At 35.6% G+C, this 72,089-nt stretch overlaps 1 pseudogene; it reads right to left on the bottom strand.

Moving 5' to 3' along the window:
* Positions 1–24,593: 24,593 nt before the first annotated feature.
* On the bottom strand, positions 24,594–71,612 carry LOC100471552 (annotated as a pseudogene).
* Between the last annotated feature and the right edge of the window lie 477 nt (positions 71,613–72,089).

Raw genomic sequence — 72,089 nt, 5'->3', positions numbered from 1 at the left:
GGTTTATTGAATTGTGTGCTTTTGTCAAATCTATGATTTTTTTGCTAATCCGATAGGTGATAATGGCCTCAGGGTGTTTAAATTTACATTTTTGGGGGGTCTTACTGTAGCAAGGTTAACCATTTTATCATAAATGTCATGGGCATTTGAATTTATTTTGAATGTGTGTGTGCATGTACTGTATTTACCTCCTGCCCACTTGGGTCAGGGTTTTTTTTTTTTTTTCCCCCTAGTTGTAGGAGCTCTTTCCATGTTAGGAAGATTAACCTTTTCAGTGATGTAACTTGCAATAGGCAAAAGTTTTAAACAGAGATTCTATTTAAGTAGCAGCCTGAAGTGTGATATCTACAGTCTATTTTTCTCTGTGCTTTCCAAGTTTTGAAAACAGGGCAAAAATAGGAATTACTGTGGAAAAATGACATGCTTGTTTCCATTTATTAATAGGCATTTTTCTCCTAACTCTTACATTCTTTATGTCACGGATTTTATTTCCCATGGAGAAGGAAATTTAGACTATAATTTTCTTTAAATATTTCTATTAAATTTTCCACTAACCAAGAATTCATAGCTAGAGTCATAATTATATTTCTGAGCATGGGAGATGCTTTCCCATTTTTTAAAAATCCTACCGCCTTGCTTGACATTAGTAATTGTGGCCCAGAGAGATCTCTGAGATGTTCCAGGGCCCCAGACTGGGTAGCGGTTCATTTAGCCCTGCATGTATTCAGTTGGAGGGTGTGGGCTCCGTACCAGCAGCCATAGCAGTGATGTGCTAGGTGATGGATGGAAAGACAGCAGTGCAAGAAAACAAAACTATATATTTTCTTCTCTCATTTTACTTAAAATCTAGTGGGAAAGTAGGGCATTCGGGTATATAAAATGGGATCCCTGGGCTCCCATCATCGCCTCTGCTTGAGTTGATCTTAAAAGTGAGAGGAACATGGTGATAGATTCTCTAAGATGTGACAACCGGGCGTTCAGACTGGATTTCTATCCCATCACGGCACAATATGAATCTGAATAGTTTTCAGTCATTTAAGTGTTGCGATTACAATCATCATGACTTTGACCACTATTAAGAATACTGAGTATTAGGCAATCACTTTAATTTCATTTGTCTTTTTGCCTGTAATTTTCAGGTTAATTCTGTAAGAATTCTTTAGAAGATCAGTGTGGGGAAGGTGATTATTTGTACCCCAACAAATGACAGAGAAGTTAAGCAGATGTTTCCATTTAAAAAACAGATAAGACCGTACTGATATTTTTTTTTTTGCAATTTCAATTCTGTGTTCATGGATAGGATTTTCTTTAACCTGGGAATATTTATGGTATATAAGGCAAACAGTAACACAAACTTATTTGTCTTTGAAATAATTCATTTAGTGTATTCAGAGAGTATCAGATTTGACAATCTTGTTCTATTTACTCATTCATTTTAATTGCTTTTTGACATGTGTCCTACCAAAAAAGATACCTTATAGTAAATGAGCAATGAAAAACTGTATTTGATGCAGATGAATTTGTTATTTGTTGGGGTAATGAATCAGACGACTTAAGGCACTCCAATAGCAATTTTTTTTTCCTAACAAGTTTTTTTTTTTTCCTTCCTTTAATAAAAAGCATTTTCGTTGTTCTGGAAGGGTGTTTCTTGAAAGAAATGGCAAATGAGCATTGCTCTTAATCTTAATTTAAAAATATGTCATCCAACATTTAAAAACTCCATTTAATTTCTGTTTTGCAGATACATATATGATCCCTTAATTTTTCCCTTTGTTAGCTCTGGGATTAGATTTAGTGAAAAGATAGGCTGGCAGATTTAGCCATGTATTTCAATTTGGACAACATAATTTTGTGGGTTTTAATAAAAATTGACTTTTAATTAAAATGAATTTTTCCACACTTCTGTATTAGAAAATAATTTTTAAAAAATTTAAGTAGCTGTGGTTTTTCTTCTTTCTCTGTCTTTCCTCCCTTTCTCCTATCTTCCTTTCTTCAGGGGATTTTTATCTCTAGTTATGTTCTAACTTCTTCCAAATACATTCCTGGAGGTCAGATCTCTCCCCTGTGTTCTAGATGGCTATATTTAGTTTCCCATCAGGCTTCCCCAAATACATGTGGCCAAGAAATTTCAAATACAACATACATAGCATTAAATGTATGAGTTTTCTGTCAAAACTTCCTTTCCTACTCTATTTTTGTTATTTACCTGGTCAGTTAATATGCACCTGACTCACAGATATTAACAATTAGTTAATTTTTTCCTCCAGCTTGTTTCTTAAGTCTTAAACCTCATTCTTACTGCTATAATACAGGACTGCATTTGGTTAGCTATTTATAAATAGGAAATGTGTTTTGTGTCTTGAAACCAATTCCCCTTCCTGTTCCTAAAGCATTTTTCCCCCTAAATTAGAAGCCTTAGCACCTTACTGTGTGCATAAATTTTGTGATTTTTCCATAGCACCCAAAATGAAGGATAAACTCTTCTTCATAGCATTCAAGAACCCTCCTACTTTGGCCCCCATCTAATCTCGATCTTAGCCTTCCTCATATGTTCCTTATAGATTAACATTGACTGACGGTAGGGTGGTCGTGGCCTTTCCTGTGTTGCATTTCCTACTAGAGGGTCTTGTCATTCATGAATCTTCTTTCAAGACACAGTTGTATCGATAAAGGTGCCTCTAGGAAGGTATCTGAGATACCATCTCCATCCTCAAGGCAAAACTAGGACATGTCCTACTTCAAACATTCATACACTTGTCACGTGTTAGCCACCTTATTTGTAAGAGCTCACCTTTGCTAGACTGTGAGCATTTTGAATACCTGGTCATTTTGGCATCCCTACATACTGCTCATCTCCTAATAAGACTGATTATTACCTAAATGAAGAGAACATGGTTGAAAGCCAAGACACTTCTGTCTCATCACATGGCCATGTTCACATCTCAGTGTCTTTGAGCCTCAGTGTTTGCAGCTGTCAGATGAGGACCTTTGATTAGATTTTAATACTCTTTCTACAATAAAAATAGCTGATTTTTCTCAGTTTCTTTGATCTTTGAAAATATTTGCTGTTTATTCTACACAGATTTTTTTTTTTAAATTACAGTTACTAAATATCGATGCAGCAGCCCAGGTGAATATTAACATATCTGCCTCATTTGGACCTATTTGGCTTTTATGCATAAGACACAGTTTAAAGAATAGTATACAATCTGAGCATTGAAAGCGAAGTTAAAGGAAATTTTAATACTTGTTACTGAAATCTGGGACAGACCATTTGGCAATATTTAATGTATTCTGCACCTTTGAGTGAGCTCAGATTATTTTCCAAACATGGCTTTACTAGTCTTTGACTATTGGTATGGAATATCAACAGATTGGTTGGCTCTGTTACAGTACGTATGCTATGGAAATTGTTAAGAAATTGAAGTAAAGCAATATCCTATTATGAGACCATGTACTTGAACTATAGTTTTGTGGCATGAAATTTTGTCCATAATAACATCACATCTATGCAACATACACCATGAGGTATAGACACACATTTTCTTCTTTTCTTCCTCTTCCTTCTCCTCCTCTTCAAAAGTGTTTTCAGATGTGTAAAATAATTTAAGTGGTTCTTTGATGTAACTAAATTTACATTGATATTATATAGTACCCATGTACTGCTTGTCGTTAAAAGGTAAATTATTTCATTTTATATTACTTTAATTAGATGGCAGAGAGTTTCTAGAATTTCACTAGGTGACTTGTGTACATAAATTGCAATGTATTGAAATTGTTGAATAATTTATGCATTCTGACATTTATTGATGCATTGTGCTTGTTCCATATTCAAAATACGGGTTTTTTTGGGGGGGAGGGTAGTATTCTTTCTTAATTTTGTCAGTTTATTTTGTTAAAAACTTTAATCTTAGTGATGGTGTTGAAATAAATGAAATATCTGTTTTTAATGACTAAAAACGACTTCTGAGGAATTTTTGGGTAGAATTTTCCCAAGTGATTTCACTGGGAGAATGTTTTCATAGTAAGTAGAACAGTTTTAATAAGTGTTTAGGGTATGTGTGTGAGGGGCCATATGCTTTTTTTGATGCTTACATTTTTGCAGTGATGATAAAATTATTCTATATTTTGAGATACATGTTTTTATAGGATCAATTATTTATATATGTGGCAGGGACCCAGATCATGTTCAGTCTTTGACTTCATTCTGAAAAAACAGGACTTTTTTTTTTTTTTAATTAAGAGGATGGAAAAGCTATTTTTCTCGATGTTCTTATATTTCTTGAGAAAAAAATTGCGGAATTAACATAGACAAAGAAAACTCTGAAAAATTACCAGGAAGGACTAAAAATGAGAGATTATGTCTCCCTCGAGAATTAAAAGTTCGCCCTTCTTCATGGCAAAGAATTTACCAAAATACACAAATAAATAAATGGAAGCGAGAACTTTAACTTAGAAATTGAGAGAACTAAGTAAATTATATTCCTATGGATAATAATGATGTTGCATGAATGGAACATAGAAGGAATGAAATTCAAAATTTATTGAGATTCTTTCTAAACCCTAAATAAGATATATCAGCTATATCCTAAGAAAAAGTACTAAGATGGTTTGTCATGATCCAAATAATCTATATGTTTATAAACACATTTTAACTAGGAGGAACCATTTCGTGAGCTGTGCAATCTAAAGTGGGCTGAGATTCTCTAAAGCTTGAATATTATTTATAAGCAATCAAAGAAGATACTCAGAAATGCTTAGGACAGGGGCGCCTGGGTGGCACAGCGGTTAAGCGTCTGCCTTCGGCTCAGGGCGTGATCCCGGCGTTATGGGATCGAGCCCCATATCAGGCTCCTCTGCTAGGAGCCTGCTTCTTCCTCTCCCACTCCTCCTGTTTGTGTTCCCTCTCTCACTGGCTGTCTCTATCTCTGTCAAATAAATAAATAAAATCTTTAAAAAAAAAAAAAAGAAATGCTTAGGACAGTGATGTGGAACAGACTGACTATATATTATTTATTCCTCCCTAAATTTTTTATTTGAAAACTTTCAAAATGGGAGAAGACCACTTCAATAAACATCTGTATTCCCCCATCTAGATTTAAGAAGTGCTAACATTTTCCTACATTTTTCATCTGTCTCACTTTCTGTCTTTAAATATTCAGAGAACCATTTTAAAAATAATTTGCTAACATTATAGAACTTCATCTATAAATACTTTGGCTTGCATTTACTAAGAATATAATATTCTCTTACACAATCAGAATACTTGTTATGTTTATAAAATATTGGTAAATTGACAGTAATTTACCAATAATGTCTAAGTCAATTTTCAAATCTCTCATGTTACCTGCCCCCACAGTTTATTGTCCCCATTCCCAACAATGATCCATATTTCATTTGGTTGCTACAAATTTTAACCCTAGAAGCAAAGCCATGTTTTTTTTTTTCCCCCTTCCTTAAAGACTTAGTTCAGAGAGAACAAATGAGCACAAGTTTTTTTGGGGGGGGTAGAAGAATAGAGGGAGAGGGAGAGAGAGAATTTTAAGCAGGCTCCACACTCAACATGGAGCCTGGGGCTTGATCTCATGACCCTGAAGTATGACCTGAGCTGAAAACAAGAGTGGGATGCGTAACCAACTGAGCCACCCACGCACCCTGCAAACCCATGCTTTAAAAAATTTTTGAATAACATTGATTTTTTTTTTTTTAAGAGTTCAGATCTGTTTTCTTTTTTCTAAAGATTTTTGTTTATTTGCTAGAACAAGCAGGAGGGAGAGGGAGAAGCAGCCCCCCCTCCCCGCCCCTCAGCAGGAGCCTGATGCAGAGCTCGATCACAGGACCCTAGAATCACGACCCAAGCTGAAGGCATATGCTTAACCAATTGAGACACCCAGGTGCCCTTAGATCAGTTTTCTTATAGCAAATACTAGATATATTTGCTTGTTTTTCATTTTTGTCATTTACCTTGTTCCTTTATCCATTAAATTTCCTGCAAACTGGAAGTTACACAGACTTGATTAGAGTTAGGTGTGTCTTGGGCAAGAAAAACTTACAAATGGTGTTGCATTGTATCTGGAGGCCCAGTGAGAATTCCTGCATGGGAACCTGTTTCCTTTAACAACCCTGTTAGTCTTTGAGCAGTGTCTTGCTTCTTGGCTCTACAAGGTGGCGCAGGTGGGCCTGCCCCAGACCTAGATTCTTCTTATGCAGGAGGAATGAGTGTAAATATTTGTGAACAAGAGGGCAAACTTTGAGAAAGTGAAGTCCTCTCCAGCAAATACACATTCATCTTTTCCTTCCTTTCTTTTCCTTGAGGCAAAATGTATTTTCCTACCCCTGTTACTTTGGGGCTAGCCATGTGATTTGTTGTAGTCAGTGGAATACGAGCAGATACGCAAGCAGAAGATACGCAATACATTTAAATGTATTCATAGGGTGCATCTTGTCTATTGTGATGTGTTGATTTATAATGAGAACATGCCTTGGATAGGTTAAAATTAAAGGAAAATGAGGTATACATAGACCAGAACTACACGCAATTCACAGCCTAGAGCTGAACTGAGCTAATCAACAGCTTAGAACAGCCCACAGCTAACGTACACAGCCAATGCACAATGCATTTTATTTTTATGAAAAATGAGAAAAATAAGCAGTATTGTTGCGATAATACCTGACTGGTGCATAGGGTCGGGCATATGCATCAGTATTCGTGCTATGTATTGCCAAATTTCTACCCATATGGGAAAGTAACTATTTTTTACTCCCATCAACAGTGTAACAGTGTTTGTGTTTCCACTCATTTTGTCAACAAAATGTATCATGAAACGTTTTATTTTAGTGAAGTAATGAAAAATACTATGTAGCTTAATGTGCATTTTTGTTCTAAAGGGAAGCATATTTTATGTTTTTAAGGACCTTGCATATGCACCTTCTAGACTATCTGTTCATACATTTATTTTTAACTAGTTTTTTACTTCTTGATTGTCTAATATTTCTCTATATTTTAAGGACGTTAATGCTTTGTCTCTTACGTAAGTTGCAAATGCCTTCTTTTTTTCAGTTTGACTTCCCAGATGGGTGTGTGTGGGGTTTTTTTTTGTTTTTTGTTTCTTTGTTTTTTTGGGGGTTTTTTTGGGTGAAGCAATTCTTAATGTATTCTGATAAATTACACTTCTAGATTAGATAGACCTTACTACCATGTTATAAAGAAATTTAGCTATGTAAACTTCTGGGGCATATATGGTTAACTTGTAACACACAACACACACACACACACAGAATAACAGTACATGAGGAAATAAGCCACTGTGAATGAAAGTAAGCTGACAAAGTACTGAATTATTCCTCAAAGATTTTGGGTCCCCAAATTTTCATTGAGAGATAGAAAATAAGTATTTTAATTATGTCTAATAAATAAGAGTATATTAAATGAAAATGAAGGCACAACAGGCAAGTGTGTTTTTAAAGATTCAAACAGTACTTAAAGCAAGAAAAAAATTTTAAAGTTTTTAAATTTCGGATAGTTAACATACAGTGTAATATTAGTTTCAGGTGTACAATAGAGTGATTCAACACTTCCGTATATCACTCCGTGATCATCACAAGTGCCTTCTGTAATCTCCGTCACATATTTAACCCATTCCCTCCCACCTTGCCATTGGTAACCATCAGTTTGTTCTCTATAGTTACAATAAAAGTAGGGGACTTCAAGAAAAAAGTTTCGGCATTAAAATTTCAGGGAATGGATAAACAACATTGTAGACCCATTGGGGAAAAAAAAAGATTGTTGTAGCAAGTAGATCACATGAAATTATTCAAAGCGAATTACAGAAGGAAAATTGGATTGAAAAATATGGCAGAATGTCTAAAATTCATAAGGAGCATAAAATAAAGTATGTAATAATTGAACAAATAAAAGCTTTATTGAACTTTTAGAAAAGAAAAAATGGGAAAACAAGTTCAAGAACAGTATGGTTGAGAATATTCTAGAATTAATAAAAACTTAAATCCTTAGATCAGAGAAAAAAAAAATCTGAAGGACCATAACAAGTAACACATACCTAAACACAAATACTCAATAGTGCAATTCAGATCACACACACACACACAGTCAGAGTAGCTAGGGAGAAAAGCTAGATTAAGTACATAGAGTTGACAATTACAGCAGACTGTGCAGTGGGAACAAATGAAGCCATGAGGAAATGGAATGTTACCAATACATTGTATTGACAGAATATAGATTTCAAGCCAGCAAAATCATTTAAGAATAACTATGAAGTAATATTCTCAAATAATATTTACAATAAAACTTAGTATTACAGGGCACCTGCATGGTACGGTCAGTTAAGCGTCATGACTCAGGTCATGATCTCAGGATTCTGAGATAGAGCCCTGTTGAGCTCCACGCTCAGTGGGGAGTCTGCTTGAGATTTTTCTCCCCCCCTTTTGCCCCTCCCTGTCCCACTCCTTCTCTCTCTGTCTCTCCCCCCACCCCCCAAAACAGTATTACATTTAGAATGTTAATATTTAAAATTCCAAAATTCAAGAAGGAAAAGAAAAGATTTCAAAAGGCAATGTAAAGTAAAAATAAAAGGTAAAATGAGGGAAAAGGTGGTGGGAAAACCTAAAAAGGGACTAAATAAAATGACAATATCTAATTGAAATACAGGGAAATAATATACACATGAACACATTTCAGAAAATCAGTATCACTTAACAAGTGTTTTTTTTTAATGTAAAGGAATTAGAAACAAAGTTAGAAATGAAAATATTAGGGGCATCTGGGTGGCTCAGTTGTTAAGCGTCTGCCTTTGGCTCAGGGCTCTGGGATCGAGCCCCGCATCAGGCTCCTCCGCTCGGAGCCTGCTTCTTCCTCTCCCACTCCGCCCTCTTGTGTTCCCTCTCTCGCTGGCTGTCTCTCTCTGTGTCAAATAAAATCTTAAAAAAAAAAAAAAAAAGAAAATATTAAAAAACACCTATGTGGGGAAAAATTTAGAGTGTAGCTAAATCACTTAGATTTCAAAGATTAAAATGGCTTATAAAATTACTAAAAACTGAATGTAAACAATATGAAATATGCATGTTCATTTATTTTTTTTTATAGATGTTTCTTAATTTTAATGCATTTTAAAATAATTTTGAAAGTATAACTCAGGTATTGTATTTTCTAAATGAAATGGAGGAAAAAGCATTTACATATGCCTATGTATGTGTCTATATATATTTAGATTTTGGATTTTTCCTTTTATATGTTATGAACAAAATGATTTCCTTTGTTGTGTAAATTTTAAATACTTAGATAACCCACTCTCTGCTTTCCATGAACTTACTTAGTTATAGTTTAACTTACTTTGGGGGATCTAGAGAAACATTAAAACTATGAAGAGGTACATGTCTAGAAAGTGAAGAGCTCTTTGATATTTTGCTCCTGGTTCCCACATGGAAATTCTTTAACAATATTCAAGTAATATCCATTACTTCAGACACTCAAAATAGAATTTTGCTTTATAGAATTAACATATTTCTTCTATATAATCAGGAATTTTATTTTTAAAGATAAAATAAGTATGATAAAAAGCCAAACTTCTCATTGTCTGCATTTCTCTCTAGAATTTAGATTTTAGGAAGAAAAGACTAATATTTACAATTATACATATTAACTTCTGTTAGAAGAATTAATTTAAAAAACCATTGGAAAAAGTGATAATGGTGGCTAACACAACCTTAGCCCTAATATGTTCCAAATGTTTTAAGATTCTTATATATATATTAATTTTCAAAATATGGTTACTATGTCACTTACAAATGAAAAGAGAGTTTAGTGGTTTAAAATATTTAGGAACACATGTGTTAATATTGAACAGACAATTTAACAACATAGCCCGTGCTCCTCATATTATTGCACTAAACAGGAGTCCAAAAATACACTTTTTCCTACTCTGTGAGTGGGCGGGGAAGAAGCATAAAGAAGAAAATGAAAAGGACCAAGACTGGGGCACCTGGGTGGCTTAGTCGGTTAGGTGTCTGACTCTCGATTTCAGCTCAGGTCATGATCTCAGGGACTTGGGGTCCCTGTGCTTAGCAGCGAGTCTGCTTGGATGCTCTCTCCCCCTCTACCCTCACCCCCCAGTCACACTTGCTTTCTCTCTCTCTCAAATAAATAAATCTTAACAACAACAACAACAACAACAAAAAAAAAAAACAAGAGAAGGTATATTTGACTATGAGTAAGACTTGACCTGTTTTTTTTTTTAAATTCAGTGACAGGATCCAGGGGCTTATAATAAAATAGAATCCTAGAACAATGCCAGAAGAAAATCCTTGAAGTCTGAAGAAGTGAAAAAGTCAGTGTTTTGCTTGGCAGGAGGGCTAATAAGGAGGAGAGATGTGTAGATGCGTGTTGCTTAGGAATGAAGAGCAGCTGAAGGAAGTCTTATTTGAATACAGCCTTGTTTTCTTAAACAAATTTGAGTGGGTGGGATTGATACGAAGAGAACGCACGTTTGTTACATGCATGAGAGCAATGCAGAAATAGCGAGAAATCAATAACTGGGGGGAATGCAAACTAATATTCACTAAGAGCAGGGAGAAAAATTAGAGATTAATTGGTGTAAAAATATGTTAGAGTGATTGGAGGCTTTTTGTATTGTCATAATAGCACGTTTTTCAGAGCTCCGAAGCCCGAAGCAGGCAAGGTACAGGAGCAAGTAGATTACCAGGGTCTAAAGACTGGCAAGATTGATGCAGAGGAAATAAGATAAAAGGCTTTACTCATTTAAAAGTCTCTGGTCAGAGAAATTATAGTAATATACTGGGTAGGGACAGAAAATGTAAAATAGTTTTCCCCTCTTGTTTACTGCCAGGAGTATTTCATGATAAAACCGTTTCAAATTCTCACACATCTGCATAAGACGTGTTTTAAACATATGTGAATTACAGAAAATTTCTAGTGATTAAAAACAAACTTTTGGGGCGCCTGGGTGGCACAGTTGTTTAGCATCTGCCTTCGGCTCAGGGCGTGATCCCGTCGTTATGGGATCGAGCCCCGCGTCACGCTCCTCTGCTGGGAGCCTGCTTCTTCCTCTCCCACTCCCCCTGCTTGTGTTCTCTCTCTCGCTGGCTGTCTCTCTCTGTCAAATAAATAAATAATCTTTAAAAAATAAACTTCCTGGTTATTGTGAAGTGTGAACTGTGTGGGTTTGTTGTTTTTGCCCTATCCAGTAAATATATTTAGGAGTTCTAGGAGTAGGCAGAGCTCTAGGAAAAGTGTGATTGTGGCCTAAATGGAATATAGGCTAGAGTGGACCAGTTACTTTGGAGGGTAGGAACTCTGCTGGCAGCTCATCAAATCAGATTCCTTCTACCTGTCCTCACCCACTGAAGGTGGAAGCTCAAGAGTTATGTTGGAAAGGGCTGAACTTTGCACAAAGTTACTCAGAAAGTTATTTTTATTTCGAAGTAAAAACAACTTTATAAAAGCCTGACTAAACTTTGTCTGAGACATGGTTTGCAACCACAGTATGGAGGAAGATGGTGTGGTCTTTAAAAATCCCCAAATTTTCTTTTCACAAATTCTGTCTTCATTATTTTTACCATAAAATTTTTATCAGCATTGTTGGAGTTAAGAGTACAGGTCATTCGTATTGGAAAGAACAAAAGAAAATAAAATTAAAACATGTAAATACTCTAGCATAGTTAGTGAGAATTAAGTGTGTGTTTCTGGTCATCTAGCCCAGGTTGAGTAGAGAAGCATGTGAATATTAAAAGCTGATGAACGGAGGGAATGGCAGTGGTGGCGAGAAGAAGGAAGCCATGATGATCAGAAAAGTGTGCATGTCATAGTCTCAGATGAGTGGAAAACTAAGAAGGTAGGGGTTTTGGCTAAAGCTAAGTTTTCAATATGAGACCATGGCATCAGGATATATTTGAGTTGAAATGCTCTTACGGGACTATCTAGTCATTTACCATATTTTAGAAAACTGCCTCTAAACGAATGACCATCTAAACTTTTATTAGTGCATCCGTGGATGAAACCAACTGATAAAAGGTTAGCTCATAGATATTCAATCTGAAGTATTAAGGACCTAACCTGATCATTATACTAAACATTTGTTTTCCTGTAACCTGACTTCATTGAGTCTACTTTCATTGTCTGGGCCAACCTAGAATATAGTACTCTTTTTTTTTCTCATGTTACAAAGATTTAAGTACTTTTGAGCTCTTTGGTTTCCTTCCAGTGTTCTTTTTTCAGTATATATCTTTCCCATTTTGTCAGCTATTTTTTAATTATGTCATTTCAGAAACACAAATTAACTCACTTTCTTTGTCTCAATCTTGTATATTTGTCAACATCTCTTAGGTATGGTGCCTAAGCCTAAACTAACTAAAATACAAGTAATACAAAGAAGAGGGATGATTATTTCTCGTATACATTATAATCTTGAAAGTGGTCTAAACTCTTTTTACCATTTCCATAATATTTTGACTCATATTTAATATACAGTGAATTAAATTCCCTACATTTTGCTTTACATGTATCATTCTTTAAGTCATGCCTTACCAGCTTGCACTTGACATTTATGTTCATGTCCCCATTAAATGTCATCTTATTTCAATCTGTATTGGATTTTTAGTTTTTGGTACTCTTTCCACATTTATGTCATTTAAAAATTAGTTAAGTTCACAATCAGTGTTATCCTTGAATGAGTTAGATAAAAATTATTGAAATTATATGACTGCACGGTATGGCTAAGATAAAACCAGTAGGATGTACATGTTGTGAGGAAGAAGGTGAAATAGGGAAAAACAATGAGGGGACAGAATCATCTCACTGAATCAAAATTCTGATATCAAACAGGGTGTTATGCAAGACACAGTTAAATTTTAGGGAGGGTACTAGAAGTAAGACATTTGCACCAGCAAGGTTTACATGTTGGTATTTTAACATGAGCAGATTTCCAAGAGGAAGAGAGGGAGAAGGGGGAAGGGAAGGAGGGAGACAGGGCAGGGGAGGGGGAAAGAGGAAGAGATGACCTATGAAAAATATATTCATTTTGTTTAAGCTTACCTCTAGTTGGCGATTTTTCTTTTCCAAGCTAAAGCTTCCTATTTTTCTAATGGAAAAAAATGTTACATATTTGAATCAAAGTAGTGCTTGAACTAAATGGTATGATAAAACCAAAGACTGCCATTAGATAGCATACCAGAACTGAAGCATAAATCAAAAGATTTCTTTTCCTAAATAATTGAATTCATAACCCATGACTTTGAATTTCAAATTTTATTCATTCATTTTATAATGGCTTTCTAAATTGGCTTTTTCCAGCTGATATGCCAAAAAAACTCGATAGCCCAAATTTTCCCATTATAGAACTACTTTGATAAACTAACTTTGAAGTCAATAGGATCATTACAAGCAAAAAGAAGTGATTCTACAATGCTTGCAAATTTAGGTCAATATGCAAAGATCATCTTAAAAAAGATTTTATAGTTCTAGTCATTTTCATGTCACCATGCTAAGTATTAAGAGGAATACAAATAATTAAAGTTCCAGAGCTTACCCTTAGTGTGTTTGAAATCTCATAAGGTAGAAAACAAATGAAATATTTATGCATTCATTACTTATTCATCATTTATTCAACAGTTTATGTTGATAAAATGCATTCCCTATGCCAAACATTTCTAGGCATTAGAGACACATTAGTTAACAAAGCAAATATTCTTGCCTTCATGAAGCTTGTACTGCAAACGGATATAGACAATGAACAGTATGGGAATTAATAAGTAAATGAAATGATACGCTAGAATGTGGTACAGCTGTGCATGAAATAACAGGTAAAGTAGTGCTTGAGATTTTAAAGATGAGGGATGCTATTTTATATTGAGTGGTCAGAGCAGGGCTTACTGAGAGGGATTTATCTAAGATTTGAATGAAGTGATGGAGTTGGCATGGCTGAAGAACGTTTCGGACAGAAGAAAATGGGTAGAAAACACTATGACAAGGATATTCTTGGCATGTTCAAGGAATGGGGAACCACTGGGACTGGAGCAATGTGGACAGTGGGGATAGTGGGAGATGAGGAAAGAAAGGGATGGATTGAGAGCAAATCATTGTTGCAGTTGGCAGCTTCTAACATGGCTCCTGGTATCCCCCAGTTTCTGGGGTTCATGCCCTGTGCAGTCCCCTTCACTTCAGTGTGGGATGGATCTAGTTAATTGCTTTTAGCCAGAAGAATATTGCAAAAGTGATGAGGGGGTCACTTCAGTGATTATGTTACTAAAGACTGACTTTTGTCTTGCTGGTACTTTCTCTCTTTCTGGAATTCTTTTTTGCTCTCCTGCTCACTTGCTCTGATAAAAGCCAGCTGCTGTGTTGTGAGATGCTCTATGGAGAGGTCTAATGGCAAGGAATTGAAAGAGGCTTCTAGTCAACAGCTCATGAGGAGCTCAGGCCTCCAACACTACACTAGGAAATAAATCCTATAAACAATCTTGTGAGTGATCTAGAAAACCATTATCCTTCCTGTTGAACCCTGAGATGGTATAAGTCTTATAAAGTTGCAGTATAAAAAGCTCAGTTAAACTTGAAGTTCAGATAAACAATGAATTTTTTGAAACTATGCAATACTTGGGACATATATTAAAAATTATTTATTTGAAATAAAAATTTATTTGGGTATGTTATATTTTATCTGCTGAGTCTATCAATGCTACTTATAAGTGACCCAGAGGGCTCAGCTAAACTTATTCCTGATCCATAGAATAAAAAAATGTGTGTTTATTGCTGTTAGGTTTGGAGACCATTTGTTACACAGCAATAACTAAATGATATAAGGCTGTTATTGATGAATGTCAAGAAGAGTGCTAACCCAGCTTCGAATGAGGGCCGGGGGACTGTTGATGAGAGGTTGTACTGTTTTAATTTATTGGCAAGAATGCTAAGATAGACTGGAATATACTTAGAAGTTTAAAAATCTTGTTTCTTTTAACCTGGCCTACAGAGTGTTATGATTCTTCTGTTCCCTAATTTACTCAGTAATAATAAGTTGTCTCCTTGAACATATTCGTGAAGTGACTTCATTGTATCAACTTTGCAAGAAAGTGAGAAGAGTATATATCCTTGTGTCTCTGTGTTATAACAAAACATATTATAGCATTTTCTATGTGACAGTCACTTGTAATAAATGTATATTAATTTCATAATAACTGAAATTAAATAGATGTATAGATGGGGAGACTGAGACACAGAGGATAAAGTAATTTGCCTAAGATTATACAGATAAGACACAGACCAATATATGCTCAACAGACACCAAAGTTTTGATTTTAATGAACATAGATTACTTTTTTTCTATTGTGTGTCATCTGCCACAAACTCTAGGCTCATCTTTTATTATTTAGACTAATGTTTTTATCATAAGAATATACATTTCATCCCTTAGAAGCTTCATTATTTTTCTTATGGAATCTATCCCTTGCATATCAAATAGTCAAAGTCAGCTGTATGTTAAAAATAAGGCTGACTTTCATTTGATTCATTTATCCCCTCTGACAGGTATTTAATCAATTTGGATTTAAGTCCTGGTTCTGTTACATATGAACTTCAAAACCTTTGGCAATTTCCTTAATGGCTCTTAGCCTCAGTTTTCTCAACTATGAAATGGACATAATAATAATTATTACAGGATACGGAGAAGATTAAACAATATATTCTACATAAAGTGCTGTACGGCATGTGGTCTAAGAGGTGCGTGCTAAATGCAAATTTCATGCCATCTCCCTTTTTTCTCTGTGCGAGCATCCAATCATTTCTTTCTTAATCACCTGAAATCTGGCCAGAATTCACAGCTAACACTGAGGAGACCTCAATGATTTATTTCTGTTCAAAACCAGAGGCATTTCTTTGGTCCTCATGCTCCTTGTTGTCTTTAGGGTTTTTGACACTTTTACTGTCCCTTTCCTTTCAAAATTTATTGCTCCCTGACTTGTGTTGCTTTGTCGTTTACTGGTCTCTCACCAATCTCTCTGACCCTTCCTTTCTGTGCCATTTTAGTAGCGCTATTAAATCAGTCTATCTCTTTAGTATTAAGCATGTCCAATGTGATCATCAGTAGCCCAGGCTTCTCAAAATCGACATCCATACACGTTGACGTAGTTTCTTCTCATTTTATTACTTTATTTCTGAAATGCTTATGGTAAGTAACCTAATTATTTTATTGATTGATTGATTGATTGATTGCATGTGTGCTGGGCATTGATTTGTCCCAATCCACCCTTGCTTGCCTTGCTTTGTGGTACAATCCACCCTTGCTTGCCTTGCTTTGTGGTACTGGAGCTGGGCTCCGTGAACATTTCTTTTTGGCCAGCTGGGATGTTAAGCCCAGTCAGTAAGAGTGCTGGAGGGATCCTGCAGGAGGAAGGGGATTCTCCTGGTTCTGGTGTGCACGCCAGCCAGCCTTTGAGCCAGCAGTGCGCACACTAGGGGGTGCTTGTCCTCCAGCAAGTTTACATGTCAGTCCTCTCCTGGGGTTTCCTTCTCACTGGCCTCAGCCAACCAGCAATCTGGCAGGAAGCTTCCTGCTCCTCAGGCTTTATTTAGTAGGTGTGGACCAGTCGTAGCAGGGGACAACCTGGGCACCGTCTTCACCGTCCATTTGGTGTCTTACTTGCCAGCCTTGGCCCCGCTTGGCCCCTCTGTGGACTAACTCTGAGCCTTGGCAACTCAGTAACTTTCTCCAGCAACAGTGGGCTGTAGCCACACCCTGTCCAAAAGGCTTGACTCAGCCTGGGGTGGAGGAGCCCCTTAGCTTTTGTGCTGCTTTCTTGCCTGTGCTCTCTCAGGCTTAGGCTCTTGAAATTTCTCTTTTATTCTCCCTTGGTAGGCATTCCCCCATTCATAATTAATACTGTGTTTTATATGAATTTTTTTTCACGTTCAGATTACTGGTGTGGTTTTTGTGTCTTAACTGGATTCTACATGATACAGGATAGGTATGGGGACGATCTCGGGATAAACCCTAAAATACAGTATTTTAGGATTAGTTTAGTCATGTTTGTGTGCCTGAGTAGAGTGCTGGGCTCTTTGCCAGTGGGAAGTGAGATGCTAACAATATGTATAAATTCAACATAGTATGTTAGGCCAGGTAATTCTCTAAAGTGGTTGTACAAATTTACACTCTGACTAGCAGTGTATTTCAGTTCCCATTATTCTGTAACCTTGCAAATATTTGCCGCCATGTATCTTCCTGACTTTACTCATCCTGGCAAATGTGTAGTTGTATCTATTTTTGGCTTTAATTTGTATTTATATTAAGACTAATGAGGGTGAATACCTTTTCATAAGCTTGTTGGGATATTTAAAATATCTTTTAAAAAAAATCCTTGTTTGAATAGCTTGCCCATTTTTCCCCCAGTGGTTCAGCTACTTTTTACTTACTGATTTATTTAAGAGTTCTTTATATACCATAAAATACAACCGTTATTAGTTGTATGTGTTGCAGATATTTTTCTTCCAGTGTGTGGAGATACCATTTAGAATAAGAAAATTCAAATGCTAAGGAATAAATATTAAATTTACAGGACATGAGTGTAAAACTGTAAATTGAAGAAAATAACACAGTTTATATGAGATGCTATGTTGAGTTGGAAGCCTACAAGATGTAAAGATACTGATTCTCCCCAATATTATTACCTACAAATTCAATAAAATCTCAATTTAAGCTAGGTTTTTTTGAAATTGAAAAACTAATTGCAAAATTCATATGAAAACATGATGATTTTGAAGAAGGGTTTACCAGATACCAAGATGTGCTCTAAAGCATCATTAATATATACAGGGTGATTTTAGCACAAATATATACAAATAGAACAATGAGAAATGACAGTTTAGGAACAGAGCCAGCATTCTTTTCCTTAGATTGGCTTGCATGGTACCTAGAGATAACTGATTAACAATTCTTTGACCTCTACCTATATAAAAATGTTTGCTTTCCAAACTTTTTCCCAATCCTGTTGTGTACAGGTATCTTATATTACTGCCTCTTCCATTATGTAATTTTCCCTAAATAGGGCTCTTGAAAGAAATTTTGAGTAGTATAGTTTGTGTGTAACTGTGACTCACAGCGAGGAATTCCCCTTTGAATTTTTATGTATAAATATTTATTCCCACTGGAATTTTTTATATATTTCTTATATTGTTTCAAAATAGTATTTGACATGCTAATGTCCAAGACATAGGACATTCCCCGTATTCCCCTGTACATAAATCAGTTCCTTTTTAATAGTCATTGTGATACTTTGTCAGACGTTAAATTTAACATCTCTCAATTGGTTTAGTGGCATATTTGTGAAGGCTGGTGGGGGGGTGGGGATCTTGTTTGATTAGCAGTGTTCTTAATAAAAAGCATAGCATTTTGACAGATTTGTATGTTTTCAGTAAAAGATATTTAATTTCCAAGGGCTAGTTTTATGGAGAATATCACCGCCCATTCATAGAAAGTAGAAGAAAGTAGTAGAAACATAGATGCCAACATGCTTACCTTTGAAGCTACTGTCGAGCTTCTGAGCTTTCTTGAAAAGAGCATGCCAGTTGGCGATGACATTCCCAATAGAAAAAAAGGAAAACTCTGTTACAATCCTCATTCACATATATGTCCATTTTGATCATGTTTTCTTCTCTGGTGATCAATGTAATTATTCTTTAAATAGTTGCACATTTTTCCTACAATAAAGGCAATGTACTGCTCAATCTTACATGCATGAATTTTTTTTTTTTTTGAGTATGCTAGATGGCTTTTTGGGGGGGGGGCAGAGGGAGAGAGAAAGCGAGTGGATGGGGAAGAACGGAGGGAGAGGGAGAGAGAGAATCTTAAGCAGGCTCCATGCCCAGACCAAAGCCCCATGCAGGGTTCAGTCTCACAACCCTGGGATCAAGACCTGAGCCAAAATCAAGAGACGGATGCTTAACCGACTGAGCCATCTAGGTGCTCCAAGATGTTTTTTTTTTTTTACCCCTCAGTCTTTCACCTCTTCCTTGTTTATATTAATCTAAAATAGTGGCATTTTTAAAGAAATAGAATGAATGAAAGAATAATAGGACTTCAAAGGATGAATGTATGAACTAAAATGAAGGATGAGTTATCTGAATTAAGAAAAGTGAAAGGATTTTCTATTTTTATTAAAATTGGTATTTAATGGATGGCTTTTTTGTTTACAAATAAAGAATTATTAAAATTTATGGAAATATTTAATATATTAAGACAGCTGTGAGAAGGGAGGCATTAGCTGATAGTCCCCAGCTGTTAAGTTTTGCTTTAGCCTTTACAAACTGAGATCTCACTTTGCTGATAGCACTGCGGATGACTGAGAAAGGTGGGGTAGTCGAGGACTTGCTTTTCCCAGGTGGATAGCAGTCAGTGTTTGAGCAGGTAAGTCAGTGTTTGAGGAAATAAGAGTCCCAACAGGGACTGCTAATTAATCGGGTTTCAAAAATTAAGTTTGTTTGAGAAGATTGTTTGTCATAGATAAAAATACTCATCTTCTTTTTTGGGTACAGGATTTACAGATCTGTCTCCATTCTTTAACCTCTTTAAAACTCATCAGAGTTTTCTATCTCCTTCAGGAGGCTTCCTCCCATTAAAAGAGGCATCATTTATATTTTTTGTAGCTGTTCTTTGGATTATGTGATTTCTTTCAGCATTTGATTATATTCAATTTAGCACTTTCTTGCTGTATTTTTGCATTATTCCCTAATTTAAAAGTGCCTAACATGTCATCTTTTTCCAAATAGTGTAACTTCTTGCAGGGAGGAATGATGTCAAATATTTGTTTTGTATCTATTTTTTTTTTTCTTACAATATTTTAACTTCTAGAAGGGATGAACCATGTCAAGTATTTAAACATCCAGGGGAATGTTTAAAGTTTCATAATACTTCTATTAAATTGAACTGACAGTAAATCTAGTGTGGGTAATACTGTTCTTGGTGCTATCAGTTAATATGGCTGGATGAATGGAGTGAGTCATTCATGGATACTGAATTTTATATGTATGTTTTCCATGAATAAAATTCACTGTGAAAATCACTCTATTGAGAGATCTGAAGATTAAATAAAAGTATAATATAAAACACATCTGTTTTCTCTTATAGCGTTGAGATTTAGTTATAGCTACATGTGAGGAAACATTATATATATAGTTTTCATTTAAATATAATTTGGTTTCTTTGTCTTTGATCCTCCTTCTACCTCTCTGAATTCCACTGGTGGTATAAACAGGTGATATAAACTCCCACCCCAGTTTTTATATCTCAGACTGAAGAAGACAGGCGTATTTGTGTGGCCCTAAGTGACACAAAGATGGGACTAATTTGTACAGTTGCATCCTATCTACTTATGGGGTATTAAAAACTTTTGAGACTCTTTCAAGAGTTAATATAGAAACATAGATGCCAGCATTAAATACCAGTGGTATTTTTACAAAATCAATTAATTACATATTTATAATATATAATTTAGATTTAAAAAATGTATATAAAATTACATATATATTTGTATACAGTTGAAGCAGCATTATTTAGAATTCCCTTTAATATTATGTTTTATTTATTTTTATTTGTGTGTAGGCGTAGTAAAATATAAACACGTAGCTTAATGATAAAACAATTTTCACTTCATACGTCAACTCTTGGGTGTATTCACTTATTCACTGAACAAATACTAAGTACTTGCTATGTCCCCAGCTCTTGGAATATGCTGGTAAGTAACAGAAGGAAAAAAAAAAAATCTCTGTCCTCAAGAATTTAGATTATTGAGTCCTTGAGAATCCAAATGATTGCACTCTTGCATGTATGATGAACAGTTTTTATTGTTAAAATTCCAGGTACGATTGACCTGCTTGAGCAAACTTGTTTGTATTCTACTAAAACATTGTTAGTCTTACATGTGAATTATTTATCTTCACGTCGACACAGTATTTAATAGCTTAAAATCCACATGCAAATCTGTCCTTGTGGGTAGTATTTATGGGTAACACAGGTGAGAACATTTATACATAGTCAAGAACACTGTAGAAATCTGCAAGAGTGTCTATACCATATTAAAAGTACAGATGTTCATAAAAACATGATAGATTCTGTAGTCACAGATACACGTGTATACATACACCTCTGCGTGAGTATGTGTTTGCTTGTGTGTCCCACAAGCTGATTGTATAAGTACAGAAATTAGAGCCTTAGTAAGTGTCAGTTTTCTTGGGGTACACTCCTCTCATCCCCACACAAAAATGCTGGCTTAAGGCAGAGCATTTCAAGAGAGCTGCAATTGCATTCCTTCAGGCAGATATATGACAGATGAAATACGAAAAGATGGATTTAATACAAATAATTCAAGAAAGTTGTCAGCTGTTCTTACTTTTTTTCTGAGCAGCCTTAGGGGAAAAAGAGAAATTACCAACTAAGATAGGGTTGTGGGAATCAACAAAAAGGAAACAAAGAGGATTCTGCTAATACAGTAGCATTTCCATTTAAACAACTGCATTAATGAGAAAGTAGAGTGCTCAATTAGAAGAGTGGCAGTGTACTTTTGGGGAGGTATTTTTTTGCATTTAGATTTTTAATTAGCTCTACTGTTCAATTGTGTTACCTAAAAAACAAACAAAAATCACAGAATAATTGAACTACCAAAAAAAGTAAAGAAGGCATTTGAGGCCAGGTGATAATCCATTATGGAAAGAAATTTAACATTCTCTTGCTCTGTTGAAACAATGGATAAAAGATCAATTAGTACATTAAATTCACCAGTCAATATTCTAGTTTAGTTTAAATTACCTTAAGATCAATTAGTATTGTTTCTTTTTAACATCCATAATACTTAGTGTACACCCACACTTGGATGTATCTTCATGCAGTATTTTCATAAGTAAAACTTACTAGTAACTTAAAATCTGTAAAAACAGAGCTACTTTAGATTTCGAGTACCAGCCTAACAAGAAGACTCAGTATAAAATTTATAGGTGATAACATAGCCACAGGAATCTGTTTTGAACTGTAGATCTGTGCAGTGGTGAGGGTTAAGGAATGACATCGGAATTTCTGTGCTAACGTTTACTAGTAGTATGATGCTGTACAATGCTATTTCAATCATTTAGTTGCAGTCATGTCATTAACCACTCTGCAGTTCTCTTTTATCTTCTGTATTTAGACCATCTATGTTTAATATAGTAACTGATAATTTTAGGACTTAAGTCCACCATTTTTGTTTGTTTTCTGTTCCTGATGTTTTTTGTTTTATTGTTTCTGCTTTCCTTTGATTTCCTTGAACAAGTTTACAGTTCCCTTTTTATTTATCATTGTTGTTTTTGAGTGTATCTCTTTGTGTTGCCCTTTTAGTAGCTCTAGGTGTTGCACACATATACCTATTTATTAATATATAATATATATAGTATATTTTTCAAGTATAAATTAGAAATATCAAGACTTAGAATGTCTGTTGCATTTATCCATGTTTATTTACCATGTTTTTCATGTTCTTTCTTCTTTCTGATGTTCTAAGTTTCCTCCTTTTATAATTTCCTTTCTGTTGAGAGAACTTTCTTTAGCCATTCCTCAAGTGTGTGTGTGTGCGCGCGCGCGTGCATGTGTGTGACATATATATGACAAATTCTAGTTTTCCTTCATCTGATTATATCTTGATTTCCTCTTCTTTACTAAGGGCTATTTTCTCTGAATATAAGATTCTGAACAAAGTTCCTTTGTTCATAACTTAGAAATACAGTGCCTCTTTTTTCCTGTCCTGAACTTATTTCTTCTAATAAATCCGTTTTCATTAGAATTTTCTCCTAGCGATAAGGTGTTTTTTTTTTTTTTTTCCTTTGGCTACTTTCTAGGTTTGTTTTCAATTTTTAATTTTCCAGAAGTTCAATTTTAAATCATCTTGCTATGATTTATCCTTATTAGAGTTTGCACAGCTTTTTAAATCCATAGGTTTTTTCTTTTTTTCTTTTTTTTTTTTTTTTGCCAAATTTAAGAAGTCTTTAACCATTATTTTATTGAATGGTTTTTGAGCCCCATCTTATTTCTCTTTCTTCCTAGGATTTTAGATCTTTTGTTACAGTCCCATGTGTCTCTCAGGCTCTGTTCTTGTTTTGTTTTGTTTTAAAGTGTATTTTCTCTGTTGTTTAGGTCAGGTAATTTCTATTCTGTCTTCCAATCTAATAATTATTTCTTCTGTCCCGTTCATTGTGTGAAATCCATCCATTGGGTTTTAAAATTTTTGTTACTGTAGTTTTCTGTCCTTCAGTTTCCATTTGTTTCTTGTTTATATCTTCTATTTCTTTAATAAGATTTTTATTTCTTTTATGAAACAATCTAATTTTTAATACAGTTGTTTCAAGAAGGAAAAAAAAATGCCCATTACTTTCACACGTGAATGCAAGTCCAGGTTTCCTACTCAGCTTCCACTGATATCCTGAGGTGGCAGGCAGAGGACCATCATTACTGCTGGGCAAAGAGTAACAGTTTAGACCCCCCCACTAGGCCTCTCTCAATACCACTCCTTTGTTACTGCTCTTGACACTGCTTCCACTGATGTTGTGTGAATGGGGATTATTACTTCCAAAATGTGGGGAAAGTCCCACCTTTTCAGTCAGCCTCCTTGATACCACCCCAGCTGGGGACAAGAGGGGTGTTTTATTACTGTTGGATGGGGGTAGAATCCAGGCTTTCCACATGACTCAAGTGACACCATGGGGGATTGTTTTTATCTGTGTTTCTTGGTTTTTCTAAGTTGTCAGCTTCTCTAGCACCCAGTCTTGTTTATACATGTTATAAAGAAATCCCAGGAAAATAATCACGTATCATTTCTCAAGGGTCAAGATTCCTAGCCTTTCTTCCTTCTTTCCACTTTTTTTTTTTTTAAAGATTTTATTTATTTATTCAACAGAGATAGAGACAGCCAGCGAGAGAGGGGAACACAAGCAGGGGGAGTGGGAGAGGAAGAAGCAGGCTCATTGAGGAGGAGCCTGATGTGGGGCTCGATCCCAGAACACCAGGATCACACCCTGAGCCGAAGGCAGACTCTTAACCACTGTGCCACCCAGGCCCCCCTCTTTCCACTTTTCAAATTCCTTTTAGGTTTCCTCTATATTTAAAACCTATGTAAACCCAGGAAGAAAATATGTGTGTAGCCAGGGGTTTTAGCTGTAGTCATCAGGAAAAACAGAAACACACCTACTCCAAGAGTATAAATTCTCATAAAGTAGATCTTAACTACCTTACTAAAGAACCCTCATGGGTGAAGGAAAGAAAGAAAATAAGTAAAGTTTTAAACTCTGAATTTTATTTAGGATAACTTGAAAAATTTGGTGGTCCAGCTAATATAGTACTCTAAGGATGAATATAAATGTTTGCATTTAATTTTATATATTATATATGTGTATATATAACCTATATATACAGAGATACGTGTGTATTATATATATATCTGTATCTATATATCTGTAGATATCTATAGCTATCTATCTGTATCTCCAATAAAATACTTCTCCTGACTATTTTATTCAAAGAAACACCATTTGGAGAAGGCAAACAAAAAAATTCTGGTCATTTGCAATATCTGTCAGCTTTCGATTTTGTTCTGTCAAGAAATGTTTGATGCAAAAATCCCTTTTGAGAATTTTACTGTCGTCTTATTTTAAGTTTGTGGTCTTGGAAGCTCTGACATTTCTTCACACAATTGATTTCACACTATCTAACATTTCTTTTGTCTTCTGGAATATCTTTTTCCTTAGTTTCTCTTTCAGCACCGGATCTAATCTTTATCATTTCCTCTTCTGATGTTTTACTTTTTGCTTTTGTATTGCCTGCTTCATTGCATCTACTAAAGCAGCTATTTGAGGCCAATAAAGGCTTTTTCTCATCCTGAAAGACCAGTTCCCATTGTTCTCTTGGTCCAGTTTCATCCGAAAGCCCCACAACAGGTCCACCTGAATTGATATCAAGGTATTTTCCATAGGCAGATTTCAGTGTAATTCAGGAATCAGGCAGGATGATAGCTGTAAACTGCTCTGAAGTACTGGGGCCCTCATCAACTTCTTTACGTGGTGCTCCCAGTATAAAAAGTCCATTGTCAAGTGCATGTATGTAGGTTCCTTTATCCATTTCAATTGCTGTGGTCCTTGAAATTTCACCAATTTGTTATGGTCCAACAGATTAGGACAATGCCAAATTGTGTTTCTTCATCTTTTTTTCTCTTCTTTTTACTCTTTTTCTAATTACTGTTAGCCTTGGTTCCCATGAACATGAGTTTGGTGGAATTCATACAGGAGTATTCAGCCTGTGGTCTGGTTATACTCTGTATACTCTGTATGAAAAGGTAGGAGCTGACTAAGGGCAAAATACCCTGGAGTAAAAGTAGACAAAGGAGGCCCCAAAATGAAGAAAGAGCACAGATTCCCTGAAAGAGCAAGCAGCAGCAGGAGTGGACATGTCCCTCCTAAGTCCCTGGTGTCTCTCATCCTGCATTTAATTGTATTTTATTTTTCAAAACTTCTTTCCAAAGCTCTCTTCACCTTCCCTAAGAGTAAGACCCTCTCTCAGGAGCACCTGGGTGGCTCAGTTGTTTAAGCATCTGACTCTTAATCTCCCCTCAGGTCTTGATTTCAGGGTCATGAGTTTAATCCCTTACACAAAGAAAAAAATAATAAGAAATAAGACCTTGTCTCAAAACAATATTTTGTTGGTAATATTTGAGTTTTTAATAATTGTTGGTTGTTAAACCAGAATTGCCATTACTCTTATGGTCCATTATCTACAACATTTCTGATTCAGATAATACAAATAAAGACCAATATAACCCATATCCAATGCCACCCTTTATCCTTCGTGAATAATCAGGGAAAGAAGGAAGTCCTATGATGAATCTGTGGTGCAATGACTCCTGATTTGAGGAGAGCTTTCCCAGAATACCTCTTAAAATTATATTTATGTATTTTTATTTGCCGGATAAATATGAAATTCACAGTTGGTGAGAGATGTGTGTGTGTGTGTGTGTGTGTGTGTGTGTGTATGTGTATGGCTTAATGTTAGAAAAGTTGTATTTAAAAGGGAAATGGAGGGGCGCCTGGGTGGCACGGCGGTTAAAGCGTCTGCCTTTGGCTCAGGGCGTGATCCCGGCGTTATGGGATCGAGCCCCACATCAGGCTCCTCTGCTATGAGCCTGCTTCTTCCTCTCCCACTCCCCCTGCTTGTGTTCCCTCTCTTGCTGGCTGTCTCTATCTCTGTTGCATAAATAAATAAAATTAAAAAAAAATTAAAAAAAATAAATAAATAAAAGGGAAATGGAAAAAATCCCATGTAATGCTAGAAAATAATGTATTCAGATTTTTAGGGTCTTGGGACTTACTTAAAATGAACAGTGTCTAGGGCCTGAACCATAATATCATTCCTATTTTACACATTCTGCTGGAAGACCACAATTTAAGTAGGCTACAGTGTTTCACTAGAAGCAAAGTTGGAATTCCCACATGAGCCTGTGTGAAAGTTTATCTTAGTAGAATAACCTAGAAAGAAGATATTTGACTAATGGAAATCGGCATCTTCAACATTGTTAGGTAATCTCAAATTAGATTCCAAAGTAAGTATAGCAATTCAATTTCCAAAGTACCATACAAATTTTTCTTTGATTGGTATCTAGACTGTTTTACATCAGTAGTCTTCAATTTTGGTCAATATGGTAGGCATGAAATAGTCTATCACTTTCTAAAAAAAATTACATTTCTCTATTTTGAGATTATTTTTCATTTATGTATAAACTTTCATTTCAGTTTATGTAATTTCCCTTTCTGCATGATTTTCCAATTTTTCTATTGACTTTAACGATTTGTCATTTCTTTAAATGTATTATAATCATGAAATGGTCATTTTAAGTAATATATGTTAAAATTGTCTTCTTGCAGTGTGTAATTTATCTCTCTACTTTGAATATGAAGGTTTTTTTTGAGATTTCAGTGTATCCACATTTATTAATGTTTTCCTTAGTCTTTGTGTTTCTTAGTTTTTTCTCATTTTACCTTTTTTTAAAAAAAATATCAGATCATAAGACATTTTCCTGTACTTAAAAAAAAAAAAAATTGGAGCTTTGTTTCTAATTCATTTACAAATTATTTTTGTATGTGGTATGAACCTGAGGCTTTAGAAGTGATAGTAGTTTCCTATTTTTGCATGACAAGTTACCACAAACCTATCTTAAGACACTACCCATTTATTATTGGACACTTCTGTAGGTCAGAAGTCTGAGTGGACACTACTGGGTGCTCTACCTAATGTCTCCTAAGTTTGAGATCCAAGTGTCACTGGAGTAGCCTACTTTTGGAGGCTTTGGGAAAGAATCTACTTTCAAGTTTCTTTAGGTTATTTGGCAGAATTCAGCACAGTCTGTTGTAGGAGTAGGTCTTAATTTTCTTGTTGGATGTCAACTAAGATCATTCTCCGCTTCTAGAACCCAGTCATGCCCTTTCTATATGACCTCCTCCATCCTTAAACCAGCAATGAAATATCTTTCCCTCCCTTTTTCTCTCTCATAATGTCCTCCTTGAACTTAGATTTCTCTGACTTCTTTATCAGCCTGAGATAACACTACTTTTGAAGGACTCACCTGATTAGGCTTGGTTCACCTGGATAATCTGATCATGTGGTCAATTGATTAGTAACTGTAATTACATCTGCAAAATATCTTTTATCATATAGTGTATACTAATCATGGATGTAATAACAGAGTGGAGATCATGGGTCCATCTTAGAACTCTGCTTGCCACAGAGGTGTTCTGTGGGACGAGTTTGTTACGCAGTTATTTTAGATTTTCTTCATGCCTTTTGTTTGAGTCTTCCATTTAGAGAGCTGAGAGAAAGAGAGAGAGGCTCAGACCACATGCTTCCTAAAATCATTAGAATAATCACTAAAATCATCTTTTTAAATTCTGTATTTTAACTTTGTAATATAGTCAAGAATAAAATATAGTATTTTTGCACATAGTTTTTACCCCAATTATAAAAACTTCTGTATATACATGTCTATTTTTAATGTATTTAACTTAATTGACAAAAAATTATAAGGTATATATTCTCTTCTGTTGAAGAGACTTAGGTCACTTTCATGAATACGCATTCCATATTGAATTTAAGGCAGTAACTTAATTATGACCATGTTGATAGGATAGGAAAAAGAACAGATGTATGTGTGTATTTAGCATTTTCAGAAACTAAAGTTCTGCAGGAAGCATTAACTTTTTCTCATTTTTAATTCTAACATGCAGCCAAGTAGATTTTTATAATGGACTCACATACTCCAGAGCTCCTTAATTACTGTTTCGGTTTCACATAAAGTGAACCTTACATGTAAGAGTGACCTTGGGAGAGTTGCCCTGACCGTGTATCCACAAATCTTTGATTTAATAGAAGTAATTGAAGTAAGTGAGCTGTGTTTTACTTTCCAATTGAATTATGTGACTTTTGATTGAAAGATGGGGGCATATATATATATATAGATAGCCATCGATAGCTAGATACAGATAGAGGTGTATATCTGCATTTTTTTTCTTTGTTCTCAAGTCCACTCTTTATTCGGAGCTGGGCCCTAGAGATCAACAAGCTAATGTAATCATTTCATTTCAAATGGAAATCAGTGAAACCTATCAAGATAAAATATCTTGACTAAATTTACATTTACTCGAGCCTCAAATCAAGGCCGTGTGGCTCAGCCTTGTCTTTTGTGACATTACGCTAGCTCACCAAGTTGTTCAACTTTATAACTGTGGTTATATAGCACAAATTATTTGAGGTTATAAATCATGTGTAAGTTCTAGGATACAGAATGGGTGAATATTTGGAGCAAAAAAATGTCATGTTAAGAAAAATCGTCCAAGAAAAATCATCCACTTGTTGGAACCTGATTACTCTTTTATGTGAATGGAAAGTAAGTTTGTCTGTATTTAAGTTCTGTTTATTTCAACCTTTAGACGTTTAATCCAAGTTCAGTTAAATTTTAATGGAATATGACAATGACACAGCGATGCCTTTTCCAATCTAGACTTTCCTTTTCATAGATTTGATATTTTTATATCTCTGACATTTCAAGCTATGGGGTGTTTTATATACTTTATTCGTAAAATTACTGCAAACAAATGCAATCCAGTCTTTGTTGGAAAAAGATGTCTTTTCTTCGGGGGCACCTGGGCAACTTGCTTTCGTTTGGTTTACATGGGAGATGATGTGTCACCTTTTAGGGTGTTGCAACCTTTACTCCCTAACTCCGTTTATCCTACAAATTTCTGACCCTGTCATTATCCTCACCTTCACAATCTCATCTCTTAAATATGGTCATAATTCAGGTTTCTCATTACATTTTTTCCTGCTTCAGTCAGCACTAGAAGTGAGCATTTTGGCTTAACAATGTTGAAAAGCCATTAAAAATACCATGTTGGTGCGTGTTAACATACAATTAGCCCCACTTGGAGCCAGGGCTAAATTACTATCCAATTAATATGGGACAGACAAGGAGGGGGGCTGATGGATGATGAGATTCAAGAGCTGTAACCCCATCCACCAGTTACTGATTTGTCCTTCTCGAATAGTTTAATGGAGGATTGTACACTCACCACAATGAATGTGAAAGTGGTGTTTAAAACAGGTTGGGAACTAGAAGCTGGGAGGCTGTATGAAAGCTGTTATGATAGAGTTACATGGGGTAGATCTGAGCTAGAGAATTAGAACTAAGAATGGAAAAGACTCTTTTTAGAGAAAATGTAAGCAAGTCTTGATGATGAAATAGATAAGAGAAATGAGGGAAACAGAAAAGCAAAAGACAAGTATGCTGTTCTGTTCTAGGAAACTCTGAAACAAGTTTGGGTTGGGAGAGGAGAGGTTGATGTAAGATAATACCAGTTAGGAGACATGATGGTGTGAAAGAAAATCATACTAACCTCTAATCACTTATGGGAAAAACATCAGAAATAGGTTCTTTTAAAATAAGCTGTACGAGACATACAAACAGAATTGAATAATATACATACATAATAATTTAAAAGAAGATATATAGCTTTATTTTTTTTTTAATTTTTAAAAATTTTATTATGATAGGTTAGTCACCATACAGTACATCATTAGTTTTTGATGTAGTGTTCCATGCTTCATTGTTTGCGTATAACACTCAGTGCTCATTGCAATACGTGCCCTTCTTAATACCCTCTACTGGGCTAGCCCATCCCTCCCTCCCCCACCAAAGCCCTCAGTTTGTTTCCGGAGTCCATAGTCTCTCGCAGTTCATTTCCGTGTCTGTTTACCTCCCCCCTTCATTTTTCCCTTCCTTCTCCATAAATCTCCCTGCTATTCCTTATGTTCCACAAATGAGTGAAACCATATGATAATTGTCTTTTCTCTGCTTGACTTATTTCACTTAGTATAATCTCCTCCAGTCCCATCCATGTTGATGCAAATGTTCAACATCTTGACAACTAAGGAAAAGATATCAGAAGATTTTTAAAAAAAGAGAAGTTCCTACATGATTGCCCTCACTCACCCAATTCCAGCCACATAAGCTTCCTTGATCTTCTCTGTTTACACCATGGTTCCTTTTACCACAGGGCCTTTGCACTGGCTTTCCCCTGTACTTGGCTTATTCTCCTGGATACCCACATGGCTAACACACTCACTGAATACAAGTTTGTGTCCAAATGAACCTTCTTGAAGTTGTCTTACTACCTTTATAAAAACTGCAGCCTGCCCCCCCCCCGTACCAAACCCTGAATCCTACTCTAATTTTTTTATAGTACTTGACATCCTCTGACATACAACTTAACTAATTATGTTTTGGGTCATTGTCTACCTAGTCTCCTAGAAGTCAAACTTCACTCTTTGAGGATTTCTGTTTTGGTCACTGAATATTAAGTTGCCATAAGCAAATGGTAGATGCCATGTATACATACATATATTAATAGTAAAGTTAATAGCTGAACAATTCAATCACTACATAATAGTATAATAAGATTTCCTTAAAGGAGAGTACCCAGTACTTATAAAAACTCATGCTAGTTTGGTAGCAGTATTTGGTTTTTATACTGTATAAGTAGAGAGGTAATTGTTCATTTTTCTTGAGTCATAAACATCATAAACGTAATCCAAAGGCTTTATTTACCTCACTGTTTTGAGTTGTGAGGTATTCTGATAGAAATTCCTATTGAACGTCTGGAATTTTAATCTAGAGCTTAGTACTGATCTTATGCCAAGAAAAATTATTTATATTTCTATCACTATTTGGAAAACAATGACGCATTAAAGAACACACCCTTTCATTTCTTCAAATGTCACATTTATTCAGTAGATAATCTATTAAGTGTCTACATGTTGTAGACACTGGGCTACACACTGATGGACAAACAGGTGTTGGACAAACATGACTGTGATCCACGTCATCAGTGATTTTGTGGATAAAGAGATATTAGGTAAATAGTTTAAAAAAAACTTTTTTAAAGTTATAGGTGTGACAAGTGCTATGGAAAGACATGTTACTATGAAAAAATATTAAATAGCTAATTTTTGATATATAACTTTAAAGAACATTTATTTTAGATATTATGATACAGATGATATGCTGTTAGCAAACTGCTTCAATACATAAATCCCAAGATAATACTTTGTGTGTGGATCTCTGTGTGTCCTAGTGTGTGTTCATGTGTTTGTGTGTGTGGACCCTTTAGGTGCTTGATTCTTGGGCTCACCCAGTCTTCTCTTTCCTATTAAATCAACCCCTTGCTGTGAAACACTAAAGTAATACAGAAACTTTTCTTTGCTTATTGACAGAAGAGTTACAAAATTGAATGTATCATTTGTTTTTATTTTTAGTTAATTCTAAATCAGACCCTTTTTATGTAATACCCAAAGTGGTTTTTGGTTTTTGGTTTCATGTAACTTGTCCTGTTTCATAAGTACTCTGTGGGAACATGAACTCACTTAATTTCAGAAAATGATTTTCAGAATGTAATACAAGGAGCTTTTATAAGATTAGCGTAAATTATTTTTCAGTCATTCACTGTTTAATGTATATAGATAAGCAACACAGTAATTTTCGTAACCATTTAAATTTGTTTCTCTGTTTCCCTCTACTTCTTTATGTTGTGCCCTCACCATTATTTGTGCTGTGCTTTTCATCTTCTATGCAAAGCTCATTATTAAAATAGTAAAAACCAGTACAACAATTTTGTATGGATAATGAAGGCAAAGTTAAATCGCCATTACTCTGAGTAACGTATATTCATAATATTAAATATTCTATATTCCATTTTGACAAGACAATAAATCACATTACAAAATCTGTTTCAGATGAGGAGTAACTTGACCTAGTGGATGAAAACATCCATGTTTTTGCTATTTGTTTGCCCCTCTGCGATATTTCTTTTATTGGTAGGAGAATGCTCAGTGTCCATTCAGATTTCATCATTAGTCTCAAGGGAAAGATTAACCTATGGTTGGATCATATATTTAAATTATGTGAAATGGGATGTATACTAGAAGGAAAATTAATAAGCCATATTTAAGAAAATATATTTATTAATTATCTTCCTTAAAATTTTAAAAATTTTCCAACTGAAAAGTTGATGCAAATAATCAATGTTTGTTGTACCAAAAAAAGTTACTTTTCTCTAAAAATCAGGAAATTTATTAGTTTTTTAAATCATAGAAAGTTGAATTATAAAGGAAGTGAGATCCACGACTTCCTCCCCAGATTATCAACTGCCAGTTCTCCCTATGACTTCAAATATATTTGGTCATTGTAGAAATACTTGATTATATAAGGAATAAAATATTCTTCTGCTTAAAAGTTTGATTTGCTTTCTAAACTAAGCCAAGCAAAATAAAATCAAATAATCTTAATTCTTTTATAAATAAATACATTAAAGTCCTATCTTCATTTCAGATAGAATTCAGATGAAAGGTATAGCCATAATTTGGTCAGATTTTTAATAAATTACTGTAGTCATACACTGTTTAAAATTAGAAATCAGTGGGATATTTTCTGAATCTCAAAACATTCATTCTAAATAAATCTTAGTTTTTTTTGTTTTTTTTTTTTGTTTTTTTTTTTAAAGATTTTATTTATTCGACAGAGAGAGAGACAGCCAGCGAGAGAAGGAACACAAGCAGGGGGAGTGGGAGAGGAAGAAGCAGGCTCATAGCAGAGGAGCCTGATGTGGGGCTCGATCCCATAACGCCGGGATCACGCCCTGAGCCGAAGGCAGATGCTTAACCGCTGTGCCACCCAGGCGCCCCAATAAATCTTAGTTTTAAATAAAAGTTCTACATTAAAATAGAAGAGAATTTACCCCAGAGTCTTTTTTGGAAATCTAAAAAAGTTATTTTTGTTTCTCATTCTTTATTTTATCTAACTTTGAGGATAGAATTCTAAAGCCCAAACAATCTATCCCTGGACCTTTTCAGATCTACCTCAAGCCAAAATGCATTTACAACATTCTGAGAATTCTTTTCTCACAAAATAGGACTATATTTTCAAGGTCAGAGAACTTCAGATAAAGTGTTGAGCTCTGAGCCTCTTGTCTAAAAATGCAATGTCAAAACTCAAATTTATGCATTTGCTCCCATAATCCATGAAATTTATAGAAAACACGGTATGTATTTTTCCTAGTGTGTAGCATTTTTCTGATCTAGGTATTTATAAGTGATACAGTGGAATGGGATGGTTTTAAAATGTGTGCTTATAGATAAATGAAGTTTTTATTTAACTCAAACATCTTTTCTATAGGTTTTTATATATATAAAATTTTAAATAAAAGAATATAATATATGACAGAATTTGTAAGAAATAGTACACAGGTTCGGGAATATGGAGGGCAGGGCAATGTATACAACAAATGATTTTAGAATGGTGTTACAAAGATAGCTTATTAATTTACTGCTGATAGTAAGCCAAGTCCTTTCCACCAACCAGTGATGGTATTTTTTATGTAGGAGGAAATCCCATAAAGATGTGAGGAGTAGAGAAAGCAGGAGAAAGTGACAGGAAAGTCTGAAAAATCAGTAAAGGGTCATTGAGGAGTATGGGTAATGCTGTGGACAATAGGGGTTTAATCTCGGGGCGCCTGGGTGGCACAGCGGTTAAGCGCGTCTGCCTTCAGCTCAGGGCGTGATCCCGGCGTTCTGGGATCGAGCCCCACATCAGGCTCCTCTGCAGTGAGCCTGCTTCTTCCTCTCCCGTTCCCCCTGCTTCTGTTCCCTCTCTCGCTGGCTGTCTCTGTCTCTGTCAAATAAATAAATAAAATCTTTAAAAAAAAAAATAGGGGTTTAATCTTACTGGAATTCTCTAAGAAGCTTTGTGGAATAAGTCTCAAAATTGTCTTCCTGGGTTTACTTCCACAAAGGATGGGAAAAGCTGGTAAGACCAGCCACTTCTGTCCTCACAACAAGAAAAAGCTGGATTAAAAATAATAAATTTTCTTCAGATTATTGAAGAGCAGAGGTTTCAGGGCAAGCAAGTAGCCTGGATCCTTTGGGGGAAAATATTAGCTCCTCCAAAGAGCAATGGAACACCAACATGGGATCACCTTGGCAGAGCACGAGCCAAATGGACTCCAAGCACTGCATGATTGGATGAAAATGTAGCCACAATACTTAAAAAGGTGCTAAACATTGAGTGTGGGCTAGGGGGAGAGAATAGAACCCTTGTGAGCTTCAGACATAAAAGGAGTTAGGATGCATTTGCAGGCTTTCTTCATAGATCTCTACTGGCTGCTTAGGACGATGGTTAGGGGTGAGGCAGGCACTGAAGAAAGCCTCGCTCAATGGTACAGACCTGAAGGATAAAAGTTGCTGACATTGAAGGAAGAAAAATGGCCCAGAAGGACAATTACACTCTACAGAACAAACATTTGAAGCTACTGGAGAAGGGCAGCAGTCTTTGTGAGCACATGTGAAGATACTCTGTGCCTAAAGGAGAGGAACTAAAGACAAAACAAAATCCACTGGCCGAGGGGAGGAAAATGTAGAGATTCCCTACTTTTGAGGAAAAGATAAGAAATCCTTTCCTACATAAGAATGGCCAAAAAAGGCAGAATTTGGCTTCCATGAGAGTAAGGGTAGCATCACTATGAAAAGCCATGAAAGCCACATGCCTGAGACCCAGCCTAGATTCCACTGGCATGGTAACAAAACCCTGAGTAATAGGCAGCCACAGTCTGCCATCGGGAGAGGGGCACATACATGGAGCTTCCCTCTGAGGGGGACCAGTGAACAGGGAAGTCTGAAACTTAAACATGGAACAGCATCATTGAAGAACATCCCTACAGCAACCAAGCCGCCATTCTAACCACAGACAATGCTGGAAAAAAACTTGAAGTACATGCATAGAAGTTCACTATATTAACAACAAATATGAAAACCACAACTCTGGGAGAGGTTGATTGAAAAACACAAACTGAAAACGTAGCACAGGAACAGGTATGTTCGTTCTCAGGCAGACATGCTATATAATTCTGTCTTCCTGTTTTTCACATGATGACCAGAACTTAGTAAAAAAATTTGAGACAAACACAACAGCAAGAGAATAAACACCACACTGTCAGGAGACAGAACAATAAACATAAACTCAGAGAGCCAGATGCTGACACTATCAGATGAGGATGTTAAAATAACAATGCTTAATATGTAAAGGTGTCTAGGGTAAAAGATAGATGTTCTTCATAAATATCAGGAGTGAGATGGAAAGTATGAGAAAGAATCAATGGAAACACTAACAACAATAATAAAGACAACAGGCAGAAAGACAGAATGGCTCTGGCAGGCTTGTCAGTAGACTTGAAACAACCTAGGAAATGACACAAAATGAAAAGACAACAGCGACAAAACCCAGAATATCCCAAAGCTATTAGGCAATATGAAACTGGAGTTGGAATCCTACATGAACCTGGAGGGTATTACACCAACTGAAATAAGCCAGACCTAAAAAGACAAATACTGCATGATTTCACTTCTATATAGAATTAAAATAGTTGAACTCCTAGAAGCACTGAGCCCAGTGGTAGTTGCCAGCAGAGTGGGGATGAGGAAAATTGGGAGACATTTATCTAATGGGACAAAGTTTCAGTTTTGAATACAGCATGGTGACTACAGTTAACAATACTATATTGTAGACTTGAAATTTGCTAAGAGGGTGGATATGAAGTGCTCTCTCACACACACACACACACACACACACAAAATTATGTGAGGTGATGGAAATATTAGCTTGATTGGGGTGATCGTTTCACAATGTCTACATATACAAAAATATCAAGTATATATCTTAAGTATGTATGATTTCTATGTGTCAACTATACCCCAGTAAAGTTGAAAAAAAATTTGAAGTCAGAAGAAAAAAATATGTAGAGAGAAATAGGGATTAGAATTAAGGCCTTTTCTTTTCAGGAGCCATGGAAACCAAAAGACAGTGGAGTTGTATCTTACAATTCCTGGGGGAAAAATAGTTAAGCCCAGAAGTCCTAACCCAGAAAAAGCTCCTCTCAGGAATGAAGGCAAAATGAAGTTTTTGTTGAGAAATTCTTTTGGGGAGGTATTTCGTAATATCTAACAAAACTATGTATGCATTTGTCTTTTGATGATCTAGGACTGAAAAGATACATAAATTTATTATATTTTGAATACTGAGAGCCACTATCAGAAGAATTAGAAATAGGGAAAGAGAAGAAAATTAAATGAAGCTTGAGGTGTTGAACTGGAATTGGAGTTTTGGTATGAACTCATGGTGTTGGATATAGATACAGAGATAGGTAAGCGTAGATGTCTTGTAGTAACAAATGTATATTTCCTAGCTCTGTTTGCTGAGAAACTTGGAAGCAAAGAAGGTTAGAAGCAATAGCACTTAGCGGCATGGAGCGCATGTAGTTCCCAGAGACCTGTACCTAAACACTATTGTTTTGGATACAGTTAAGCAGGGCTCTTCAGTGAAATAACTTTCCTTAGAAATTCCACTAGTTTTGGGGTGCCTGGGTAGCTCAGTCACTGAAGCCTCTGACTATGGATTTCATCTCAGGTCGTGATCTCAGGGTTGTGAGAGCAAACCCATGTTGGGCTCTGCACTGAGCTTGGAGCCTGCTTAAGATTCTCTCTCCCTCTCCCTCTCCCCCTTTCCCCACTCATACTTTCTCTCTTTCTCTCTCTCAAAAAAAAAAAAAAATTCCACTAGTTTAAAAAGTGCATTTGTTTTTTTGTTCAAATTGCTCAAAGGATATATGCTTTGATGTATAATTAATAATTTCTTTATACATGGACTGAAAGACATAAAGTATTCACAAAGAAGAAAGCAATATTAAGTGATATTGTGTCCATTTATTTTGTAAGTGTATATGCTCAAGCTGGAAGTAGTGTTTGAAAACATACATATTAAATTTTTGTCACAAAATTCTCAGCATCTTTTCTTCGAGCAATTTGAAATTACCATACGTTGTAAAATCATCTTGTAAAAAAAAAAATTAGATGAAACCAGTCATTTGAAAATAATATGAAATGAACGCTCCAAAGTACAAGTATATATTGAATATATACTTGGTTTTATTTTCTAGACTGATCAATCCATTCCAACGTCAAACCCAGAACCTACAACATGGATCTTTTCAGAACCATCAAATCTAGTAAAACCTTATTTTTTTTTAAAGATTTTATTTATTTATTCAACAGAGATAGAGACAGCCAGCGAGAGAGGGAACACAGCAGGGGGAGTGGGAGAGGAAGAAGCAGGCTCATAGCGGAGGAGCCTGATGTGGGGCTCGATCCCATAATGCCAGGATCATGCCCTGAGCCAAAGGCAGACGCTTAACCGCTGTGCCACCCAGGCGCCCCCAAAACCTTATTTTTTTGAACATTGATTACCATCCTTGATTTGCACAAGAGTGACTACCATTCATTATCATGGAGAGAGCCACCAAATATGCTAATCTTTATTCATACCCTCTCAAAAAACATAATAGACTCAAAGGTTTGATTTTGTGTTACAGTTAAATTTATCTCTAAACTTAATTTTTTATTATGTTAAGTTAACCACCATACAGTACATCATTAGTTTTTGATGTAGTGTAACTATAATTTTTAATCTAAAATTTTCAAACCTAAAATTCATGAATAATGGGAATTTTGAAAATGTCTTTCTATTCTTGCTTGGTTTTGCATGACAAATATATTTTGTAATAAAACATTTAATACACTTTTAGGTCATATTTCTACAAGCTAGATCACTCACTCATTTTCAGCAAAAATGTAGTCAGTGATTCAGGTCTTAGACTTAAAACAATTCTTTATTTTTTCCTGGATTTACATGAATTTTATGAACACATGCTTGAAAATTAATTATAAAGTGATTGAGCCAGAACATAAATTGACATGGCATTCAAAGAATACGTATGCTTGCCACCTTGCACGTAGTAGGTAACTTTATTTCCTTGAGTCCCATGGATTCTAGACTCTTGAATATTAAAAAGGGATCCTTCTATCTTCTAGATTTTGCTACCATGAAAGAATATCATATATAGTATGAGAAACTTTCTCTTGCCAAATCAGTCGGGAGTTACAAGGGTATTAAAGTACAGACCTAGAAAAGAAAGAAATTCAGATACACAGGCAGGTTTACATCAGAGGATGGCGTAACAATATAATCAGGAACCACAGGGGTGGTCTGTACAGTAGCAGGGATGGGTATTAATGGATAATGTACTATCTGTGACTAAAACCACAGGTCTTCTCACACATGAACAAGATTTTGTGATGATGAATATCTTTACTAAACCTCTTTTTCTGCCATTGTTCTCAGTAGTGTTCCCAAGGAGCTATCCTTTTGTGCAATGTAACCCTGGCCTTAGTTGACCAACACACAGGAGAAGAGTCTTAAGAACGTCTGACACCTGGTTCTAGTAGTTCCTAAGGGGTCTTCATCACTGACGCTCCTGTAGCTGTCCTGTTGTATCTCACTAAGATTACAATAATTTCTCCCTTTTCCTTGGGGTTCTTTCTACCTGAGTCAGTTAGCTTTTGCTGCTTAACAAGCACCACAAAACCTGCCTTAAAACAACATTTTGTTATTGCTTAAGAGTCCATGCATCAGCTGGGTAAGCCTGCTGATCGAACGTTAGGTAGGCACACTGATGTTGGCTGCCCTTTCTTCCACATCTTTGTAGTCATGTACCAGACCATCTAATGCCTAGTTAGACTAGGACAACTTCTGGTGGACGCCTTTTTGTGCACCGTATGGTTTCTCTACCTCCAGAAAACTAGTCCAGGCTTGTTCAAATGGCAGCCGGAAGGTCTCTAGGAGAAGGAAGGGAAGAGAACAGGATCATCTGAAGTATAGGCTTGGGACTTACATACTGTTCCATCTTCCACCATTCTTTTGGCAAAGGAAGTCACAAAGCCAACCCAGATTCAAGGGATGGAGAAATAAATTGCAGCTTTTTTTTTTTTTTTTTTAAGTGCGCTCCACACCCAGCATGAAGCCCAATGCAGGTTTGAACTCATGACCCTGAGATCAAGAGTTGGACACTTAACTGGCTGAGCCACCCAGTGCCCCAAATTCCAATTCTTGATGGAAAGAACTGAAAGGCACAATTTAAAGGAGCATAATCTGAAGAATGGTGGAGAATTATGGCTATTTTTGGAATCTACCACATTGTCAACTGCAATCTAACTTCTCTTAACTAATGTAAAGTCCTCATTATGAAGAGAACTCTGTCCTAAAACAGAAGAATCTTGCAGTAGGGCTCAGGTTCACTTTAGAATGCTTCTTATACAACAGTGAGAATTTACTAACCCCTTGTTTAATTAAATTATTGGATGATGATATAAGCCCTCTTTGTAGAAAATTTTTTGCTAAGATAAATTATTAAAAGTAACTAATACAGATTTTAAATTTGAGGTGATGGTATTGCTGGTTAAGTGGACTTTACCAAATTATTCTGGACTGTGAGAAAGGCAATTTTTGTCCTTCTATTGTTACCAATATTGAGAGCAATATGAAACTTTTTAACAGGCTGCTTAAACCATAATACGCAAGGAAAGCAAGAACTGTTAAACTTGAGGGTATTAAATGCAGGAAGCACAGATGGACTGAGTAGATGAGGGAATTACAGAATTAGTACATGATTAGTCAACTGGGGAAGATAACAGTGAAGATATCTTCTACATTATAATGTCCTATCACCATAAAGAGAAGATAAAACACCAAATATAATAGATTTGAATCCCGTTTAGATCTATTGCAGTACTGATTCCCATTTTGATGATAGTGATGCAGACAAGAGGTCAGAGAGAGTTGAATTATTTTTAATCTAAATTATTTTACATAGTCCTTATTCATAAAAACATAAAATACTATTCTTTGCTATAAAAGATGACTGAAGGGACACCTGGGTGGCTCAGTCAGTTAAGCATCTGCCTTCAGCTCAGGTCATGATCCCAGAGTCCTGGGATCGAGTTCTGTATTGAGCTCCTTGCTCGGTGGGGAGCCTGCTTCTCCCTCTGCCTGCTGCTCCCCCTGCTTGTGTGCTCACTCTCTCTTTTGACAAATAAATAAAATCGTAATTTTTTTTTCAAAAAAAAGATGACTGCAAAATCATACCAATCATCAAGAAACATGAGTGAGTCCTTATAGAGGACACTTTGCTGAGTGGGCCAATCAAGAGTCTTTCTGAAATGAATTCTAATCAAGACCTAAGTATTTCTGGGACTGAGACCTTCACCCTCCTCACTCTGCCAACATTTCTGAAAGTTGGTGCTTCTCTTGCCTTTGTCTGTTCTCCTGGGACTCAGTGTAAGTTTTCATTGGTGAGTAGATGCATACTAATTTTTTCTCCTTAGTCTTTGGCTGCTAATTTTCAGGAAAAGTAGGGAATATTAGCAGTAACAGACCTATTTGCCAACATCTCTTCCTATTCAGTATAAAATATAATTTTAAGCAAGTCTTCATGAGAAAATGTTGCATATCATAAAGAAAATAGTTTGGACACATGGCTGTGACCATATTAAAGAAAAACCTCAGGGCACCAGGTCTATTCCAGCTCATCTTCCACCTACAAGAGGCAGGGAAACAGTCCAGCCCATTAGGAAAAACAATTAGTTGAATTGATATTTATTTTTTAAAAATGGTAAGATATCAAGTTTGTCTAATTTGCCTCATTTTAATGTAAATTAAAATTATGAAAATGATTATTACTGATGAGAATGTCATATTTCATAAATTAGTAGTTTCCCATTTTGGAATATAGTAGACATCATTTGCTGATTTTTACACATTCGGAATACTATTAGTGTATTATAAATTATAGTTAGCGTATAAACATGAATATCTTGATCACCCATGAGTTTACATAGTTATTTGTATAGTCAGCACCTGGGATTACATCTTCATTTAGTATGTGTTCAGTTAAAAAATGTAGTGCCTTTCACTGAGTACTAATAACAAGATTGAGATCATCAAGAAAATAAATGCCTTGGACACATAACTAACGGTGTTACAAAAAAGCTTCACAAGACACCAGGTCTAATTCAGCTCATCCTGTGACTTACAGGAGGAAGAAAAAGTACTTGGATAAATACTAATCATAAATTACTTTGAGCTTTTCTTGGTAAGATCAAACAGTCATTTCCTGGTTATCAGTCACTTAAATTCTAGTTCTGATTCGGTAACATGCAAGATGAGTTTACTATTGAAATAGATTGTTTTTTAAAAGTAAATCTATCAAAAATTTTGTGATTTTTTTTTTCCTCTGGTCGGGTGGAAAGACACATCTTTTTATCAAAATTTAATTTATCCATTTTAGAGAGCAAGAGAGAACATGGTGGGAGGTGGGGCAAAGGGAGATGGAGAGAATCTCAAGCTGACTCCACACTGAGTTGGGAGCCCAACACGGGGCTCAATCCCACAACCCTGAGATCAGGACCTGAGCCAAAATCAAGAGTTGATGCTTAATTATGCCACCAAGGCACCCCAGAAGGACACATATTAGTAGCTATATGATTAAATACTATAATTTCAAAAAGTTAAAAAAAAAAAAAAACTAGGGAAAAATGTGGGGTTTTTTTCCCCCATTGAATATGGAACAGTGGCTGAATGAGAAAACAGTTAGCTTATTGTTATACTAAAAAAGAAAATGAGACATCAAGTTATTCCTGGTAACTGCATTTTTGAATGTTCAAACAAAAAATCTTACTTTTAAATATGAGCACAAGATACACAATCTTGTGTACGTGCAGTGGTATTATCTGATGAGTTCAGGAATGACAACCTTTTAAGGAACTTTCAAAGAATGGGAATGGATGTTCTCAACTAATTGCTTTTACATTTTAAAAAAAAGAGTGGAGATTAAAATTCCAAATACTTCACCCCTTACTTGAAAGCCAATTAAAACCATTCTCCATTCATTGTGAAAAATGGAGAAAGTAAGGTAAGTATAACCTCATTTATGGCAAAGGTGCTTAAAGATTTTTCTATATAACCTGCTAAGTTTTCTCACCTGTAATGTTCTCCCCCCACCCCTCGCTTTATTGAGATATAATTGACAAAATTTGCATATATTTAATGTATACAGTTTAATGAGTTTGGACATATGCATATACTGGTGGAACCATCACCACAATCAAAGTACTAGACCTAGCCATCACATCCAAAAGTTTCTTTATGACCCTTTGATTTTGTTTTTGTTTGCTTGTTAACACTTAAATAGGACCTACTCTCTCAATTTTTTAAGTGCAAATATAGTATTGTTAACTATAGATACTATTTTATACAACAGATCTTTAGAACTTGTTCAGGATATATAGTCAAAAAAATTGAAATCAGGATTGTGAAGATATAGAATGGTGATTGCCAGGAGCTGGAGGAAGTAGGAAATGGGGAGTTACTGTGCAACTGATATAAATTGTCAGTTATGCAAGATGACTAAGCTATTGAATTCACCCTATTCAAGCTTTGATTCTGATCACCAAACTGAAATTATTTTTGTCAGAGTTGCCAAATCCAATGTTCAGCTCTCAGCCCTCTCTTTAATTGGTCTGTCAGTTAATGTAATATAGTTGATAAGTCGCTCCTTCTTGAAACTCTTGCTAATTTTGGTTCTTGGTGAATACATTTTATTGGTGTTTCATAAATCTCACTGATTGACTTCTTAATCTCTTTTTCCGAGACTTCCTCCTCTTTTCAAATTCTAAGTGTAGTAGTATTTCATCCAATCTAAACTAAATCTCTTAAGTGAGAGACTCATGGCTTTACCACCATGTGTATGCTGAAAAATCCCAAATCTTTTATTGAAATATAATTAACATACAGTATTATAAAAGTTCATTGTACAATGTAGTGATTGGACAATTCTGTGTATTGCTCAGTGCTCACCATGATAAGTATAGTCACCATCTATCAACAAACATTATTACAATATTGCAGACTATATTCCCTGTGCTGTACTTTTCATCCCTATGACTTAACTATATTATAAGCAGAAATTTGTGTCTATTAATTCGCTCTATCTGTTGTGCCTTCCCCTCTGATGACCACCAGTTCTTTGTATCTAAGAGTCTGGTTTTTTGTTTGTTTCTTTGTTCATTTGTTTTTTAAATTCCACGTATAAGTGAAATCATATGGCATTTGTCTGTCTTTGATTTATTTCACTTAGCATTATACTCCTTAGATCCATCCATCTTTTTGCAGATGGGAAGATTTCATTATTTTTTATGGCTAAGTAATATTCCATTCTCTATATATACAACCCATCTTCTTTATCCATTCATCTATCAGTGGACACTTGGATTGCTTCTATATCTTGGCTATTGTAAATAATGCTGCAATATAGAGGCGCATGTATCTTTTTGAATTAGTATTTTCATTTTCTTTGGGTAAATACTCAGCAGTGGAATCACTAGATCATATGGTATTTCTATGTTTAACTTTATGAGTAACCTCCATACTGTTTTCTATAGTGGTTTCACCAATTTATATTCCCTTTAATAGTGCAAACGCATTCCTTTTTCTCCATATCCATGCCAAAACTTGTTATTTCTTATCTTTTTTATTCTTATACAACTCAACACCAAAAGAACAAAATAATTAAGAAGAGATGAATAGACATTTTTCCAAAAAAGAGAGATGGCAAACAGACACGTGAAAAGATTCTCAACATCACTTATCATCAGGGAAATGCAAATCAAAACCACAATGAAAAATCACCTTACACCTGTCAGAATAAAAGCTCCAAATTTTATACTTTAATATATTCTCCACTAAACTTCAGTCTTCTATAACTCTCTGCCTATGTGGTATGTATATGCAAATGTCCTCTTAAACTTCACAAAGCTAAAATTGACTATTCTTTTCCTTTATGGTAGTCTATATAGGAGTCGATGATCCTTGGATTCAGTTACTACAGGTATAGCGGGAGTCTGATCACATTGAAGACAAAGCCAACAGAATTTGCTGAGGGTTAAGATGCTGTGGAGACAGAGAATTAAATGAGCAAAAACATGTTTTATATATTTCTTGCCTGAACAAACAGTGAATGGGAGTCTCACTGATGTGAAGTTTTAAGGGAGGTGGATATATGGGATGATGTCAGTTCTAAATTCATCAGACAATATGAATCATATGAATTGATGCTTATATAAGATTGTGTATATTGCACTTAAAGGTAATACATGCTAAATCATGCAGAAATATTTGGTGAGGGCTTACCTGGAGATAGAGCAATGAACAAAAACACAATTTGCTGTCATGGCGCTTAGATTTTAAGGGGTGGGGGGAGGCAGTAAGACAGATAAACAAGGTAGTAAGATAAACGTAGATAAATAGTAATAGATATACTCTAATAGCTTTAAGATAGTTAAGATCCCTGAATACTATGAAATGAGGTGGTAACTTGACAGGTTGAGAAGGGGCATCACTTTAGATAAGGTGATTAGGGAGAGCCTTTCTTCAGAGATGACAGACACAGATCTGGGAATAGCATGTTCGAAGCAGGTTTGAGGTCTGCTGTCTAAATAGGTGACAGCCACTATAAACCCTGGAGAGCAAGGGTTAGGAATTTTGTTCCCAGTGAAATGGAAAGCCACTGGAGGGTTTCATGCAGGAGGGTTACAGTTGTATTTTGATTTGACCAATAATGATGTTACATGTATGTGGTTTAAGGGGGTCAAGAATGGCAGCAAGGAGAAAATTTGGGGACAGTGTGACACTTGTAGATATGACAGTGACTTGGACTAGTGTCCTCTGGCCAAATATCAAGGCCCGCAAGTATTAGTATGTGGTATTCTAACAGTTACCAATGCATATTTCTGGAGCTTTAAAGATTTTTGAGAAAGACTTACTTTGCTTTATGTTATGTCTTCAGGAAATATTTGTTGAACATCTACTTTGTGCTGGCATCATGGTCCTTTTTAGTCACTTTTAAAAGATTTAGGAATACCACAACTGGCAATTTTTGATCATAAAAAGAACATCTGTTTTGTTTTGTTTTGTTTTTAACTCATCTAAGCTTCTGAGCAATAGGCATTACCTAATCAATCCTTCCCTCAGATAACCAGTAAGAGCCAGACACACGTTAGGTGTTTTTCTTTCCTGACATAAGCTAAATTATTTTCTCTTAGTATTTAAAGAATAAATATGGTTGTGCCCTCTTACGTTAGTGGCAAATAATTCATTTCCGTAACTATTTCATAGATAATTTGTGCCTTTGTGTTGGAGAAGCAAAACATATATGTCAGCTCTAGGAACCACTTAAAGTTATTGGGAATTCTTTGAGAGTGGGATTCAGAGTATAAATGTATAAAGAAGCAAACAATATTTGTTTCTCTAATCCATCACTAACTTATTTCAAAACTGTGGAGAGAATGTCATAGAACAAGAGGAAAGGCAGAAAAAAAATTTGAAGAATCAAGGTAACTACGTTTTAGTTGCTAGGATTTGATAAATTGCACATAGTTTCTATTACACTGCTGTTTTGGTTTGCAATCTAATACAAAATAGGCAATTTTACCAAAATATAAATTCTATTTGATAACTTTTATTTGTAATGGAAATGGAAATAATATCATTCATTGTTGATATAGTTTTGCATTATATTAAGGCTTTGGGTTCTTTTATTTCCCCTATTCCATTATGTCCAACAAAGAAGTCATCATTTACTCTCACCATTTTTATTCTAACTTCCACTAACTTAATTCAAGCTCTCATCTCATCTCACTGAGGTATTGTCCTACCCTTCTTACTAGCAGTTAGTCCATCTTCCATACCGCTTCCAGAAGAAACTGTATTGAGAGTAACAGTAGGTATAGAATGGTTCCCCAAAGATGTCCATGTCCCAGTTTCCAGAACCTGTAAATATATACATGGCAAGAGAGAGTGAAGGTTGCAAATGGAATTAAGTTTGCTAGTCAGCAGACCTTGATATGGGGAGGTAAATCTGGATTATCCAGGCAGGTCCAAAGTAATCACAGGGTTCTTATAAGTGGAACAGAGAGGCAGGATAGAATGTCGGAGTGATGTGATGTAAGAAAGACTCTTCCAGACCTCCATGGTTTTGAATAAGAAAGGGGGCCATAAACCAAGGGATGTGGTCAGCCTCTAGAAGCTGGAAAATGCAAGGAAACCAGTATTTTCCTAGAGCCTCCAAAAGGAAAGCAGACCTGCAGATACCTTGATTTTAGCTGATAGAAATCCACTTTGGATTTCTGACTTCCGGAACTGTATGATTATAGATGTTGTTTTAAACTACCAAGTTTGTAGAAAGTTCTTAGAGTAGCCATAGGAAACTAGATGCCACACCGTAATTTAAAATCTTCTAGTGGTTCCTCATTGCACTTCAAATAAAGTCTGTAATGTGCTAGTAAATGTTTAACAACTAGATCCCTGGGATAAAAAGCCCCTGTGTGTAGTGCTTGCCAATTTCAGTGTTATAACTGCTCAAACCATATATAGTCTGTTTCAGGCTACCAACCTGACCTAACTGAAATTCAGGTTGGAAAGACAAAGATATACACAGAATGGTGTCATACAAACTGATGTGAGCACATCACTGGACATATTCCATCCCCAAAGATGTGGCTTTTAGACCATCCTTAATCTCACTTCTGAGTCTCCAGTTGCAGTTCATGCACCTTTCCCTGGTTTCTTTCATGTTGTTGGCTTATATTGGCCTTTTCCCTGGGAGAGCTCCTTTCATCTGTCTACTAGAACTGCAGTAATTATTTACAAATCAACAAAGGCAATGCCTGCTTTGTGAAGCCTTCCCTACCCATTTTACCTCCAACCTCATTAAATTCCCCTGCAGCATAGACTACGGCTGACTTTTTTTTCCCTGATGCTGAAAGTAACTTGAACCTTCTTTTATTGCAGAATCTATCCCGAATTGTAGCATATTTATTTTAGTTTTCTGCCCCAAGTCTGAGACTCCAGGAAGTACAGATATTTCTGTTTTTTCTAAACTTAATATGCTAACCTACACATAAGGCCATAATAAATATGTGGAGATGTTTTTTGGAGAAAAGAAATTAGTGTTACGGAAGGACTAAGCCGTGGGAATAAAAGCACAGCATAAGGAATATACTCAGTAGTATGGTGATGGTGATGTATGAGGACAGATGGTTGCTACGCTTGTGAGGATAGAATAATGTATAAACTTGGTGAATCACTATTGTACACCTGAAATTAATGTAACTTTGTGTCAGCTATATTTTTAAAAAGTACCAAGAAAAGAAATGAATGTGCATTAAGCTCACATTCTTAATATACATAAGAGGCACATAAAAGATGTGTTCCAGTTGAAGCAGGAGTAAAGAAAGTGAGAGAATTAAGACAGATTGAGTATGAATGGAATAACTTTGGTAAATGAACAAAGGTTAAGCCCCTAATTTCTTAATATTCTCTTTAGTACTTGACGATGCGTTGGCAATGCAGGGGCATCAGCCCCTGCCCCGTGCAGTCTGGGAGATCAAATATAAACCAGCTCACTGAAAATGACAAATCCTCAGGTTAGAACTCTAAAGGAGAAAAAAAAAATAGCTTTATGGTCTTTACAGGGGCCAAATTAAAAAAAAAAAGATAAAAAGAGTAAGAAACATCTGTAATTGGAGCAAATAAAGAAAGCCAGTATAATATCATAATATAAAATCTGAGGTGAAGAATAGTCATTAAGTAAAAGAATAGCAGAAAATGTTCAAACGCTCCACAAAAAAATGATACATCAGTCATGTACTTATAAACAAATCAACTAACAAGATAGAATCAACCTATAAGGTGAAAGGTATTGATTTTATTAGAATGCCTTGGCAGGTTTACAAATAATTTGGAAAAGTTGAGTTTATCTGTTTGGCAGTCTTGTAGGTCAAGAAGCAAAAGGGAGCGGGAAAAGAAACAGATTATTCCAGTTCCGATAATAAGTAGGTAGTTACAAGAGTGGGTCCTTCCACTACGAAAACCAGATATCCTATATAAAGCATTTGAAAGATAATAATTTTTAGGAAAAACTTTGATAACCTAGCAAAAATGTAGGGTCTTAATTGTACCATTTACTGAACGTGCACATGTGCATTGTATCAAGGACATATTAATATGTTGATTAGTTTATAATTTTATCCTATGTGTACCAATTTTTTTTTTTTTGGTATTAATCAGCACGTGCTTAAGAGTTCGTAGATGACATTATTCAGCTAGAGTCTGGAGCTTCATGAGAAATAACATTATAAAAGAAGGATCTATTATGAAATGCAAGAGTCCACAAAATCTATTTTATTATCTCTAATGTCTTTTAAGTACCCAGATTTCTGATATTGAGATCAATTTTGCTGTTTGATAACATGTAGCACTGGTAGTCCATAGTGATTTGAGGTGGGGAGGAAGCTTGTTGGCTGAGGTCTCTTTCAGTGGCCTGTTTCTAAGTAACGTACGTGTCCCACTCAAAAGGTGCATCCACATGGCAAAGAATTATAGATAGTGACTATGACATCTCCCACTGTTCATTGCTTTGTTTTGAGACTTTTCTGGAATACTTGTGATAAGGATCCTGGTCTCTGGTGTGTTTGGAGATGGAATTTTTAAAAAAATGAGTCCATGGCCCATATCTGAGTCTGTCTTTTTTAGCTCAAAAATTATTTACAGCTCACCAGGCGCTCTTACAAGAACTGTAAGAATAATGAATCATTTGAGCCTCTTAATACCTTCCAATAATAGTGTCCTCAATTGATAAATGAGAAACCTAGGCAGAGAGAGGTAGGGTAAGTAGGTAACTCTCCCTGAGTCACTCTGCTAAGTGGCAGAGCTGGAATATGAATCTATATAGTCCGTCTCTCTGGTTTGTCCATTTACAGTCTATGCTGATGAATCAGTTCATTTTACAAACAGAACAATGATGTTAACTGCATGATAGAAAATGAACGTAAGTTAGCCAGGACATTTCCTCAGTCAGTGTATTTTTTGTTGCAAGTACCGGAAATCCACATTTACCAGAAAAAACAAGGAGAGAAATGTGTTCAAGGGTCTAACGAAATTTATCTGGTCCCACAGCACAATTTCCAGTCAAGTCCCATGAGACACTAATCCTATGCTTTTCCTTTCCTTCTAGTATAACCTGGTTTCTCACACCTGGTTCTCTTGGTTTCAGCTTCATTTAATTCTTATTGTAAAACAAAAACAGAAAACTCCTCCATAGGGACTTTAATTGTGATTTCCCAATTAGTCGTATCTCCAAGTCTGTTTGCTGTAATTATTCAGGTAGCGTATTTTGTGTTAAGATTTTCACAGCTCTTGTGCTCTTAGAGTTATCACAACAACAACAAAAACGACAGCTAGATTCTTCGTAGCCGGCTCTCCATGGTCAAGTTGGCACTGTGACCGCAGCTTCCATCCCTGCCTGGACACTGTTTCTGTGTAGTGTTTAGTTAGAGATGTCCAGTGATGGGAATTGCCTTGAGATTCGTGAAACAGAAGTGAGACAGTAAATATTGGGAGGTCATGAGTGATTTCCTAGAGGCTTCATTCGTTTGTCGACTTTGCTGTTTACTTCACAGACTCCCATGTGGCAAATGCAGGAACTTGTGGGCCCCCTCCCCTAGCTTCCAGCCCGCCGTTGTGGTGAACACCGCAGATTTCTCCCACAAACTCCCTTTGTAACTTGCATTCCTGTGCTTCAGTCCAAGACCTACACGTGGGTTTATCTCACTTTGGGCAGCAATTACCACACCTTCAGAGACACCTTTCTTGAACTTCTCTCTCTAGTTTTTCTAACAGTCATGTAGGATCATGATTTCTTTTAAACTCTTTTTAATAAGTATACATAAACTTTTTTTTGAATAAACCCTTTTGCTGTACCTTTGTACCATCACAAGACATTTTTGTGTTTGTTTTCCATATACAGTATTTATTTGAAATCATGGGTCGATAAATCAGTTGAAAGTTACTGGCTATTCTTAGGACAGTGGCAATATGTTTAAGTTTTTTATTCATTTTTTCTTTATCTACAACACACATTTAATGGCTAAATACTTACATTACCATGTGTGCCTCTAATAATACCTCTGCTTGACTGTTTGGAAAAGTAGAGAATAATCAAATAACCCTATGAAAACTAATGCCAGTGTTCCCTAAAATTAATGCACACTGAGTAAACTCACATTATTAAGAAAAAATTGAAATTTTTCCATACTGGATTTAAAATCTCCCTTCATAGTCAGAAAAAGAAAAAAAATGAGGGCATGAAAATTTAGAATGCTCCCTGTTAAGGGAAACTCCATTCATTTTAACAGGCAGAGCCTGTAGACCTAATAAAACTTCATTAGGGGACCAATAAGGTCAGCTACACTTATCTTTTCCATCCTAAAATTTTTCCAGTAATAGAACTTTCAACTATTTCAAAGTTCAATAGAACTTTCAACTTTCAAATGCTATTTATATAAAGGAAAAAGATAAGCCAAAAAGGGAAGTCACTTACCTCCTAGTGATGATAATGAGAACAAAAGAAGAATGAGGAGACAAATCCTGGAGCCCAGTTTGTTGGCTGCCATTCTGGTTTCCTTTTTTCATCACTTTCATAAATAATCACATGCAGAAGAAATAAATACGAGGAAAAATAAAGTCATTCAAAAGAACTTGTATCAAAGAAAATAGATTTCATAATTTTCTTAGTGCATTACTATTTCCAATATTTAACCAAGTTTTCTAGCCTTATAAAAGAACTATAATGGTAAAACTAAACTCAAGATTTAAAAATGAGGACTGAGGGGCGCCTGGTTGGCTCTGTGGGTAGAGCATGTGACTCTTGATCTTGGGGTTGTGAATTCAAGCCCCATGTTGGGTGAGATTACTTAAAAACAAAATTAAAAAAAATTTTTTTTAAATGAACAATGTTTCATTTTGATACTTTACAGAATTTCTTTTTTTTTCATTATTTATTTATTTATTTGACAGAGATAGAGACAGCCAGCGAGAGAGGGAACACAAGCAGGGGGAGTGGGAGAGGAAGAAGCAGGCTCATAGTGTAGGAGCCTGATGTGGGGCTCGATCCCATAACGCCAGGATCACGCCCTGAGCCAAAGGCAGACATTTAACCGCTGTGCCACCCAGGCGCCCCTACAGAATTTCTAAGTGTATATATGGTAATAGTCACAGTACATCTTCATGATATATTGCTTTAACTCTAGAATCGGTCAAAAAGGTAATATTTACTCAACGATGATGGAAGATTGATTATAGGTATGTGCAAGCAAGGCTTCCAGGTTAGGATTTTTCAGAGAGATTTTGGGCAGGATTTTGAGGGCTGTACATCTGAAATTTGTAGGGCAGGCCAGCAGGCTAGAAACTCAGAGATTTCTGTTAGAGTCTTGAAACAGAATTCATTTTTTTTTTTTTTTTAGGAAATACTAATTTTTGCTCTCAGGATTCTTCAGCTGATTGGATGAGGCCCATTCACATTAAGGAGAGTAATCCTCTTAAATGTAACTGGATTGTAAATGTTAATCACTTAGATAAAATACCTTCACAGCAACATCTAGACTAATATTTGACCAAACAGCTGTGCCATAGCCTAGACAAATCAATGGATACAATCAACCATCACATAGACCCAACAAGAAAATTGTCAAAGACAATAAAGATAGTTCTATATGAGAAATAAATGATGGCTGTAAAATTAAGCTGACCCATAAAACATAACTCGGGGAAACTTTTAAGTATTAGAAGAAAGCTTTCTATATGGCTGTCAACCTTTCTATATGGCTGTCAACCTTTTATGTCTTAAATTTCAGTGAGGATAGATTATGGGTATGCAGCTGGGGCATCTCATGCTTAGGTCATTTAACTTCTCCATGCCTCAGTTTCCATACAGGTGAAATGGAGCTTATAATAGTGCATACCTCATAGGGATTTTATGAAGCTGAAATTGTGAAAAATATAGAAAGTACTTAGAAGAGCACGTACTCATAGTATGTATTATTATTGTCATTATTATTAGAAATAAAGTCTTTTTTATAAAAAAGTTACTTATGTAATGGCAGGCAGTCTCTTATTAATCATTTAGAGTAATTTCTAAATGCAAAAGTTGCTATTATAATTTTGAAACTATCACTACTACTGGAAATGATAGTTTTAAGATAATGAAAAATGAAAAAAAGAAAATGAGGAAAGATAAGCATTTCACTAAACATGACAAAATAGTTGTATTCAGTATGATGTTCAGCCAGAAATTTCAAAATTTAAGATAGATATTGGACAATTTAAATTGAAGAAGGGCTAGAAAACAAAAGGCAAAAAGACCTATAATATCGGACCCATTTCCATAATTTTCCAAGGGTCACAATGTCTCTGAAACTGCTTCTAAAACAACTGAAGGTATTAATATTTAGGTCTGAAAATACCAAAAGAAAACTTTTGTTACTCCAAGGGAAGCTTTCTACTGACAGAAGTTTCTGGAGAGCCACAGTTTACCAGATTACAGCAGGGCAACACAATAGTTTCTACCTTACCTTCTCACATTGCTTTCTTAATCGCCATTGCTCACTCAAGCACGCATATACGTATAAAAAGTTGTCCTTGAACATTTTCTATTTTATGAACACGGACGTGGTAATGTGTGGATAATATCTCTTGAGGCTTAGATAAGATACATGACACTGGTAGTTAAAAATATGATATGTTAGATAAACTTTATAATGCAAAACTTGAGGTAAGGGAACTCCTATTATTTTAAGTAATCTCATGGATTTTAAACGTTATATAATAGAGACTGAGAACCATATCATGGTAATGTGAAATGTAAACTTTTCATATTATCATGATATAAAATGGTATCATTAAATTTAAACATTACTTTCACTCTTTGGAAATAATATTTAAATAGCACTATGATTATTTTACTCATAAAACTAGATGTCATCACAGATATAGGTTAAAGTTATAAGTTATTTTATAGCTACCACTCTGAGTAAAAAGGAAGAGTTTATTGAATGGAATAAAATTCAGCTTAATTTTAACATAAAACAGAATTTGTGTTATAAATGTAAAAATGCCGGGTATTTTTATTATATATATTGATTTTGTATGTTTCTATTGTACTTTTAAGTTATGATATTGTTTTTTATTTGTAAATTCAAATTACCAGGTGCATATTTAAATATGTGTATGGAAACACATATAGACATAAAACTTCAGAGTTCTAAATATCATAAATGCCACCACCTCCATTTTGCAATGAAACCAAGACCCTGTATTCTGTCTCAGAATACCTGTTTCCAAGCAACAGTCCCCCTTCCTCATTGGACTCCAAGGAAATGCATTCAGCCGGTACTGGTTAAGCGCTCAGTATATGCTAGGTATTGCTCCAGAACAAGAGAATACACAAATGAAAGAACCCTAGACTTAAAAGAGTTTAAATTTTATTTTATTTTTTTTTTTTTAAGATTTTATTTATTTATTTGACAGAGATAGAGACAGCCAGCGAGAGAGGGAACACAAGCAGGGGGAGTGGGAGAGGAAGAAGCAGGCTCACAGCAGAGGAGCCTGATGTGGGGCTCGATCCCATAACGCCGGGATCACGCCCTGAGCCGAAGGCAGACGCTTAACCGCTGTGCCACCCAGGCGCCCCAAGAGTTTAAATTTTAAAAAGAACAGGGGCGTGTGGTTGACTCAGTCGGTTAAGCGCCTGCCTTCGGCTCCGGTCATGTTCCCAGAGTCCGCAATCAAGCCTCGGGTTGGGCTCCCTGCTCAGTGGAGAGTCTGCTTCTCCCTCTCTCTCTGCCCCGCCGCCTGCTCCATTTCTCTCTGTCTGGATCACTCGGTCTCTCTTTCTCAAATGAATAAATAAAATCTTCAAAAAAATTTTAAAAGGAACAGATTTTGACACGTATATAAACAAGCATGACAGATTATCCTAAGTGTCTTATTAAAAGTGTGCAGCCACTGACTGTGAAGTTTTCGGTGAGAGCTGAATGAGGTCGGGAGCAGGTAGGTGTGAATCTCCGTCTGAGCTCTGCAAAGTTACATATAACAACACTGCGAATAAGCAGAAAAGTTGGAGCTCCGGGTTTGAGTTGACCAGGAGAGAACTGGAGAAGGAAGTATGTGAAGAGAGAGGTGAAATCACAGATGGCTTGTTTTTTGTTTTTGTTTTTTGTTTTGTTTTGTTAAAGTAATGGTGAATAAATAGTGCTCTAACTTTGTTTCTGATCTTAAAAAACTCAGTATTATTTCCCACTGCCAGTTGCAGCCAACTCAGGAGTCTACGTGATAGGGAAGAGTATTCTGTATTATTCCCTTGAAAAACTCCATCTTTAGGTAGTCATTTCCATCCCTACGTCAGCTGTGCCAACGCAAAGCATGCTCGTCTCTCAGTTAAATTACTAGAAACTTGCCAAGTAGATTTGGAGAGTCAGATTTGTCCGTCATCTGCTTGGCTTTTATTGCCTTACTTGGCTGCCCTGTATTCTTTCCTGGTACCTGGAAACTGCTCTAGCTTCAGTCACCTCATGATAAGACCTAGCCCATCCTCAGCCTGCTATCCAGGTTAGCAATAGACTTGGGTTTTATGAACTCTCCTGTTCTTTAGCCATTCTGTACTTCTGCTTTCAGAAGTAAACTAATCTTACAGATCTCTGTGTGAACTGTGTATATTTCTGCTTTCGGAAGTAAACTATTCTTAGAGATCCCAAAAATGTTGTAAGGACTTTTTAAAGATTTCATTTGTCAAGATTTTCTTTAGAATCTTTTAGTTACAAATAAGTTCAGAGAGATTTGTGACCTTTATACATCACATTGTTTTAACCCAGAAGAAATCATATTGTCATAATGAAAGTTATATTGCTAGTTTGTTTCCAAAAGGCAAAAAAAAAGCAAAACAAAACAACAAAACCACAAAAAAACAACAAAAAACAAAACAAAAAAAACCTTTAAAATAATGAGTCATCGCTGAAGTGTTTAAATCAAAACAGCTTAATCTAAACTTTGTTCCACTCCTTACGGTATACACAGCTAAGAAAAGTAAAGTGACCATGTTCTTGTCTTACAGGTCATGCTGTTACAGATAGCTGAGGAGTCTTACATTTCTAATGTGAACACATTGCTGATGTCAGTACAACAGTTTAAAGTGACCTGGACTACAAGCAGCTCTTCCAGTTTTAGTGTTAATGAGTTTACGTGAAGTTTTCCCAAGACACCAGCAATCGTTCCATGAGGAAGATGTAGGAATATTTTCATATACTTTACTCTCTACATGGTCATTTTGATGAACAGATTGAGAGAAATGTGCTTTTTTCCCCCCAAGTTAAAACCTTGTTTTCTAATATTTGCTACTTAATGTATCTTTTGGTGGTTAACCTTTAACAGATACGACACCCAGGTGTGGTTTTCCAATTTCATATGATTCTTACAGATTACACCTATTCCTCCAGAGTAGAAGTGGGATCATACAATATATAAATGTTGTACAGAGGTGAGATACTGGGAAGGTAGAAATTAAAGATGATAGGAGGTTTTATGTCTGAGTAAATGAGAATAGGAAATCTTCACTGGCAGAGAGTTCTGGTGTGCATATTGTAACAAGTACTGGGGGGGGGGTGTTGATGTCTCCAACTGTAACTGTGGCCAGGTAAATTTCTCCTTTCAGTTCTAGCTAATTTTGCTGTGTTTATTTTGAAGCTCTGATTAGTCCTTACAGATTAGAGTCTTCAAGTTTCTTGGAGAGCTGACCCTTTTATGACTGCATAACATCCCTTTTTAGGGGGGGTAAATTCCTTGTTCTGAAGTCTATTCTGTCTGAATTAATACAACAATTTTAGTTCTCCCTCCTTTGTTTAAGGGGGCTTACGTGTTGGATCTTTTCTGTCATTTTTCTTTTAACCAATTCATGCCTTTATTTTTATTTTTATTTTTTTTTAAAGATTTTATTTATTTATTCGACAGAGATAGAGACAGCCAGCGAGAGAAGGAACACAAGCAGGGGGAGTGGGAGAGGAAGAAGCAGGCTCACAGCAGAGGAGCCTGATGTGGGGCTCAATCCCACAACGCTAGGATCACGCCCTGAGCCGAAGGCAGACGCTTAACCGCTGTGCCACCCAGGCGCCCCATGCCTTTATTTTTAAAGTGACTTTCTTAGAGACAACCTACAGTTGGATATTGCTTTTTCATCTCACATGACAATCTCTATATTTCAATTGGTACTATATTGTTTGATATTATTATTGATAAGGTTGGATTAAAATATTTTGATAGCTGTTTCCCATTTTTTTTCTATCTGTTCTTTGTTTCTTTTTCCTTCTGCCATTTTTGGTTAATAAGATTTTTAAAAATTCAATTTTATCTACACTATTGTTTTAGCTTGTAAGTATTTTAAATATTGTTCTAGGGCTTGTGGCGTACATCTTTAAATAATAAGAATCTGTCTTCATAGTATTATGCCACTTCATATGTGACACTATGGACCTTAGTATATTCCCAGGGGCTCTTTCCATCCTTCAAACATTTTTTGTCACATATTTTATTTTTACATGTCCTACAGACACATAACACACTGCCACTCTCTTGCTTTAAATAATTTTCTTTTACAACAGTTATAATTAATGGAATATGTTTTATTTTTATTTCCTCCATTTCCATATTTTTGTGTGGATCCTCATTTCTGTCAAGTGTTATACTGCATCTCCCTGAAAGTCTCCTTTAACATTTCTTTCAGGGCAAATCTGTTGGCAATCAGTTCGCTCAATTTTTGTCTGAAAGTCTTTATTTCTCCTTCAGTTTTGAAGGATATTTCCCTGAGTTGCCAATAAACACTCCGGTACAGGGGTGAGAAAAGGCACAAGAGCAAGCGTCAGTTTTCCGTTTTTACGTGAAAGTTCTGGTTAGTGAACAATAATCATGTTGTGTTGAGCATCATTCATCCAAGGATTAGTAAATATTGTCTCAGCAAATTAAAGTGGTCGAGTTAATGAGAATTAGCTACTTTTAATGACTTGATCTTTGGTGTAAGCAGCCCATGTAAACCTAAAACCGCATCTCTTATGTGAACGATCTTGGAGCAAAGGGAGCGGGGAAGGGTAGGAGAGATGCTGAATGAGAACTGATTCCTGGTCCTGGGAGACTGCTGTGGTACTCCGGCCTGCCTGATTTCGTAATATGTTTATTAAGCTACGGCTGAGCTCTTTGGCTCCTGCCTCTGCCTGAACAACCGAAGATGGGAACCTATGAGTGATGAAGCCACGCTCCAGAGGGGCCAATGTCCAGTGCCAGATACAGTCGTTAGGAAATTAAATACTCGTCCTGGTTTTAAGAATGGGAATTTAGAGGGACAAACAATGGGCACCACTATTCTAAGTCGTCTAAGAATAAGCATTTTGCGGGGGCGGGAAGAAAGTGTTGATTGATCATTTTCCACGTGTGAAGTTTAAGGAAAATTGGAATAAGGTCTGTTACCTTGTCTGAAATTACTGTAGCCAGTTCAGGGGACCAATGGGGGAAAACCAAACTTATAAAGAATTCTAAAGCCCATATTTACCTACTTAACAAGTTCATATGCAACAACAAAACAACTTTTTATTCCTCCATGAGCAATGTGAGTGAGGTCATAAATGTTAACATATTGTTAGCAGATTTCCTGTATCTATGATTATTAGTTTAGTCCTAAGTAGTTTACTCCAAGATTTTAAAAAGTCAGGTAACTGCCCTTTTGCCACTGGAAGAACAGCAGCTTACAGGGATACAGAAAATGGAATTCGGTAGCTAAGTTTGAAACATGAGACAAGTAAAACAGCAGAACACAAGTGTGTGTGTGTGTGTGTGTGTGTGTGTGTACGTACGTGTACGCACATGTGTGTGCATGATTTTAGAGGATTTTAAAGAAAACCAAAAGTTGTGATGCCCTGGACTTCTGTACAGCCCTAAAGTCTCTCAGTACACAAAGTACCAGGGAAACCTACCTGTGCCACACTTCCTCATGGTGTCACGTTGCTACAACCACTCTCTCTCCAGGTCCTTGTTCTCCAGAGCTGTGCTCTCTGGGTGATTGACAGTCTGTCTCTTCCCTCACACCTTGCCTTCCTCTCTCTGCCTTTGGCTCCGGCTGTCCTGCTGACTAGGCAGACAACCCTCTCAGGTGGTTGAATCTTCCTGCTTCGCTCAAAGAAACACAAACAAAGCCAGATGTTGTAACTGTGAACTTTCTATTTAGACACAGTTTGTCAGTTCTTGTGAAAGCACTTTCTGTCAAAAGTCTGTCATGGAATTTTATAGGAAAGAACAGAAATTTTCTAAAAAACACAAAATGCAGCTTTGAATAATTAAAGGCAGACTCAAAGGGGTGAACTAAAGTGACCATAGTAATGAGAGGACTGTTATAATAATAATGTATTTGCTTCTCTTGTTACTATCTTAGAAGATTGCAGCTTATGGTAATTAAGTTAACTGTCCTCATTTATGCATTTATAAAAGAGCAGAACCAAAATTTGGTTCCTTCAGGAACATCAAACCTATGTCCTTTCCTCTACAAAGCATGCTTTAGTCAGTGCTAGAGAATGGTGGCGGCTTTTCCAGACTGCAAAAGTTCCGGAGTATCTTGGCCATCTAGAAAACATATTCAGGGAAAAAAAACCCTTGATGTGAAAAATCATAAATATATTGTTAAATTTAGTATATGGAATATATATCACCAGTTTAAATATTGTGGAGAATAATTTTTAAAAATAAGTCTGGAAGTGGGTGGGGGATGGGTGAAATAGGTAAAGGGGAGAAACAATAAATCGGACTGAGAAAGACAAATACCACATGGTTTCATTCATGTGAAATCTAAAAGAGAAAATAAATGAATAAACAACAACAAAATCAGACCTATAAATAGAGAACAAACTGATGGTTGCCTGAGGGGAAAGGAGTAGAGGGGGAGGTCAAAATGGGTGAGGGAAGTGGGAGAGAGTTTCCAGTTATGGAATGAATAAGTCAAAGGAATAAAGGGCATAGCATGAGGAAGATAGCGATACTGTCATGACCTTGTTTGGTGACAGGTGGGGCATAGCGCAACCTGTAGAGAGGTTGAATCACTGTCTTACACAGGAAAGTAATGTAACATTTTGTATCAACTTAACAAAAATTTTTAAAAATATTTTCAAAATAAGAGAAAGCTGAAATTATTATATTTAAATGTGTCAGTCTTTTATTTTGGAAATGTAGAGTGGGCTTTGTCCATAGTTAGAAAATAACACTTTCTCTTCCATGAAATATACCAATGAATGCTAAGGAGAAAATAAAATCACATGATTATATTCATAGATGCTGGAAAGTTTTTGGAAAAAATTCAGTATTCTTGATTTTAAAAAATCCATCAACTATATGTAGATATTTACTTACCTATATCACATAATTTTTAATGTGGAAAATCTGTCATTTACTTCATTTTTTTCTTTCAAAACTAGAACATTTACTTCAAAAAATTGTCATTCACTTTAAGAAAAATACCCTCTATCTCTCTGTCAAAAATACTAACAATTCAACTGGAAGTATTAACATTTAATTAAACGCAGAAGTAAAATGAAGGATTAAAAATGGGAAGAAATAGAAAAAAATTGCCAATGACATAATCGTTTATGTAAAAAAACTCTATAGAGGGTGAGAGATTTATCTTAAAAACAGTGCAAAGAATAGTTCAGTGGCATAAAAATTTATAGGGAGCAGTTGATTTCATATTTACTACCAGCCTGATAGAAAATACCACAAGATGGTAAGACATTTTTACAACAGCAAAACAAAGTTATATTACATGGAATAAACTAACAACATGTATGCCCTATGTAAGAAAATATAAAATTGGATGTAAAGGGAAGAGCATACCAAGATGTCATATAAGGTTACTCAACATTATTAAGACATCATTTGTCCTTGGTTTAATTCATAAATTTATATTACATCTGAAAAACTACCAAAGTAATTCAGTTAGTACTCTTCTCAGTAAGTGGTGCTTGGAACAAATAAATATCCATATAGAAAGAAAAATAAACTTTGTACCCTGCCTCACATCCAACACAATTCCATTTGTATTTTCTCAGTTCCTGTGCAATTGTTTTCATACATTTTATTTTTACATATATTGTAGAAAATGTACTATAATATTTGTTTTTATAGTCATATTTAAAAGAAATATAAATAAGAAACCTAAAATTTAACTATAAATTTAACCAAAATTTAACCATATAGAACCATAACCTTATGGGTAACATTTCCAGTGAATTCCATTCTTTTGCTAAGGTTACTGTTTCCATCTGGTATCATTTTTCCTCTGCATAAAGGATTTCTTATAATCTTTTTTGTAGTACAGATCTGTTAGAAATAAATTCTGTCAGCTTTTGTACATTTGAAAAAATTTCTGCTTTCATTTTTGAAATACATTTTTTTTCCTGAATGGAGAGTTACATGTTGATTTTTTTCTTTCAGTACTTTAGAGATTTTAATGGACTGTCTTCTCACTTGCATTGTTTCCAATGAGAAATATGCTATTTTTCTTAAATTTGTTCTGTATAAGTAACATGCCTTTTCGTTTCTGCCTGCTTTCAAGACCTTATCACTTTGGTTTGAGAAATTTGGTTACAATGTGTCTTGGTGTCATTTTCTTCATATTTCTTGAGTTTAGAATCCATTAAGTTTTTTGAATCTGTGAGGCTGTAGTTTGCATCAATTTTAAAAATGTTTTGATCACTGTTTCTTCAGATATTTTTTTGTTGCCTTTCGTTTCTTTCCTTGCTGCCTTAAAATTTTCTAAAATCCGTGAACTGGGAGTAGCAACTAACCTCATTGGTTTCCTATCTGTTAGGGTTTAGTGTCATTCGTTGCCTGTTGTCTGCTGTCCTGAAAACCACGATTGCATGTATTTTTATCTGGTTTTGTTGCTGTTGTTGGTAGGAGGGTAAATTTGTCTTCTCTTACATGATGGCCAGAAATAGAATCTCAAAGTTCTAAGGCATTCTCAAGAAAATGCAACTCATTTATTTTACCTATCATCTATGTAGAAAAGTTAGCTACTGTATATTTTTATTTCCCTTTATGATCAGAACTGTATTAATTGCTATTAATTACAGTTTTCCTAGTTATATTGATTTAGCATGTTATATATAGTTGATGTTACAGGAAAAGAAAATTGAAATATGAATATTCATTTTATACTAATACTTTGAAATACAGGAGATGTAAGAATTCTGAAATTTTTTCTTATTTAAATAAAAATTTCATGTGCACTTTAAATGAATGCTGGTGACAATTTCTAATAGTACTGATAAATTTAGGAAATACAGCTGATACATAGAAATGGACATTTTACCAGCAAAATACATATGTTTTCAAAATTAAGCCAACACAAATGGAACACAAAAATCAATCACCATATTTATGTGATATGCACTATTATAATTCTCAGCTCTTGCTCATTCAAATTAAGTCTGTAGTCCTCTCAGTTTTTCCAGTATTTAAACTGTCCCTGATGTGCTGGTGAAAATACATCTGGAGATCTTCAGACCCCTGCGCTTACTTGAAGATACACCTATCATGATTACTACTCGGATTCCAGAATGAAGTACTGTTTTCATCAGTTCCTTCAGCAGAAGCCCACTGGAATAGGTAGAAGAAACAATACTGTGCTATTACTCTATGCTTGCTGATTTTCAGTTTAAGCAAACAAGACCTACTGGCTGTATTTCTGTACGGAGAAGTAACACCAGATTAATCTAAGGAGTAGCAGCTAATTAGAAAATATAACCAATTTGATCTTACAAAATTTCTGATATTGTTTCACCACAAAGTATATTTTTAAATTGATTCCCTAATTACAGTAAGAGGATTTTTGTTAGTCTTGATAATTATAACATTGAGGGTTCACATGATTTCGGTTACAGTGCTTTAAAGTTTTGCATGTAATTAACTAATTTCATCTTCAGAAAACTCAAATTATTCTTATCTCCATTTTACGGGAGCACAGACTGGTTCTGAACCTTGTCATAGATCACACCTAGATGGGTGAAGCCAGGATTAAAAACCAGAAACTTGACATAGACCTGGAACTCTCTTTCTGCTACTGCCTTACCTCTTATGAATATAGACAAATTATTATTTTTTCTTGACAAGTCAGAGTCATCAGTAAAATTACTCTTATCCACTCCATATATCAAATTACTATATTTTCCTCACTCCAGAATTTGTATATTTTAATCCAGAAATCTCTCCTAAAATACCTCAAGCATCTGTACCTGGTTTTCAGCATCATCATGAATGAGCTTTATTATTTTCACCCCCCAGTATGATTTTCCTTATTTCTATATGCAGGTTGAAATGCTTTCAATAAGTGTCTATACTCACTATTTCTAATGTCTTCTTTCCATTTTTTACTTCTATTTTTATTTGAAAGAATCTTAAACTACCACAGAGTTGTAGTTGTAATACAAAAAACTTCCCCCCCACCCCCGGAACCATTTGATAGTAAGTAGCTGATACGATGCACGATCACGTCTGTGTAGTTTAATGTGTACTTCCTACGGACCAGGATATTTTTATGCATAACTGCAGCACAACCATGAAAGTCAGGAAGTTTGCCACGGTGCATTATTACCCTCTAAACTTCAGATCCCATTCAAGTTCTTACAGCAAAAGCACCTAATTCAGAACTGCAAGTACTACTGAGTGTGCATGCCTCTAGTTTTTTCCAGTCTGGATCAGTTGTTCAGTCTTTAATTTTTACAACCTAGGCACTTATCAATACGCAGAGCAGTTTTACAGAATGTTTTCAACTTGTGCTTGTGTGAGGTTTCTCATGGTTAGTTTCCAGTTGCATTCCTTTAAGTTGGTTTCTTCCACTGTGAAAGTGATACCCTTTTTTTTCAAATTTTTATTTAAATTCTAGTTAATTCACATACAGTGTAATATTTTCAGGTGTGGAGTTTAGTGATTCGTCACTTACACACAACACCCAGTGCTCGTCACGAGTGCCGTCCTTAATCCCCATCACTCATCTACGCTGTCCCCCAGCCCACCTCCCTCCATCATCCCTCAGTTTATTCTCGGTTGAGAGTCTCTTATGATTTGCTTCCCTCTCTTTTCTTTCCCTTTTATTCTCTTCCCATATGTTCATCTGTTTTGTTTCTTAAATTGCACATGAGTGAAATCGTATGGCATTTGTCTTTCTCTAATTTTGCTTTGCATAATACCCTCTAGCTCCATCCACATCATTGCAAATGGCATGATTTCATTCTTTTTGATGACTGAGTAATATTCCATTGTGTGTCTCTGTGTGTGTGTGCATGTGTGCATGCACGTGTGTACCACATCTTCTTTATCTGTTTATCAGTCCATGGACATTTGGGCTCTTTCCATGGTTTGGCTATTGTTGATAATGGTTATATAATCATCCGGGTTGTATGTACTCCTTCAAATCTGTATTTTTATATCCTTTGAATAAATACCTAGTAGTGCAATTGCTGGGTTATAGGGCAGTTCTATTTTTAACTTTCTGAGGAACCTCATACGGTTTTCCAGAGTGGCTGCCCCAGTTTGCATTCCCACTAACAGTGCAAGAGGATTCCCCTTCTCCACATCCTCGCCAATACCTGTTGTTTCTTGTGTTGTTAATTTTAGCCATTTTTTTTTGAAGGTTTTATTTATTTGACAGAGAGGGAACACAAGCTGGGGGAATGAGAGTGGGAGAAGCAGGCTTCCTGCTGAATGGGGGACCCAATGTGGGGCTCGATCCCAGGACCCTGGGATCATGACCTGAGCTGAAGGCAGACACTTAATGACTGAGCCACCCAGGCACCCCAGTTTTAGCCATTCTGACAGGTGCGAGGTGGTATCTCATTTTGGTTTTGATTTATATTTCCCTGATGATGAGTGATGTTATCTTTCATGTGTCTCTTAGCCATCTGGATGTCGTCTTTGGAGAAATGCCTGTTCATGTCTTCTGCCCTTTTCTTAGTGGATTATTTGTTTTTTGGGGTGTTGAGTTTGAAAAATTCTTTATAGATTTTGGATAATAACCCTTTCTCAGATATGTCATTTGCATATATCTTCTCCCATTCTGTAGGTTTCCTTTCAGTTTTGTTAATTGTTTCCTTCACTATGCGGAAGTTTTTTATCTTGATAAAAATAGTTCATTTTGCTTTTGTTTCCCTTGCCTCCCATGTGTCTAGTAAGAATTTGCTATGACTGAGGTCAAAGGTTGCTGCCTATGTTCTCCTGTAGGATTTTGATGGATTCCTGTCTCACATTCAGATGTTTCATCCATTTTGAGTTTATTTTTGTGTATGGTGTATGAAAGTGATCCAGTTTTATTCTTCTGCATGTTGCTATCCAGTTTTCCCAACACCATTTGTTGAAGAGACTGTCTTTTTTCTATTGGATATTCTTTCCTGCTTTGTTGAAAATTAGTTGATCATATAATTGTGGGTCCATATCATCAAGGATGATATTAATTATGGGTTCTTCACATTTGGCCTTTATGATGCTGAGTTATGTTCCGTCTTCCACCCTGATCAGAATCTGCCACCCTGATAGCCATTGTAACTATCTTCCTACCAATATAGATACTTACCTTGTCAGGCCCCTCCTAATTATTTCAGGTTTGAATTGTTCAGGAAGGGAAGGGGAAGCATCTTGTTTTTTCTTAAATCCAAATCAGTAATGTTTCATTCACAGGATCCCACCAAACGTGCATTGCCGGAGGGACAAATGACTTTTATCTGTTAAGTCCAACTCTCAAAGTCCAGTCCTTTTCTAGTTTGACCTATTAGCAGCATTTGACCCAGTTAAACACTCTGTTCTCCCTTATACACATTCTGTAGTTGGCTTCCAGAATACCACACTCTTGTGTTTCTCTTCCTATTACTCCATTTCAGACTTATTCACTGGGTCTTCCTCCGTTTCCCTGACCTCTTCATGTTGAAGTGCCCTGTATTCAGACCTTGATACTATTCACATATTTGTATACTTCTTTGTTAATGTCATAAGCCTTATCACCCATATACAAATAACCCAGAAATTTCTATCTCTAGTCCAGATTTCTGTGGATCTCCGTGCATATATATTCAAGCGCCTATTCAGCATTTCTAATTACATGTCTAATAGATCTTTGCAAGGTAACATGCCCCACATTGATATTCTAACTCAAAGTGGATTCTACTTGCAGACATTTTATACTCAATTGAGACAATTCCATGCATTCATTTGGAGGGGCTTAAAAACCTTGTACTCAAATTGTACTCTCTTTAGTGCCTAACACACCACATCCAATGTATAAAAAAATATTTCTGGTTCTACCTTCAGAATATAACAGAATCTGCACATTTTTTCCCATCTCCACTGCTACCACCCTGGTCCAAAGAGACCATCATCTCCCCTGATTTTCTGCAAAGACCTCCTAACTGGCCTCCTTGCTTTTAGAATTGCTTCAGTACAGTTGGTTCTTAACATACCAGAGCAATTCTTTCAAATCAGAAGCTAAACATTCTCTACTCAAAACCTGTAATAGTTCCCTCTTTAATTTAGAATAAATTCTTAAATATCTACTATGGCTTACAAGATCCTACACGATCTGGCTTCATTGGTCCTAGTCAGACCAGATTACTTAATGCTCCCTACTCAATTTGTTCCAGCTACCCAAGCCTCCTTGCTATCCCTAAAAACACCAGGCACGTGCTGCCCTTAGGGACTTTGAACTTGTGTTTTTTGCACTATGCACTTGTTCTTTGTCTGAAATACTGTTTCAGCAGACATTTTCATAGCTAACCACCTCACTTCCTATCAGTGGTCAAATGTCACCTTGTCAATAAAACTTGCTCTAATCAGATTAGCCTTCTTAAAATTTTAATCTGTTTATGGACATTGTAACCATTAATGTTATCCATCTACTTTCCCTTGCTCCCCTTTCATAAAAACATGTTCAATGGCATTCATCTCATTCTAGCATACTGTATAATTGTTTTATGTTGTTTTTGAAAATGTCCATATTGAAAATCTATATTTTGTGATGAGATACATAACTCTACATCATACCACTGCCTGGACTCCAGGGCAATTTCTTACTACTTCCATTTCTAATCTTATTTCCTAGCAATATTGCATAATACCTGATTTTCCAAACTTAACGATACCACATTGTGTTTCAATCTTATTTATCTTTACAATTTTTCTAAGGCCCAAACTTTTGCATGGAGCCCTCCGTTACATTTCTTCTCCCAGGTACGTTACTTGGCACAAACTAATCTACATAAATTAATCAGTTGGCACAAATTAATTAAGCTGCACAAATTCCGAAGTTTGGTTATTCATCCATTCTTGCCCGTGAAATGCTGTTTTCTAGTTAGTTGTTCAAATATCTGTTGCTTATATTAAAAAGTACATTAATTATTCATACATTTATCTTTCTTTTTTCCCTCTAATGCATGCTAGACATTTTAGTAGGAATCAGCACGGGGAGTGAATTTAGCTCAATATTCAGATCCAGTTCTTGTTTTCACTTGCTAAATTTATTAGAGATAACTATGATCTTGTGAAACTTTGGAACAGTTTTATTAAAAATAAAAAAATTGTACTTGCATAGCTACATTTGTATTATGGACATGGATATAAATAAGCCCCTAAGTGAAAATACTTAGGGGTTTGTATATTTGCTGTGTCAGGTAGTATTGGCCATTTTCATTGACTGATACCTGAGCTTTGCCTTTTAAAAAGAAAAAAAAATTATTTATTTGAGAGAGAGATTGAGAGAATGAATGGGGAGAGGGGCAGAGGGAGAAACAGATTCATTGTGGAGCAGGGAGCCTGATGCAGGACTTGATCCCAGGACCCTGGGATCATGACCTGAACCAAAGGCATATACTAAACCAACCAAGCCCCCCAGGTGCCCGAGTTTTGCCTTTTTGATAAAAAAGTAATCAAAGGCTAAAATATTTACCCTAACATAGTAAGTTAATTAATGATAATTGCAGGATGTATAATAAAAAGATATGAAGATTCTCTTCACGGTTCCTCATTCAAAGATAAAACTCATTCATTCATTATCACATGATTATTTAACAACTTCTATCCACCACACACAGTTCCAGAGGCTGGTAATATATTAAAAAATAAATAACTGTGGCATTCATGTTCTTTATGGTGTATTCTAGAGTATTGAGGATAAAAGTCATTGTATCTTTATGAACTAAAAAATTTACCAGTGTAACGAAGATGCACTTCCAAAGTATCAGAGCAGATTATATGAAAAAGGTTTGAGCAAATGATTAAAGATAGCTCACTCCTGACTTTGATACTCTGTCAATACAGGTTGGTTTTAGTTTTCCTCCTATAATATGATCCATGTAATTGGGCATAAAGAGAGATGTACCATTATACTCTTGTATTCATCTTTACAGTTTTCTTGTCATGCTTAGTTTGATTGGAAGAAATAGGGAATAATTTTTCATTTATTTTCTGTTATCCTTACCCTGAGGGGGCCCACCTAGTTTATGAAAATAAGACTGTGCTCTTTTTCAACTTCTGTTTGCATGGACATTTCACATTGCTACCACAAATCATTCCAGGATAAGATACGGTTTCCATTACTTCACAGGTTTTGCTTATAATTTATGAAGTAGGCAGGATTTTGTTTGATTTCCCTAAGCTTCACTGAACCTGTAAGTTTGAGAACAAAATTTATTTTGACCGGAAAGCTGAATAAACACAATTTTACAGTTTTAACAGGAAACATTTATCAAATCCATCAAGTTAAAGTAGTGGGATAATTCAACAGAATATTTATGTGTTTTCCTCTTTCTTTTAATATTAAATGTGTCAATATTTCACAGTATGGATTAGGCTACAGACACAAGACTACACATAATAAAATGTGATTATACATCGATTCTAAGATACTCACATTTGTTTTAATCTGTGCTACTTGTTAAGTATGTTTATGTTCCTAATCTCCATTGAATTTACTTGGCAAATTTGATTTTGCCGTGTGTTCTTGAATATTATAGTTTATAGATTGATCAAATAGACCAAAGAACTAATTTAAGAGATTGAAATTTAGGGAAAGTTCTGTAAGCACTTGATTGTTCTAGAGTTAAAATTTTAATGTTTTCAGGGAATGTTTTTGTGACTTCAGATCTGTTTTGAAACTCATTTATATACAATTCTCAAAACATGTACCATTCAAATAGAGTATGCTCTGATAATATGGTGAAAAAATATTGCAAATAGATTTCAGTCAACTCTTACAATGTAGAGTAGGTCGTAATTCTTACCCTGTAACCTAAGTTCCTTTGACATGAGTGAAATGTAATAGCTGTTTTTTCTGATAAGGCAGAAACACATGGTAATACATTAAACAATTTGAGTATTTGCTCTTTATTTTTCTTTTTTAAAAAATTTTTGTATTCTGTCCAAAGTGAATTGATTTTTGGACACTAGATAAGGTTTGTTTTAGGTGAAATGATTAACATATTCAGAAACTGAGAAAATCATCTCGGATTTATAATTATATTTAGCATCCATAAAAGCAAATTTTAGGAGAAGCAATGAGGTGTTAGTTTAGGACACTATATAGATCCAGTGGCATTGGAAAGAAGAACAAGGATTATGTAAATTTAAGCCAAGTTGAAGAAGTAGGATAGGGGATGTACATGGAATTAGCTGGATTTGATGTAGATACCAGAATATTGGTCAGGACATGGTCAAGAGTATGGAAACCTAGCAATAGGTGACATTAGTCATAGATTCACCTTTTTTCCCATTAATCACATAGTACTTCCTATATGCTAAATATTCTTCTAGGAACTGGTGCACTGAGGTGAAAGGCACCACTAAGACTGGCTATCAAGAAAATTACCTTTTACTGCCTGGGGGAGCTTTCACATCCTAGAAGAGGATAATAACCATGGTGCATGTCAAAATTTGACCATATCAAGCATCATGGTAAAAATAAAGTTAGACACTAGTGATGAATGCTCACATAATGGCTTGCATTTTAAAAATGAAAATAGAATGAACAAGTGAAAAAAATGTCTTTTTTGGGGGTATGTTTATTAAATACATAAATTTCCTTTCTATTGGCTTGGGGGGAAAAAGCTTAGTTCATATTTTTATTCCTCCTTTATCTCCTGGGAAGTCCAAATTAACAGCTTCTATTGATCCTCTCTCTTTAATATCATTATATTCTGTTCAGTTTTTCCAATTAAATGCAACGACGTAGTCTTCCTGCCTCCAGTTTTGTCCGTTTCAGTTGATTGTAAAACTTGAAGCCAGGCGCCTTCAAACGCACATGTTTGATCTGAAAAGACAAGTCACACACTTGGAGAAAATTTTGGCTAAGGACATATATGAAAAAGGATTTGCACCTGGAATATAGAAGATTCTCTAAAAACTCAATAATAGGAAAAGGAAATAGCCCAATACAATATGCAAAAGGTATGAAGACACTCCAGCAAAACTGTATACGGATGACATATAGTAACATCTACATTAATAATGCTAATAATATTGACACTGTATATGAAAGGAAGATAATAACAAAATATAGATGCTCGATACCATTCGTCATTAAGAAAATGCAGATTAAAACCACAATAAAATACCTCTACATACCTATTAGAATACCTAAAATCAAAAAGACATTCAAATAGCATAGATCCAGCACTCCTCGAACTCTGCTATATTTGCTGGTGTGGATGCTGAATGGCATGGCCACTTTGTAGAGTATTTTGGTAGGTGCTACTAAATGTATAATTGACATATGACCCAGCAGTCCCAATCTTATATATTTAATCAAGAGACATGAAAACTTAGGTTCACACACACGTTTATAGTTATATCCATTATATCACAAAGACTAGAAACAAGCTAGTGCCTTTCACTGGTGGTGTATCAATACAATGGAGTGTTAACTGCAGAAAAACAGACTACTGGTAAACGGCAGTACGGATGAATTTCGAATGTGTCAGTCTGAGCGAAAGCGGCCTGATTAAATAGGCTACACAGTGTGTGAGTCCGTTAATAAGATATATTGGAAAAGCCAAAATTATAGCTATAGAAAATGGATCTTTGGGTACCAAGACCTGGGGATGGAGGAGAGGATGAGGGACTTCTTTGGGGGATGAAATTCTTCTGCATTGTGACTGGTGGTATGTCTGACTCTATCCATTTGTCCAAACTCATACAACTGTACAGTAAAAGTAAAAGGTGGTGTAATGGAAATTATATCTCAATAAACTCGACTCTTAAATAATGCAGTTATTCTACTCATTAAAATCCTAAAAGAGTCTATGTTGTCTACGTTGCCCAAAGAATGAAATCCACATTCTACCATATAACATATGTCTTTTATAATTTACTCTGATTAGCTTATCTAAGCTCCCCTTCTTGATTTGTTAACCAAATCTCACATTCAGTTAAACTCAAAAAGCAAGTTTCCACACCAAGTGTTCACTTTCTACTTTTTATGTGAGCCATGTGTTTTAAATTTATATGCTACTACTCTGATGTGCAGAACTGCAATTTTCTTACTTTTTTTTTCTATAATTGCAATCAACTCGCTCCTAAACTCTCATTTCCACTCAGCAGAGGAAAACAGAATCTGGCCTCTTTAAGGAAACCCTATGCCATTCAAGTTAAAACAGTCTCATAAGGTTAATTTTTCAATCAGTATTGCATTTAAACTTAGTCAATTTAAAATTTAAACTTACTACCAGAGATATTGTCCCCTCTGAATAATCGTTCCTTTTATCCCTCTCTCTGAGCTGCAGGGAAAATGTTTATAACCTTGTGGCATTAGAAGGGCATATATAGAGTCCTGAAATGTCACCAAGGCCAATGGTGGCCTCTCCAATGTATCCTGATGGATTTTTTTAGTCTTTGGTTCATCTTCTGCCCCCGCATCTGTTGTTGCTGTGGCTGGCTGTGACTGTTGAGAATAGGCATATATTACCATTGTCTTGTCCTTGGTATTTGCTATGACATCCAGTTGTAAGGTCCACAAACCGTCTGTCCTCCTTGTCCAGACTGCAGGCATCTTCTGGGTAATTAAACAACATAATCAGTGAACGAAACCACTGAGTCATGACTTACAGAGAAAAGCGTAAGTTCAGTCTTCTGCACATTGAATTTTACCATTTGAGTGAAGCTTTAGAATAAAGAACCCATTTTAACTTTTGAATGCCTGGGTCTTATAATCTAAAAATCTAGTTTTTAAAAGTTTCTTGAATTTCTAAGAAAAGAAAAAAAAAGGCCCATTCTTATTATAATCCTAGAAAAAACCTAATCTTTCCCAATAAAATAACTGCTTCTGGATGAGAAAAAGCAGGAAACAAAGAAATAAAAAACAAGTAAATAATTATTTTGCCGTATATTCTGCACCATGTGTCTTCTGTGTGCTCTACTCCTTTCCTGAGCAATTTCTAGTCTTGCTTTAAGAGTTTAATATTTATAAAAATATTCTGATCTCTAAACACTGTATTGGTTCCTGTGCCTCTGTTTTCTCTTTGTAAATATTTTTTTCCATTGTCAGTAATTATCACATTTATTGAAAACTCTCTTTA

Source organism: Ailuropoda melanoleuca, chromosome 1, assembly GCF_002007445.2.
Source record: "Ailuropoda melanoleuca isolate Jingjing chromosome 1, ASM200744v2, whole genome shotgun sequence".
NCBI classification, from domain to species: Eukaryota; Metazoa; Chordata; class Mammalia; order Carnivora; family Ursidae; genus Ailuropoda; species Ailuropoda melanoleuca.
Note: the sequence above shows the minus strand (reverse complement) of the source record. Positions and strands in the feature narration are given on the sequence as shown.